This window comes from Colossoma macropomum, unplaced genomic scaffold, assembly GCF_904425465.1.
Source record: "Colossoma macropomum unplaced genomic scaffold, Colossoma_macropomum, whole genome shotgun sequence".
Taxonomy (NCBI): Eukaryota; Metazoa; Chordata; class Actinopteri; order Characiformes; family Serrasalmidae; genus Colossoma; species Colossoma macropomum.
Window position 1 is genome coordinate 30,807,389 of NW_023494788.1, and position 72,089 is coordinate 30,879,477.

Consider the following 72,089-nt stretch of genomic DNA (forward strand, 5'->3'; position numbering starts at 1 on the left):
GTGTTATGTTTTAATGTACCCTTTTAATGGCAGATTTCTGCACATGCAAGCCAAAGAGAATTTTTTTTGGCTCCTCACTTCTGTCCTTTCAGAAAGTCACAAAGTTTATATTAGCCATTAAGATTATTTTTGTTATCATGGGATTACTGAAAGCAACACAAATAAAGGATATGTTAATATTAGAAAATTAATCAGATCTGAATTTTAAAACATTCTTTCTCATTAGGATATGATTGCTCTTGACTACCATACAAGTTTAAGAAAACAATAATTCTAATGTTAAAAAAGAATTCAAAGCAATAAACAACAGCAACACGCTATGTAATCATAGTAACATTAGCCTAAAATATGCCAACAAGGCAAGTAACACTAATCCTCAAATAATAACAAATTTTACTTTAAAAAAAGCATATTGAAGTAACTGCATAAACATGTAAGTGTGCTATATCAATATTGTAAATCAATGCATTTATTGACTACAAATTACCAAAAATCGCAGTTCTGTCTCTCTGTGTTTACACGTTCAAACTACCGGCCAAGAACTTCCTGGAACTATCTGAAGTCTAACCATGCACGTAACCATTAAAGCGTTTTGAACTTCCGTTGACGCGACTCTCTCTCTACACGGCTCTGGTTCAAACCAAACAGCGCAGTGCGTTATGGGTATCACCTATCCACTAGGGTGCATTGTACACTAGCTACATATTGGTGTGTATTGTAGGATTGTTAAAGTGCACTGAATCTTCTGCACTATGTTTTCAGACACTGCTTCAAAATGTGCACTAGATAGTGAATAGGGCAGAGTTTTGGACTCTGCTACGGTTTTAGGGAGGGTTGTTGCTACCCGATCTGTGTCCCCTGCCTGATTTGCATTACACATGCACACCAATGTCACGCATGCATAGAGAATATTACTTTTACTACCCAATCTGCACCGCACATGTGTAAGCATTTTAGGACAATACAAACTGTAATTGAGACATAACAAAATGCCAGTTCAGTAGTAATTACATGTGCGTTTTGCATTCTTCCCTGCTGGAATGCTTTCCTGCATATTTAGCCGTGATTTTTCTCTTTGTGCATGCTGCTACTCTTAGCTTGTATTTGCTTCATAGGTCATTGTAGAACAGCTTCTACACACATGAAATTTCAAAATAAAAGCCATTTATATTTGAACAAAGCTGCACAACATCTAACATTTAGTGCACTGTAAGGGAGTAAGGAGCCATTTAAGATTCAGCCACGGATGGGCTCTTATGCTAATGCAAAATGATAGTTACCGAGTAGGTCTGTTCCCCTCTTGTCATCATCACCTATGTGGGCAGCGTCTTCCTATACTTGAACAGTGATTGTTTTGTAGAGGGGCGTGCGTCTGCCATTGGTGTGTTATTCATTTGGCTTTTTCCATTTGAATAGAGAATAATGAAAAACATCTTCCTCTCAGAAAATAAAAGTTTTGGCATTTTTACATGTTCAAGTTTACTTTTGAACCTTTTGTTGGACCAAATTACAGTTAGATTTAGTCTCCTCCTCTCCCCATATGCTACTGCAACTCATTGTGTTTCTCTCCAGGTTCTTTTTCTTCTTCTTTTGTTTAACGGGTTACAATAGCCTGCCCCAACTTTCTGTGATTGGTCCGAAAGTTCAGATGGTCCAAAAGTGTTTTCCAGTTGCAAATGAACCGAACCATGGTTCAGTTTGATCTGTTGAACCAGTTGAAAAGTTGCAATATCTGGACCAAACAAGGTAGGTGTGAAAGCACCCTGAGATAGCTAAGCATTTTTGTTCATAAGAGGACATTTTGGAAGCTAGTAAAAGACATTACATTTCATAGAAGATTACAAGAATTTTTTTACATTTTATGATATTGTAAAGTCCTGCTACTGGCTCAGACAGTAGAGGTTTTTATAGCATGGCCATGCCGAGGGCCATATAAAGAAGCTCATGACACTTGCGTGGGATATTTAATGTGTTAACATTGATGTTTGTTAGTTTAAATAATGTGTTATTTGTGTTATTCTGCTTCAGGGGGTGTGTGCATTTTGTGTTGGGGTTTGGTCACCACAGAGTGGAAGGCTAGGGCTGGTAGTGGTTACCCCCGTGGGTATAGTGCTTTGTATGTGCCTTTCTGATAGTAGTTTAATAAAAGGGCACTTCCCGTACCAGAATCATGGCCTCCCCTGTGTCTTGCTCTATGTCTACACCACAATTTGAATCATGCCTATTATGACCTGAGACATTGAAAAAGGTAAACAAAGGTCAATTTTGATTTCAGGTTGTCTATTAAGAAATTTAACCTGACACTTACTATATTTTGGATTTATTGGAAGAACCAGAGCAAAACTGTATTTCCCAGCAGTATTCTTTTGAGATGAGGTGTCCTTATTCCGTCTCAACAACTGGGGATTTGTAGGTTTTCAGTGGCCATTTAGTTAACATTTAAAATCAATTTTCATTTTTTAAATGGTTTGAGTTGGAGTGTCTGCATTCATTCCAGAAATCTGGGGATGGGACTTTTAATTTGACAAAATAAGATTTTTTTTTGTTCTTCCAAGTGTTGCTAAAATCGCGATGCTGACTTTCCTAATGTCTTTAAGATTTTGATGGGATAGTGCTAATATTGACCCCCTAATGTTAGCTATCTTATTACATAGAAGATAAAACAAGACAGTGTTTTCGTCATATCAAACTCATTACAGATGCCAGGGGCCTACAGTTCTGAGTCTGTCGAAAACAGGTAAGATAAACTGAATTCTTACGGTTCCACACTTGACAAATAAGGTACCAGCTTGCACTTTTGTTACTGTGTATGTAACGCTTGCTAGTGTGTCTGAAAAGTAAAACTTATAAGAAACTAGCTAGCTAACTAGCTAGCTTTACTGTCCCCATATTACAAGTGATAGGTAGGTTAGCTAACTAATTGAGCTAGCTACCTTTCAGCTAGCAAAAAGCTATTTTGCCAGATGCTGCCCGCAAGCTGTTGAGAAAGTGCAAAGATTGTCCACTTTGCAGGGAATTAAATGAGCTGTTTCAGTTTCAATATTAATGTTAGATGTTTTGGTAGTACGTTTGTCAGCTTAGTTGTGTCGTGAACTGCATGTCAGCAAGCAAGCAAGCAAGTAAGCTAGCTAAGTTTATAACCGATAGGTTACGTAATGCCTTAAGATTTATTTTGGGATTTAACTACTGTCGTTAGCTGTTTTACCGCAGATTGGCAATATCAGACATTAGTGAAGGCTGAGGTTTTAGCGATTTGGCTGGCGTTCATCATGTCTCTGTAGCTAGCAACGTTATGTCAGCTTTTGTTTACATGTTTTACAGGTTCATATAATTATTTGGCTGCTTTCTTTGTCAAGACTTGAAGTCCCTGCTAGAAAAACCAATAGAAACCATGAAGTGTTACTGTTTGTTCCCGATTGTTTTGTAGCGTGCTGTCTTTTTTGATCACAGTGTAAAGGATCTTAATGGTGTAACAGGTGACTTGTTGCTTATTGTATATGCGTTTGATGGTTTTCTAATAGGATCTGAAGGTGTTCTACAGGAAACTAGTGGTCTTTATTGGAAACCATTAGGCCAGTTCCCATAAAAAAATCAGTCAGTTAGAAAGCAAAACTATTAGGTTTTAATCCAAATGTTTTCCAATGGTCCTTTTTCAGCAGGGGTGATTTTATTACTCCCATGCCATAAGCTTACTGATCTGATGAGAATAGGTCTGCTTATACCATAATAAAGGGCTATGTTGTTCTGGTCCTGTAGGACAGTTGTCTAGCACAGCTTGGTGATTTCCCTGTTCAAGTGCACCTTTTGGACCAGTCTGTTTAATAGGTTTGTTTGGTGTAGCAAATTACAACTGTTCAGGGCACTGGCCTTCCAGAACTGGAATTTTACACACCTGGATATTGTGACATGAGGGGCTTATCACTTATTCCAACTAACACAGTCTCCAATTCAAGTGACTATTTTCTATTTTGTGTATTACCACTGTCTGCTGGACAGTTTGATGGTGGTGCATCTCAGCAGTCTGTCGATCAGTAATTTTATGGTAACCTTTTCAGTAGTTTTTTTGTTGTGTGTTTCATTCTCTTATAGAAACAATTTCTTCAGACAGTTGAGATGTACAGTTTTATGTCAGTGTAGATGCCGAAAGGGACTGAGGGGACACTGGGGGGAGAGTTAATAGCTTGTGTTTCTTGGGTGAATATCTCACCACCCTGGACATGATGGGCCCTCGGCGGAAATCCACCAAGATACGAAGTGCTGGAGGAGGAATGAGGGCTTGCAGCATTTTGCAGGAGGTGGAGCCCAAAGATTACATGAATGAACTTTCACATGAGGTGCTCTGCCATATATTCCGGTTAGTACTTTATACATATTACAGTGCTTGTACTTATGTTGACTTCAATGGCATTTCTCTAATTAGATTCAATACATCATTATTTTTTCGTCAAACCTTGAGTTTGAGTGGTGTTAAAAGGTGAGAAGAATCCAATTATAGTCAAACCTTTGAAATAAAACTGTAAATTCCTCATGTATAAATGCCATGGAGTGTTTTCTGATTTTACTGGAATTCCAAGTTGAGTCAAACAAGTTTTTTTCTTTGAGAAAAGTACATACTGAGTAGAACTAATTATGTAAGTTGTCTTTTTTTTTGTAGATATCTGCCAATGCAGGACATTATGTGTATGGAGTGTTTGTCACGGAAGCTCCAGGAAGCAGTTACTCTGTACTTGCGGGTGGTCAAAGTGGTGGACCTATGTGCCAGTCGGTGGTGGGAGTACATGCCTTCAGGTTGGCAGAGCCACATATGTATTATTCATTTAATAAGTCTCAAAGGCTCATAAGACATACTGCACTCTTAACAGTATTCTTAAAACATTCCATCTAGTTAATGACATCTTTAGCAGTGCAAAAAGCTTGTAATAATTCTAACACATTCTGAAATATGCTTCTGACAAAGGATTTACAGATTCAAGTTTTCTCACACTCTTGAAGAAGATGCCTGATTTGGAGCAGTTGTATGGCTTGCACCCACGTTACTTAGAACGCAGAAGAGTCAGAGGATATGAGGCATTCAGTATTCCTGGTGTTGTAGAAGCTCTTCAGACATGTCCTAATCTTTTGGTGAGGGCTGCACATGTAAACTTATGAACTTTGCTCTAATCAGTAGCAAGCCTTACTTTACTTTTAGATTGTAGCGTATCACGTATTTCATTTTTATCAATCAGATTTACCTTTGATTTTCTTGTTTTTTTAATTCTAACATTGTTTTATTCAATCTTTTTTATTGTTCAAAGGGGGTGGAGACATCTCATTTGGAACTGGTGGAAGCAATATGGAACTACATGCCTCAGGTCCACATCCTTGGGAAGTTCAGGAACCGCAATGGGGCCTTTCCTATTCCACCAGAGAACAAACTCACTATTCCATTTGCAGCTAAAATCCAGACCCTCCATCTTGTTGGTAAGTTTAAAGCTGTTGTTAAGTTTAAAGCTGTTGCCATATGTGTAGTTCATGTTTTGATGGTTTGTCATTACTGGCTTACTAAATGTGGCATTTGTATAAACGTTTAAAATTCTTCGTCCCTCAGGAGTTAATGTTCCAGAAATTCCTTGTTTGTCCATGCTCAAACACTTGTACATGAAGTGGGTGCGTCTTACAAAGCCTCAGCCCTTCAAAGACTTTTTGTGTGTGAGCCTGCGTTCGTTCGTCATGAGGAACTGTGCTGGTCCTACCAACTCCTTGAAGTATGTGCCATTAGTGACAGGCTTGGCTTCTGCCCGCAATTTGGAGCAGCTAGAACTAGTGAGGGTCCCTTTCTTGGGGGGACTGATACAACATGTGGTGGAAGACAGCTGGAGGTCAGGTGAGTACTCCCACTAAATCTTCTTTCTGTCTGTGCTGCTCAAAACAGTGAAAGCTATTTTTCTTAAGGTAATCCTGAAACACAAAGTAGAAATATGATGGATATTCAGTAGTGTAAAGTCAGAGACCACCTTTCATTTATTTAATTTCTAGTTAATACGGCCATTCAGTTATTCATTTTTCCACATCAGGAAAAAAGCAGAAAACATATTTAACAGAAAATTTATACAGAAGCCTCAACAGCTAAACATTCAGTTCTCTGTATGTCCGCCTTATTCCTTTATCACAGCTGCCATTCTTTTTTGGAAGGCTTTCTTGATAATTATTATTCTATTTATAGAGCAATTTTGATACCTGCGGCCACAAACAGACGTGCAAGCTGTTTTAACTAGATATATCTTACAAATTGGTTGCATTTTCTGCGTCTCATGATCTAAGTAATCCCAAACACACATCAGAGCACCAGCAACTTCATTTTTGAATTGCCAATTTTATTTCTGAAGGTCGGCACCCTTTTGTCGCATTTCATTAGTGTATTCATTCTTCCCTGTGTTAGTGAATGACTGTGTCATGCCATGAGCTTTATTTATATAGCACACAGGCAACAGGAGTCCAGGCATATGCTAGCCTAAATAAGTATGTTTTTAATCTGATTGTGCCATTTATTATGGAGCTGACTGTAAATTCCTTTTGGGAGTTTATGATATATGCTATATAGACAAAAGTATTGACAACCTACATGTTATACACCTACAGGAGCTTTTATGACATCACAGTCTAAATCCATAGGCATTAATATGGAGTTAGTCCCCCACTTTGCAGCTATAACGGCTTCCACTCTTCTGGGAAGCTTTCTACAAGTTTTTGATGTGTATCTGTGGGAATTTTTGCCCATTCTTCCAGAATAGCAATGAGGTCAGACACTGATGTTGGACAAGTGGGCCTGGCTTGCAATCTCCGTTCTAGTTCACCCCAAAGGTGTTCGATGAGGTTGTGGTTTAGGGCATCTGTGTGCCAGAGGCAATTTGGAACTTGTTAATGAGTGATTCAATAAAGGATAAGCACTGTGTGCTTTGGCACTCTGCGACTGTGAGTTTGCGTGGTCTGCCACTTCGTGGTTAAGCTGTTGTTGCTTCTAGGTGCTTTCATTTCATTATAATAGCACTTACAGTCGTCCGGGCAGATCTAGCAGGTCAGAATTTTTACAAACTGACTTGTGGCAGAGGTGGTATCCTATGACAATGCCATGTTTAAAGTCACTGAGCTCTTCAGTACAACCAATTCTACACTATGTATCTGAAGTTGAAATATTTGCCATATGCAAAAATGAAAAGCACATGTCAGACTTCAGTCCTCATGGACCATTGCACTGCACTACTTCAGCATTGTGCTTCATTGAACACACCATATTTAACTCATCAGCTAAATGACAAGGCATTCATGAATTGAATTCAAAGCATGAGATGCTTCCTTTGTAAGTTGCTCTTGTTAAAAGTATTGTTAAATAGTAGTGTTAAATATGCAAGAATAAATCATGTTTTAAATGTTTGTCTACTTAACAAATACTAGCATCTGAAAAAGCTTTCATTGTTTTGTGTACAGTTTTGTTTTGCTTCGATAAAGATTGAAGTGACATTGATAAAGGACTCCAGACTGTGAATAAAATGGTCACAACTGTGACCACAATTATTAATTTACAAGTAATAAAGTTAATTAATTCACCAGTGGCGACAGGTAGCAACTTTGGATTGTTATTTTTTATGGGTAACTATTTATTTCTATTGTTCTGTATTTATTACTTTTTTGTTTTCATGCATTTTCTTTTACCATTTTTCATCTTAAAACATAACTGATAGGCTTGAAAGGTGAAAGACGCACACAAAGATGTACCTGAACAACCATCCACTTCAAGCACTTCATGCAGAAGTACAACCACAGAAAGACATTTCAGAATATTTCAGGTGTGATAACATAAAGCAGACTCTGTTGTGAATTCTGTTTGAAAGCAAGCAACGATATAATTGGAAAAATGGATTTCTTAACAGGAACTAATCATTTAGAGTGAAAAAACATGGCAAGAGTCCAATGCATAAAAACGCACACAATTTCATCATCGCAAAGAGTGCTCCTAAGGAAACTCCCTTAGCTCATGTAGTGTCTCATGCAAGTGAAAACACAACTGAGAAAGAATTTAAGGAGCTTAAAATTGAATTCAACACAGCCTACATGGTAGCATGTGAAGAACTATCCTTAACCAAATTCATTTCCCAAATCATGTTTTTCTGTACAATTCAGCGTTAGAGATATATAAACAGTCATTGTTTTAATGTGAAATGGTTAATTTGCCGAGAACTTTTAGAATCAGAAATAAAGCTTTATTGGCCAGGTATGCTTGCACATACAAGGAATTTGGAGCTCACAGTGCACAGTATCTGACAAACATTTACATGTAGTAAATAAAATAAAATTAAAATAAAATAGCAAAATAAAACAAGTAGTCACTCATTCTCACACACACACACACATACACACACACACACACACAGAGTCATACCTGTAACCTTACAATGTGCAAAGTATGAGTCTTAAGTTAAAGTGCTGAGTGCAGCAGCAGTTAAAGGGTGTATAGTGGCAAAGAAAGGGATCAGTGAGGTAACAGTCTGATAAGTGGGGTAATGAGGCAGGTAAGTGAGGTGCCAGAAGAAACACTGGTTTGTGGCGGTGGTTTCAGAGGATGTACTGTTGAGTGTGATAATATATACCAGTATATTTAGAAGTGCAGTTTAGAAGCTGGAATATTTTAATGTGTAATATTTTAACTGTTCAAGAGAGTAATGGCTTGTGGGAAGAAGCTTCTCTGTAGCCTGGATGTCCTGATCCTCATCTGGCTGAAGCGCCGACCTGAGGGAAGGAGCTGGAACAGGTGGTGTCCGGGGTGTGACGAGTCAGTAGAGATTTTCTCTGCAGTTCCAGCAGTGTGGGCAACTTAACCCCAGTTGTCCTCTCTGCAGATCTGATGATGCGCTGCAGTCTGTGGAGGTCATGCTTGGTGGCTGAGCTACCCCACACTGTAATGGACGTGGTGATGACGGACTCTATGATGGCTGTGTAGAACCGCACCATCAGCTCCTGGGGCAGGTTGAACTTACTCAGCTGATGCAGGAAGTACATTCTCTGCTGGGCTCTCTTGATGATGGAGCTGATGTTGCTGTCCCACTTCAGGTCCCTGGTGATTGTTGTGCCCAGGAACTTGCAGGACTCCACCGCCATCACAGTTGGTGGCTGGTGAGTGCTGGCAGGGTTGGTGGGCTCCTCCTGAAGTCCACTGTCATCTCCACTGTTTTCTTTGTATTCAGCACCAGGTTGTGGCTGCTCCAAAGGACCACCTGATCAACTGCCTGTCTGAAAGCAGACTTGTCACCGTCTCGGATGAGACCAATGACTGTAGTGTCATCTGCGTACTTCAAGATTTTGACTGAGGGGTCAGTGAAGGTACAGTTTTCGTGTACCGTGAGAAGAGCAATAGCGAGAGTGCACAACCCTGTGGAGCACCAGACTGGTGTCTTTACAGTGATGGTAACAGAAACCAGGACTCCTGATGTCCACAGTGCAAATGTAGCCATTTTATTTACTATCCAAAACCACCAGTGAACTTACACATGTCTTCTGAGGTTTTGTGTAACAGGCAGTGTATTCATAACCATTTCACATAATATTTTTTGGGAGGAAGCTTTTAGAGACATTTAACTCCTCAGATGTCTGGTTTCTATCATCATCACTGTGAACAATTCTGACTCTGTACGTCTCTCGAGAACAAAGCGTTTCATACCAAACCACTCTGCATGATGCTGACACTTAATTATGCAGAAGTTTTGAAAAGTTGGTGGAGTTCCCTTTTAAATCACAGAGCTGACCTTAGGTGTGTTGAAAAGCTTTATTTTTCTCTGGAGCCCTGTACACCTAGATAGATAAAACAAAGATTTCTTTCAGAGGAACTATTTGAGTTAAAAGTAATAAATTATATGTTGCAGTATGTATTAACATACTTAGCATATCACAAACCTTTAAATATTGCAATAGAATTTTGGGCTCTGCAGCAGTTCCCACCTCTACAGGGTACCTCAGTTTGTCTAGTTTTCGAGTGGAAGGGTTAAAAAAAATCTTTGACCTTCCTTTGTGCTGCTTAGTAGAGATAGAAAGAGTAAAGATAATATTTTTCTTTACAGTCTGTGTTGTTGGATATAACACTGATAAAACTTTCAAAACTCCAAAGTGATCCTCTGGTTTGAAATGTTAGTCAGCTTTAATGTCATCTTTTCATTTCAAATGTGTTGAGAAAGGAATGGAATGTAGTTTCTGTAGGTGCTGTACAACATAGCACCAGATGACTGTGCAGGCACGATAAATACAAACTATGCAAACGCAATGCGGTTAACTATTTGGTACATTATACAAGAACTGTACAACTATTTAGTACAGCACAGTAGAGTAGTTATTGTCAGTATACTGTTAATAAGTAGCTTTAGTCTTTAATAGCTCAACCGCAAAGTTGAATAAATCTTTACAAATTAAAGTGACTGATCAGATAGTCATGTGAAGCAGTAAGTACACCCTATGAAAAACAATTTGACTTAGCAGTCATTTATTTTTAAAAAATTGACTGTTATTTTTGTCAGTTGAAAAAGTAAGTACACCTCTAGTAAACAGAAACCAGTTTATGTAGGCGTTTCCTATAACTGCCTACCGGTCTCTGACATCTATTGAGAGAAATCTTTGCCCATTCAGAAGGGGGTTTCTTGCATGTACAGCTCATTTCAAACCCCTTCATCTTCCATACAGATGGTCTCAGTCTTTTCATGCGTTCTCTGGTTTGAATCAGAATTTATAGTTGATTCTATGATTGCAAGTTGACCAGGCCTGGTTATAAATCTTCTCCACTTGTCGATGATCTTCTTAGCAGTGGAATGATTGTTACATACACACATATATATATATATATATATATATATATATATATATACACATATATATATGGAAATTGGTGGTGTCAACAAACTACTCTGTACTCTGCATACCAGTTTATGAGGTAGGATAGCGAGGTAGATAGTTATTTTATTGCATGGCCTACTTTACACGCTCTGTTGTATGCTAACAGTCATATATGCGCGGTGGCTAACGACTACAAATTTATTTCACTCATAAACGTTTCTTATCCGGATTTTAGTTTCTGCTGGAGTGAAACTGTGGATGTGTAAATCTATGACTCTGCAGTCAGACCCTTCTCTGCCTGCAAGGGCGGAGAGGTACATGCAGGGCATTGTAAGGAAAAATAGCACCCAAAGAGAACTTTTCCCTCTCTTCTCTCTTATTGCTAATTATATAATAATAAATTCATATAGTTTTTTTTAAAGCATCTAATGTATATAATCCAACAAGTAAGTGCCATCTAGTCAAGCTGAGTATATTTTATTTGTGACAAGGAATATAGATTTTACCAAAATAATTTTTTTTTTAAATGTAATTGTATAAATATCAGGACTTTAAGGTTAGCTAGTTAGCATCGGTTTCAGTACTCTGTATTGGAAGGCAAAAAGTAGTAATGGTGCATCTCTAATAAGGACTCCGTGCAAGTGAAATAATGTGTGGGTATCACATAAAAACATTCTTTCTAATTATTAATGTAACAGTGGGAGCTTATTTTTTGTTTCTGCTCTGCCTAATCTCAGTCTGTTGTTTTCGTAACATAGCGACAGCTTGCAGGGGAATAGGGGTTAGGTTTAGAAATGAGACTGCAAGGGGGCATTTATGGTATGCATAATCAGAAATCATCGCATTTGCATTCTTAAGGTTTAGGGATGCTCATGCCATTTTAGTAGTTTCTTGGGGATCACAATAATGCATGAAACATTTTTAACAATTTATTATTCAACATAGATTTGTTTTGTGTTTTCATTCTTTATTTGGTGGTTATGGTAAAATTACATATTCTTCCAGTTTTAAATATGTACAGAAGTACTTTTTTTCCTTAGTTCTAGAGCAACCTTTCCAAAACAAAGAACAGCAGGAGTTACAGTTAACAACTTTATGAACATGATATGATGTTCTTTTGAATGTGATCAAGTAATTGGTATGTAAACCAAAGGTATTGTAAACATAAGAACTAAATAATTTTGGTATGGGTTGTTTTAAGAATGTCTTCCAAGAAAGACACATTTGGAGTATGTACATTTGGTATATAATGTCTTATTTGTAAACAGCAGAAATGAGACTGTTGTAAGGAGTATTTGCTCTTCAAACCCTTGAATGACTCCATTGTTCCCCCTTCACATAGTTTAACAAGCTGGTCCAGACCCTCTTCGTGCCCGTAGACCCTAGTTTCTAGACTCCATGTCACTCCATGTATTTGCAACATCTGAATTCACCCATTCGTATAGATATCGCATTTGTGCTGCCCAATAGTATAGCCTAGTTTGTGACTCTCAGTCTCCCTTGTTCTTTACCTTTCTGTAACTTACCGATATTAAAAGTTAAGTAAAATCAAATAAAGCAGTTGCAGGCTCTGTGAAGGTGGTTAAAGACAAAAAAATTTAAAATGTTCATGTGACACCACAGAGCAAACTTTTTGAGTTTCCTGTAATGAATTCCAGCTCGCTGGTGTGCTGTAGCTAAAAGCATATTTTCCACGCTCTGTAAAAGCTCTCGGCACCTGAAGGCTGATCCAGTCACTAGGACGGGTCTGATAAACTGCATTATTTACATTGAGCATTTCTGTGATGTTCGAAGGCATATGGCCAGTAAGCGCTTTATAGATAAAAAGAAGGCAATGTGTCTCCCGACGTACAGACCTAGATGACCAGCCAACCTTTTCATGTAGTATACAATGATGGGTATTGTAGGGGTCACCTGTAATAAATCTTAAGGCAGTGTGGTATAAAGAGTCTAGAGATTTCACAGTAGTTATCTGTATAACACGTCACTATAATCCAGAACAGGCAATAATGTTGCTTCAGTTATCTTTTTCCTTTGGTGCTTTGGAAAACGAACTTTGTTATAATACAGGGAGCCAAGTTTACATGTAAGTTTGTTAACTTGGATCCCTTCAGGGTTGTGATTTTAAAAGTGCTAAAATCAATGTTAAAGTTTCTGGAAAACGGTATGAATTTACTTTTCTCATAATTTAAAATTAGTTTATGATTGTAAAAAGCTGACTGTAGGACATTAAAAGAATGCTGTAGTTTATCAACTGCAGTACCAATATAGTCAGTCGAGCAGTACAAGATGTCATCAGCATATAAGTGTACTTTGCAGTCAAAAATTGAGGTGGCAATATCATTAATATACATATTAAATAATACTGGTCCAAGGATCGAACCTTGAGGGGACCCCTTTTGTTATTGGAAGTAGCTCTGGTTTATTCTGTCCTACGGCCACACATTGTCTAACAGAGAGAGAGTCTCTAATCCAGTTAGTAGCCCTGCGATCGAAACCCAATGTTTTGTAGACTTTTTAAGAGTAGGGAATGATCAACTGTATCAAAGGCTTTAGAGAAGTCAATAAAATTTCTTCTAGCTAGGGCCCATGCTTTATTTCCTGCATTGAGCAAGGAAAATATTTCTGAATTGAACCAGGTGTTTGATATATCTCTGATTCTCATGTTTTTATGGGGGGCATGCTTATTTACCACTGACAGGAAAGTTCTGCAAAAATAGTCTAGTGCTAAATCCAAATGTGGGATTTCAGAAGTGTAGTGGATGTCACTGACTGCTAGGTCATTTAAAAAGGCTTGATCATTAAAATGTTTAGAATTTCTTCTAACCACCATCTGAGAGCCTGACCTTTTTGAACTGGTGCTTCTAATGCATCCAATAGGGCAGTGATCACTAAAACCAGGGTCAAAGACACCTATAGAAGTACTTTTATCAGGTCTTTTGGATAAAATTAAGTCTATTAGTGTTGACTTGCTGGGATCATGGAAGTTAGGTCGTGTTGGCTCTGTAATTAGTCGCATCAGACATAGATTTCCACACACTTCTTTCAGGTGATCGGATGCATTAGTTAACCAGTTTAGGTTAAAATCACCTAGGAGTAGCATTTCTGAGTTAATGTATGGAAAAGCTCAGGTAAGTCATCAACTGTGTGAGAGGTCTATAGATCCCAGCTACCACGAAACTGTTATTGCGTCCTGTGCACACTTTTAGGGCTAAGAACTCAAAACATTTATCTTTGGATAATGAAGAGTTTTTACTTGAAACAGATTTGATGTAAATAGCCACTCTGCCACCCCTTACATTCCTATCAGCTCTGTGTAGAGTTTACCCTGTTAAACAAAATTGTGCAAACATTTTATCTAAAATTACAAAGTGTTGGAAATTGCATTTGGTAACATTTGTAGGGGATACAACAACCTAGTTGATATATTCATTTTGAATACACTTATCCTGCCCAACTAAGAAACCGGTAGGTTTCCCCACTTACAAAAGTTTTTTTTTTAATGCATGTTACTATTGGTTTATGATGTGTCCAAATTGTTGTAAACATTCAAGCAGACATAGGATGGTAGTATCAGTTATAACCAAGCACAGCAGGATGTCCTCCACATAAAGAGAAATTTTATAGGTACTTTTAATGTTGTCTGCTAAGGGCACAATAGCTAACACAGATAGAAGGGGGCTCAAGGGGCATTTCTAACTGAAAACAATCTGAGCAGTAGGAGTAAGTAACAATAGCTGCTTTAGGGGGCAAATAAAGCACTTTCAATCTCAATCAGTAAATTCTGCACCTACTTTAAATTTTTCCACAGCATTGAAAAGAAAGGGTCATTCAGTCCTATCAAATGCTTTTAATGAGTCCAGAGATACTACCAAACTCTATACATTATCACTTGTTAGCTGTATTATGTTCAGAGGCCTCCTGAAATTATTAAAGGAACTCCTTTCTTCAGTTTGATTAGATTTATGAGCTGCCTTATTATTTATTTCCAATTCATTTTGCTTCAGCAGCAGTGTTTTCTTTTGGTATGCTATGTATAAAATGACCTGTCTAATTCATTGTCTAAACAACAATTACAGTCACCAACCAGCACTGTAAAAGAGCATTTGTATTCTTCCAAATCTGCTGCTACCTTAATCCAGAATAAAGGGGGTAGTGCGTTAGGGGCATACATGTTTATCATAGTGGCATGTATACCATAAATTGTACTTTGGACAAGGACATATCTCCCCTCAGGGTATCTTTGAGGTTAGCGCAAATGCAGTGGTCCTGTGTATCTTGCTTAAGTTTCTTGTTTTCTTTGTCCAACAAATAGGTGTATTGGAGAAAAGCTATCTGTACCTTGTCTTTTTTGAGAAGCCTTAGTATTTTCTTCCACTTCATTGGATGATTAATCCCTTTCACCTTAAATGTACAGAACTTGGTGCTAAGTATACATGAGATGTACCTTTTTGTGGTGCTAAGGTAACATCCTTCTAATCAAGTTCTGGACATGTTACTGGACATATATTAACTCTAGTCTGCCCAGTTTAAATTAATATTTCCTTCTAACGGTGTTATGCAAAAATCATATTTAAATATGCCTAATTACTAAGTACATACATACCTGTTGTAACGGTAGCTTATTTAAAAGGCACATGCAAAATCTCTTGGTCTTCAGAGTATTTAGTGTACATTTCCAACCTTAAAGTTTCATTTCCGGTCTTTATACTGCAGCCTGTGGTATTAACATACAATCAGTGTCATCCCTCCTCTACTCTACAGGGGTAACAATTAACATAGGAGTGTGCCACAAAATGTAGGATGCATAATAAACTCTTGTTAATAGACAGTCAACATTAGCAAAATCAGTGCAGTCATTAATATAATAACCGAAAAAGCAGTGTATCAGTTATTTAATCATATGCACAAAGTGTTTCCAATATCTTCCCGTATTTTAACTGCTTTATCTTAGTACCAGCAAGCATAAATTTCACATTGCACTGAATTCAAACATTAGAAATATTATCAACTTAAGCCTTATATAGGCATCATCTGTAACTACACTAGTCCATTAACCTCTTTCGTTTGATATTTCAGCTGCATGACTATCACAAGTAAAAAAACATTCTTCTTAATTCTAGATTACTTTGCATTTGTTCATTATGTCTTGTCTTTCTGCATCTCCTCCGCACTGCGGGGAAAAGCATCCTGTCGGGAATCCCCAGTGCTTGGCATGGCTACTTTGCTTCTAGAAACTCAGAACGCCTTTTTTCCACCGTGGGTGAGAACCTCAAAGAAGTGTATGCGGTTCCTAGAGACGGCGATTTCACCCATGCTTCATGCTCTTTGCATGACCAGCTGTTTATCGCGTTGTTGTGAAGGTGGATGTAGACAATCCTCAGTGTCACTGACTCTGTCTGCAGTTGTGCAGAGCTACGATGGCATATGTGCATCTTAATCTGGTAGTTTTTAGTCAAGTCAAAGTCAAAGTTGATTTATATAGGGTTTTTACAACAGGTGTTGCCGCAAAGCAGGTTTACAGAACAATCCTGGTCCAAGCCCCCATAAGCAAGTCAATGGGGACCGTGTCAAGTGAAAACCTCCCTATGGGCAGGAGGAAGAAACCTTGAGAGGAACCAAGACTCAAAATTATTTATATTTATATTATTATTTTGTTGATGTTAAGGACACCTGCCAATAATGTTGAGAAAAAATGTTTATTATGATGATGTAGAAAATTGTGGAAAGCAAAAAATCAAGTTTTTTAAAACACTGTAAAGGATGTAACAACTTCAGAGTACACAGTGTCCTTGAACTGTTCTTATGATTGTAGCTGTACAAGACAGATTTTAAACTAAATTCTATTAGAACAATAAAGAGAGTAATCTTAGAAGTTCCTTTCAAGGTTAAAGTAATGACAGTTTTATTTCAAATGACCTGGTTCAAGTTGTGATCTTTAGCATGAGAAGGAATGGGGAGGTGATATGAATTAGGTCTTACATAGGTAGTTAGAACAATTAACTATTAACAGTACACTATAATGTACATTAAAAATGTAACCATCCATAAAGTAGGTGACAGAGCAGGTTAAAACAGACTCAGTCATGGTCTCTTTAGGGAGTTAAAGGGCCCTGACAGCACAAACCTTCAGATTAACTTTCCAGTAAGAACACTCATGGGGAGGAGTTGCTAATTTTTTTTAAGCTTAAGTGGGTTTTAGAGTGATAACTGAATCATACAGAGAGTTTCTGAACCAATTAATTAATTGATTGATTAAAATGTAAAATTGTGAACTCCCATGTTGTACTTCCTCCACTATCTAAAATTTGAAGTGTCTACAAGTTGAAGTTACGTAGCTATACATTACCTAGACAGTAACAAACAGTAGTAAAACATTGTCACCTTGCTATTTCTAGTGGCATCGTTTGGAATTTCAAGGTCTGCCATTGCTAGCCCAGCCACTTTAATACTAGCAGGCTAATGCTACCCTAATTTTGATAGCAACATTTCTGGAAACTAGCCAGGTTTCCATTGCTGTAAAATTAAACACAGTTGATCAAAAAGCAACCTATTCTTTAAGGTATTTACACATTTGATGTGTTCTTGGCATTTGTGTGAATATGGAAAGGAAAAAAATGTTTATTAGTGACTGTTAAGGTAATCTGTTTTTTGTAGTAGTAGTATGTTTTTTTAAGAAATATTTTCTTTGAACTACGTTCCACCTGTTGTACACCTGTGTAACCAGTGAGCTGCACATGACTAATGCAAGCTTGCATGCCAGTCATTAGTAATTTTTGGTAGTTAAAGATCTACCCCAGAGGTGTCCAGCTCTGCTCCTAAAAGCAGGAGCCTACAGAGTTTAATGCTGAGTGACGAAACAGTTTTTATTGCAGTAAAGTTCCTTGATTAACAATGATGAACAACATAGCATAGATGATCCTATAACTAGTCTGCGCTTATATGGATAATGTTTGCAGCCTATGTTGGAATATGTAGGATTAGCATTAAGACAAAGCATCACAGCATAAAGACTAAACAATAAGACTGAAAGTTGCTGAGTTGCACACCCACTTGGGGAAATCACGTTGCAACCAACTGCAGGGTTGAAAAATGGTATAGGAACACAGCAAGCAACAGCAAACTAACTGAAATTGGAGATTACATTGTTAGGTCTGGGTGATTAAAATGATTGTAGGGTAATGAATTATGAAAACCAAACATGTTTTAATATGTTTTTTAGGTGTTTTTGAAAAAAAGATTACGCCCATTTGTTTCTCAGTCCAGTATTACTAGCAAAGGTTTGAACAACTGCAACATCTGTACACTAGGTGGCAGTGTGTAACTTATTTTTTTTTCTTTGTTTCTTTTCCATTTTTGTTGACTGGTAAAAGGAAATTCCACCAATTTTGACATAATTGAATCAAAAACGTTATAACTAACAAACAAAAGGAATTACACTCTCCTACTATAGTGCCATGTCAAAGTGTTCCAGCGAGTGTCAGGGAGTAATCTGTTTTGGAAAAAGACATGACTCAGACCTTACCCAGACATTATATCTATGTTTATTCACCATAGACATAACAGTTTTTAAGTTGGTCTGTGGGATGAGCCTTATGTCTCCGACTGAATGAACGCTGAACAAATTTCGTGTAATATTTTCTACTTTATAGAGGACCTCTTTTTCAGGTCGGTGCTTATTTCAGCATGACCATGCAAACTCTCAGCATGGCTGCTACAACAATGAAGGCCCTATGGTTGCACAACTGAAGACATGTATAATAGAAGAATGGCAAAAAAAATCTGCTTTCAGATGATTATTAAATAGTTTTGTTAAATAAAAAGGTAACTGGATTTAAGTTTGTAAATCTGTGCTATCATTTATACAGCTGAAAATAAATGTCTGTTTGAATAACAAAAATAAAAGGATTCATTTTGGTCCTGAACAAAACATTCCATAGACATTGCTGGTTATCTGAGTTCAGGAGCAGGAAAAATCTCTCAAAAGTATGGCTGTATTATGCTAATTGTATGTTTTTTGTTTTTTTTTGTTTTTTTTTTTTTCAGTAATAAGCCATGTAATGAACTGCTATTAAAATTCTTGTATTTTCAGCCCACTGTATTTAAAAGGGGTCCTTAGTAAATTTTGGATAAAAAGTAGATAAAAATTTACTTACATATTGAGTAATGACATCTGAGTAGTCTACAGGGAAAAAACTATGGCATGTGTGACTGTTTCATATAAATTTACCAAATTACATATAACTCAAATTTAGGAGAGGGTTCAAAGGGTTATGAATACATTGCCTAGATTGTTTTAGATAAGGTTATGATAAGGTTCTGGCCTAAAACATTACTTTTGGTACTGTTTCACTCTTAGCTGAGATTGATGCGTGCAACCCAATCTTCAAACTATAATGTGCTTTTGTGTTAGCCTATAGTTGTAGCTTTTTAACATGGGTAACATAAGTAGTAGCTTACTGTTTGTTTACAGTGTGTTAACGTACATTAAGCCTCCTTTGAAAATGGCCGAGTATGAGTAAGTCACAGTGGCTGGATGAAGAGATCCAAAAGAGAAAGAGAGACTGTTCTATCCGGTGTAGAAACAGAGCAGCCTAAAGCGGATGGAAATTGGTGGTTTTGTACTGTTACTGTAGTGTATTAGTAAATAAAATTACTCAGAGTAAATAGGTAGTTTGTTGAAAAACTAAAGTACCGAGTTACTTTTTCATATTTCTGCTGTCACAACCTCGACTCGGCTACGTCATTGGAAATAATCTGAACAGAAAAACACTAAAGCTAAAGTTCTGAGACTGATCACAGTACGCTCTGCTAGTGCACATTTACACACCTTTCTGTGAACTGTGTAAGGATCAATGTTTACATTAAACTGCTTGCATTTCATGGTAAGATGATTATATAAGGCGTACTAGTTTATCTGCTTCCAATGAAGTATTTTAGAATCCCTGGAAGACTGGGCAGGGGTTGTTACTGTTTAAGTTTATTTAAGAGAGAAAACTTATTGCTTAATTGCTGCCCATCAGCACGCTGGACTCTAGCTTATGTTAATAGGTGTAAACCTTTACAGACAGTAAACATGTTCACAGCCTTTAAACTGTATATTTTCACTGATATCTGTTCAGAACATTTCTACCATTAAAATCAGCAGCAACATCAGCAATTTACTGTAATATATTTTACTGGTAATCATGTTGATCACAGAATCACACATTACTGCATTTTACAGTTAAACAGCTACACGACCTCTCTCAGTGACAGACAGACAGACAGAGGGCGGGGAGGGACCATATCAAGCTAGTTAACGACAGCACGTCACAATCACTGTGCAGAGTTTATGAAGAGCCTGTATTACATTTCTTGTTTCACAGCCGTACATGACCATTTATCTCCAAAACGGCAACTAAACTAGGCTGTATAGTAAGAGTAAAAGTACTATGATTTAATTCTACTTGTTACCGGGAAAACTGTATTCAATTACAGTAATGAGAGTAAATGTAATTCGTTACTTACACCTCTGTGTGTTGCTAAAATTAGTAATTCACAGTGCCATTTGTTCAAGATGTTTCTAGAGATGAGATCCTGTGCATGACCAACAAGAAGATTTTCAGTCCCAGATTAACCCTGCCATCTTGGAAACTTTTTGTGGTCTGTGTAAAATGTATTGGAAGAGACAACTCAAATCAGGGAAACCTAATGGGCTGTATTGTATTGTATCGGGATGCAAAAATCACAGTATCATATCATGAAATTTGCATGTCATTGCACTTTAAAGAGCAAGTAAATTGGCTCTCTGTTTTGTAGACGTTGCAACCCTTGTGTTATTGCACCAAAGAAAATCCAAGTCGCTGTGTTTCTCAATGTACATTGTCAGCACTCTGTTTATACCTCAACAATTGAATGATGTTAATTTTGTAAAACTGGTGGAATTTCCTTTTAGAGATCGGTTTTAAAACGGTTGAGTGTGAAAGCCCAGTAATGGCACAATGCTCTCAAAATGCAATATTTAAAAAAAAATAAATAAATAATAATAATAATAATACATTTTTTTATACTTATTTTTTTGGATTCCAGTTCAGAGACTATTATATTAGTCTACACTGCTGGAGATAAAATCATGGATGGACCTCTCAAGGTCTTGTTGAGGCACCAAAACTTTGATTCTGACTATATATTTAAGATGAAAGAAGGCTGTTCTCTATGGGACTCTTCATGTCTTAGCTACCCTATCAGGTTCATAGCTGCCAGTACTGTTAAAGTAAATTTGGCCTTCTAGATAAGACCTGAACTAATTAAGGACTGTTCCAGAAAGTCCTAATCAATTTCCCAACCTGTCCAGAAGTGTTCTATGATTTACAGTGTCAAGTGCACCACTAAGATCTAATAATACCAGAACTGATATTGTGTTCAGCCATAAATTGATAGTCAATCTAATGGCTTTGATTTTTTTTTTCAGCGTGCAAACAAACAAACTTATTTGTGGGAAGAAATTCTGGGGCTCTCTGTTTTGGGGGATTTGTAAGCTTGTGAACAATGACAAATACAGTGCAGGTGTTGTTCATGTTCCTGTTAACCCTTTAAGACCGACACTGACTCGCATCTACCTTTGCATACTTTTGTGTTTTGCACTTTCTTTTTGTTTTTTGGACAGAACCACAAAGTGTTATACATTCCCAGTACACAACCTTAGCTAATAAAATGTTATTTAATAAATATTTTCTACACATTATTTTTGTGAATTAGCACGTAAAACCAAAGTAGTATTAAAAACAAGCTTTTTTTCAGTTTTAAGTTAACAAAAGAACCTGCACAAAAACTAACCTAAAATACAATCTATTTTTTGTAGTTTTTACTTATTTTTGTTTTCAAGTTATGCCATTTTTTCTGGACAGAGTCCCTCTGTGTTTTTATGAAACACTGCTTATTTATGAAAGTTCTCATGACAGTTTCTGTCCACAGTTACAAAAGAGCACTTTGCAAACCCTATGCAAGAAAGAGGTCAGTTTTGTAATTTTTTTACACAGTCTGTATCATCTGCATCATGATATCAAAATCATTCACGTCTTCTGAAAAACTTGATTCGGGATCTGAAGAGTTGTGCATTGTTCTTTGCTGGAATAGCAATTTTAGAGGAGAATATCCTATTCGCCATATTTTTCATTTTTCTGTTTTTGTTTTTTTTTTTGGGTTGTGTTTGATTGAGAGGAAAGAGCAATAATCTCTGAACCAGAACTAAAGCCAGTCTCTGTGCCAATTTTCCAGTGCCGAATATAGACACGTCCACCTCGACTTTCATATGTCCAAATCATGTACTCAGTCAGATACAGAATATGGACTACACATCACATGACATGCCACGAATAAATACAGTGAATTTTGAATCTGTAAACAAAACAATTGAACATTGTGCCAATTGTGACAAGGCTATGCATGTTTCCTATAAATTTACGCCAAACGCTTACTTGTGACGTAAACAACCAGGCTTGTAATAATAATAATAATAATAATAATAATGATATTAATAATCTTAAGATCAGTGTTTTACATACAGGTGATAAAGCTTAATGATAATACAAGAAATTATGTGAAGTAATTTAAATTTTAATTTAAAATCACATAAGAAAATGACACAGATTAAATTAAAAAGATAAATACCAAGAGACATAGTTTTAATTTAATGCAGAGTAAAGAGATACATTTTTAAATGTTTCTTAAAAGTGTGCACTGAGCTTGACTGTCTAAGAAAAGGAGGAATTGAGTTCCACAGTTTAGAGGCATAACAACTGAAAGAGGCCTCTCCACTTTTTTCCTTATTTTTTAGAGGGTGATGGTTATCTTTTCTTTTGTCAAGGAAGAGAGCAGGAGAGCAGGTTTGCAGAAAATGTGGATTTCTTGTCAACATGCATTGAACATCTCCCAAAACGTGTCTGAAAACAGCAGCTTAAAAACAGATCCTTATACTGTGGCTAGTACACCCGTAGTTTTAATCGTAAAAGGCCAAACACAGTGTTCTCATCCAGTTGTAAAACAAACAAGGTTGCTTTTTTGAGGACTGAATCCTGTTGTAAATACTTTAGTGTCGTACATTTTGTGTTCTGTCCCAGGGAACGCCTAAATCCCGTCCTTAAAAAAAAAAGTAAAAAAAAATCTGTCCTGAAAGACACAGATAGTCAGTGCAGTTTTTTTCTGAATGTTTTTCTGTGTCACTCTGAGATAGAAAAGGCAGAACTTTAGCAGTATTTCTCAAAGGATAAATAGCTACAGGTTTCCTGGTACACCAAGTTTGGTATATGAAACTAAAGAACCGAGATTCTCATAAAGCAGCTTTCTCTGAGTTTCAGTACTAAGAATCAGTATTTCAGTTTTTTCATGATTTGGTTGTAGGAAATTTTGTGACATCCGTGAGAAAAATGACACACAGCTGCTAAGCCTGTCTACAGTCTTGATTATGAGAAGGAGTAGAAATGTATATTTGTATGTTGTCAGCTTAGCTATGAAAATTGATATTATGTTTCTTAATGACTTCACCTAGAGGTAGTGTACAAAGAGAAAACCAAACCTTATGGGACTCCACAAGAAATGTTACATTTTTGGATAAATGATTTCCCAGTGAAATCATGAACTATCTAGTAACTATATATGATTTAAGCCCTTCTAAAACTGTGCCTGAGAGGCCTACCCAATATACAAGACAGTGGATTAAAATCTTGTGATCAACGGTATCAAAAGCTACACCAAGATCCAACAAGACCAGAATTGAAAGATTTTGTGTATCAGCACCAAGCCCGAGGTTATTGACAACACAAATTACTTAATTCGACCAATTCCAAACTTTCCTTTGTCTTAGAAAAAAAGTTATTTACATATATGCATTTAATTGTTTGAAAACAACTTTTTCTAATACTTAATAAAGTAAGGTTTAAAGTTGGTCTAAAATTATTTAGTGCAGAAGGATCCATGCTATTGAACATCTGCTCTTTGAGAATGTCATGTTTGGAGTCAATGTAACACTTCTTCCTTACTTCTAAATTGATTTAAACGAAAATAGAGAAATCATAAGAGATTGGGGACATGTTTGTGTTTAAACATTTAGTGATTACCAGATCCAGGATGTGACCTAGCTTGTGGGTAGGGCTGCCCACATAAATGGAGTTGCTGTGCCTTTTTTTGCTGAGCCATGTTTCTGACAGAAACATAAAACCACTCTTATGCTCTTTTAATAAGATCTCAGAGATTAGATCTGACATGTTCTTCAGTGACCTTTCATTGAGTAAAGCAAGTTTTAATTTTCTGGCCACTACACTATGTGTTTAGGGAGGACTAGTCTTTTTTTAAGGGTACATTAATTAAATTCTTGGAGTTTTGACGTGCATGTTTTTTTTAATTTATTAATTGCACAGGGTTTGATGACTCTGATGTTATTGGAACAAATCTTTCTTTATAGCTAGCAGAATCTTTAGTATTACGACAGCAGAGAAAGAAGGGAACGGTAGAAATCGAGGAGGTATTGTCTATATCATAAAAAGTCCCATCCTGGCTGCTGTTTATAATGCTTACCCATCTGTTGTTTCACCGTTACGTCCAGTCAGGCCTGGCGTAGTACCTTTTCTATGTTCTTGGATGATGGACCCACGGCGGCTTGGGTGTAGTTTGTCCCTGTGGTAGAAGGCTGGTCGCTCCCAGAAAGTACTCTGGTTGCTTATGTAGCCAACACCATTGTTCTCGCACGATCCTTAGAGCCAACAGTGCTGAACTCCTGAGGACTTTGAACCGGTTTCTGGAGGTGAAGTCTAGCAGAAGAGGAGTTAATAAAGATCTTCTCTTTCCACTACCACACTGTCGTTCCCAGCCCCGCCCATGAAGTTGGGAAATTCCGGTGTTAGCCATGGACGTACCACACCGTCTGGATGAGTAGAAGTCACCACCGGACTTGTTGGACCTGGAACTGCTGTATACGAGATGTCCTGGGCTGCATCCAAATGTGTTTTACGCTTATGGAACTCAGTTTGCTGTTCCTGGAGAGCCCTGATTTTTCGAACCAGCTGTTGTGGTTCTCTGCTCAGCGTCCAGAGCTCGCGTTCAGCAGCACCCGCCATTTTCTCAGCATCTCAACTAGAAGTAAATAAGAAAACTGTTATAAAAGTGCAGTAATTAATGAAATAGGGTAGAATTCAAATATGCAACGAAAGAAGGTAACTTGAAAGATTAAGAACAGGAGAAAAAAAAAACTAAATAAACAGTGGACAAGCAAACACACAAATGTGCTAAACATGGGATCAGAAATGGCATCAGAGAGTCAGAAATTCAGCCTGAGTCATGTTTTCCAGTGGATGTAATTGTAATTGCACTGTGCCATTATCATTTTGTGTCTCTATATGTAGTGAGGTGTTTGAAGGTGCTTTGTCATGGTCATGGCCAGGTAGAGGAGGCTATGGCTGTACTTGTAAGTTTGAATCAGTGCAAGGGACAGATACATGCCTTTTAATGCTTTCATTCCAGTCCCTCTTTAGTGGACACCATCAGAAAGGAAAAAAAATTCTCTGTGCCCCCAAAATACACTGAAATTCAGTCCTTTTAGGGTGCAGGTTCTGCCCAGGCACATATTGAGGTTGAGCAGTCAGGAAATCATGCAAGTCATGAGTTTTAAATCAGAGACAGTTGGACTGGGGAGACAGCATGTTAGCAATGATTTGCTGCCTCTGTTCTGATAGTGCTGGGCTGTCAGTTTTATCCTCAAAGGGTTAGTCTAGTGGGCTAGCAAAGACACAAGGCCTGCCAACTCTTGCCTGACATCAACTCTGTACCAAGCACTCTATTGGTAGATGATTCTACTATTGCAGGTGTGTCCAATCTTAACTAAAAAGGGCCAGCGTGGCTGCAAGTAGTCATGCTAGACAAGCAGGAACACACCTGATTCCACTTGTTGAACAAGTCATTCTGTACTCCTCATATTTTTGAACTAAAACCAGCATCCACACTAACCCTTTGAGGATAAAACTGGCAGCCCAGCACTATCAAAATAGAGGCAGCAAATCATTGCTAACATGCTGTCTCCCCAGTCCAACTGTCTCTGATTTAAAACACATGACTTGCATGATTTCCTGACCGCTCAACCTCAATATGTGCCTGGGCAGAACCTGCACCCTAAAAGGACTGAATTTCAGAGAATTTTTTTTCCTTTCTGATGGTGTCCACTAAAGAGGGACTGGAATGAAAGCATTAAAAGGCATGTATCTGTCCCTTGCACTGATTCAAACTTACAAGTACAGCCACAGCCTCCTCTACCTGGCCATGACCATGACAAAGCACCTTCAAACACCTCACTACATATAGAGACACAAAATGATAATGGCACAGTGCAATTACAATTACATCCACTGGAAAACATGACTCAGGCTGAATTTCTGACTCTCTGATGCCATTTCTGACTAAACAGATCCCATGTTTAGCACATTTGTGTGTTTGCTTGTCCACTGTTTATTTAGTTTTTTTCTCCTGTTCTTAATCTTTCAAGTTACCTTCTTTCGTTGCATATTTGAATTCTACCCTATTTCATTAATTACTGCACTTTTATAACAGTTTTCTTATTTACTTCTAGTTGAGATGCTGAGAAAATGGCGGGTGCTGCTGAACGCGAGCTCTGGACGCTGAGCAGAGAACCACAACAGCTGGATCGAAAAATCAGGGCTCTCCAGGAACAGCAAACTGAGTTCCATAAGCGTAAAACACATTTGGATGCAGCCCAGGACATCTCGTATACAGCAGTTCCAGGTCCAACAAGTCCGGTGGTGACTTCTACTCATCCAGACGGTGTGGTACGTCCATGGCTAACACCGGAATTTCCCAACTTCATGGGCGGGGCTGGGAACGACAGTGTGGTAGTGGAAAGAGAAGATCTTCATTAACTCCTCTTCTGCTAGACTTCACCTCCAGAAACCAGTTCAAAGCCCTCAGGAGTTCAGCACTGTTGGCTCTAAGGCTCGTGCGAGAACAATGGTGTTGGCTACGTAAGCAACCAGAGTACTTTCTGGGAGCGACCAGCCTTCTACCACAGGGACAAACTACACCCAAGCCGCCGTGGGTCCATCATCAGCAATAAAAACATATATTGTACATTGAGATGTTATAAACCAGACAACAAAATGAAAACAGATGGTTTATGCACAATTTAAGTTATTTTGGTGACAACAAGGTTAAATGGACAAAATCTAGCAAAATTTTTAAGTAATAAACTGTAATTGTTTTTTATGAGTAATACTGTCACAAAATTGAGTTTGGCGATCACTTTTCAAATATGAGGTTTTCTGGTTAGTAATTTTATAGCAAGTTCATTCTCAAAGCTATGCAGCTTTACAGTTTACAGATTGATTATGTAATCAGTGATCTTTGGTAATGTCTTAATTTTTACAACCTATTGAAACCTAGTATCATAGTGTAATTTTTACATGTATCTGCAATAATATTGTGTGTGTGTATATATTATTGAAAACATTGATTCAAGACTTTTGGACATGTACTGTATATCCTGCATAGTAACATGGAAGATATTTTGACACTAGTACATTTATGTCCTAGGGGGATTTCGTAATTTGCACACTATTGTATTTGGTGCCTGTAAGAATGCACTTGAAGTTGACTTGGGCTACCTCATCATTACTGCTGCACGCAGGTAAGGAAGTATTTGCAGTATAGAAATTTTTCTTTTTGCAAATTTCACAGTGGCATTTTCATTTTGTACTCCAGGCTGCATGAAGTTCGAATCCAGCCTTCATTAACCAAAGATGGGGTATTTTCGGCACTGAAGATGGCTGAACTTGAGTTTCCTCAGTTTGAGACTTTGCACCTGGGATATGTTGATGAATTCTTACTGCAATGTAAGTATGAAATAGCCTAGTATATGGAAGTATTATACCTTTTGTATAAATTGTGCAGGTGCACTTGGGGATCATTTAAAATTAATTTAAAGAAAAAACATAATGAAGGGTGTACTGTATACACTTCAGTTCTAACATAGTTGGATTAATCAAGTAATGTGATTTTTCTTCTTAGCATGATTGCCAAAGTTATTTGGTGATGAGCTTCTGTAGGTTGCAATATTTCTTCAGTGTGTCCTGGGTCCTCTCAACATTGGTTTTAACTCTTGTCAACATCAGTGGTGGCAGTTTATGTGTGGAACAGTTTTATCTACTTGCTGTGGTAATCAAAAGTGACTATTGCTATTGGGAAAAGGCCCCATCAAGTTCATCATCCCCAACGAATGAATGTGCTCTACTACTTGTCAGACTGACCAGTATTTTAGATATTCTTGGCTTTTGCTGCTTGATTGTGATTAATAGTCACTGATATTACAGTGAACAATAATATCAGTTATCACTGTGATTTCCAGTTCTCTATATTCAACAGCCTCTGGAAAGTTTTCATTTCCAGGATTGCAAGAGGAAAGTTTTCATAGGACTGCAAGAGCTGCTGGAATTATTAACTGAGATCCGTCCATTCTGTGGCGTAGGCATGCTGCAGTATAAAAAAGCCACAATAAGTAATAAAGCAAGTGTGATTTGAATTCTGGACAGACTTTTCAGTTGCCTTATAAGGGCAGTAATGCTAAATCATCATTCTGGCCTTTTCATATTTCCTCGCAGCTCCAGTGAGGCATTGGCTTGCAATATTTGCAGTCACTTTACTGTCTGCCACACCATGGGACAAGCATGTTCACACCACATTACACTGGCCTTTTCGACACCTGAGCTTAAACCGATCTCTGAAGAGGTATTGCTCATCTGGAGGGAAGGATGGCTTGGGATGACATACTAGCCAGATAGTCTTTTTCTGACTTTGGAGGGAGCTCCCTTGGCTTTGTGCAACAGCTATAACCCATATTCCTTTGTAGTGGTCTCTTGTGCTGGTGCTGCAGCACTTTCTAATGCATCCTTAACATCTTCAATCTTATTTTGGCACTCATGTAAATTCTCACGTAGCTCCTTTTATCTTAAGTGCGTACAGAAGGGCTGAATGCTTGGAGAATCATGGAAGCCAGCTAATCCAAGAAGTCGTTGAATGTCTTTTATTTGATGTGAAACCAAGAGATTCTGCTTTTACTTTGCTGTTTGTCATAATTGTCAGAAATGTGAAATCAAGGAAACTGACCTTATCTGAGGCTAGCAAGGTCTGCAGTTTCTTAGATGTTTGTCTGGGTTCTTTTGTGACTTCTTGGATGAGTGGTTGCTGTGCTCTTGGTGGATTTCTGTAGGCTGGTCTCTTCTGGGAAGATTCACAACTGTTCCAAATTTTCCCCATTTGGAGAATGGCTCTCAACCTTTGAAATAGCTTTGTACCTCTTTTCAGACTTATTTATTTCAGTAAACAATCTCATTTCTTCTGGAATTTCTTTTGATTATGGCACAGTGTGCTGCTTGTTGAGACCCTTAAGCCCTTGCAATTGGTGTGGAAAAACTTTTAACCTTTAATAACTGAGATAATTTACAAATAAAAATTAATAATAAACTGTTTATATGCACCTGTACTTAATTTTTGGTTATATATTATATGTTAGGTTTCTGCACTACCTCCAGGACTTATTAGTATAAAATATTAGAATACAAAATGGGGAAAAACAGGTGGAGCAATGGTTAATTAAATAGTTTGAGTTTATGCAGCAGCAGCATTGAGGAGAGATTTACGCAGCATTGTACAGTGTCAAGTCAAGTCAAGGGGCTTTTATTGTCATTCCGTCCATGTACTAGTACACAGTGGAGCAAAATTATGTTCCTCCAGGAACAAGGTGCAACATGGAACAAAATGGACAGTACAGACAAAGTGCAAACGTGCAGACGTAAGTGTGCAGAACATTAAACTGGAAACAATACAATAAGTATAATAAATAAAACAGACAGACACGGTAAACAGACAGGAGAGTCCAGCGCCGACACAGCCCTCATTTCTGAACATTAGGTAGTGAGGATAAGGTGCATAGATATTTAACATGCTGTGATATATGGGTATACGCAGTCAGATTATGACATACGTGAGCACAGCAGTTACTGAGGTAGAAATATACAGTACTTGAGTAGAACACAGTAACACAGTATTAGCAGCAATGTTCCAGTGCAAGTAGAGCATCAAAAATGTGAGGTGGTTTTCAGTTCAGTCCTTGTGAACCTGATTGCTTGTGGAACAAAGCTGTTGCGGAGTCTGGCAGTGATTTCACAGATGCTCCGGTACCTTCTGCCAGAGGGCAGCAGAGGAAAAAAGTCAGTGTAAGGGATGGATGGGGTCGTCCACAATGTTGGTGGCTTTGCGGATGCAGCGTGTGGTGTAATTGTCCATGATGGAGGGGAGAGAGACCCCGATGATCTTCTCAGATGTCTATTCGCTGTAAGGTCTTGCGGTCAGAGGCATTACAATTCCCAAACCAGATGATGATGCAGCTGCTCAAGATGCTCTCCACAGTCCCCCTGTAGAACATGGTGAGGATGAGCTTTCTTCAGCCTCTGCAGGAAGTAGAGGCGCTGCTGGGCTCTCTTGGCTATGGAGATGGTGTTGAGAGACCAGGTTCATTTGGAGGAGGTGTGGTCTTCCTCGCCCTCGTGCAGTTCTGTGCTTCAAATCAAGCATAGAAGTTATTTAGCGCATCTGGAAGGGAGGTATCACTGTCACAAGCAGGTGGAGATGTCTTGTAATTGGTAATGGCCTGGATTCCCTGCCACATGCGTCGTGTGGCTTGCTGTTCTGAGACCTGTCTTATCCCCTCACTTGAAGGCCTTATCACGGGTTCTCAGCAGCATGTGCACCTCTGCAGTCATCTGTGGCTTCTGGTTGGGGTGTGTGATGATGAGTTTGGAGACAGTAACATCATCAATGCGCTTGCTGATGTAACCAGTGAAGCTCCATGGTGGTCAAAACGGTGCAGATCAGCCAACGGAGATGGAGCTCTGGTGACTTTAGCAGCTCTGGTGGCTCCCATGTAGGCTCCCAGGCAAATGTCCTTCAGGGGTTCAAATAAAGGGAGAGAGAGAGATTTTGGAGAGCGAGAGAGAGCGAGAGAGAGCGAGAGAGACTTATAGGTAGGACTGACAGGTTAATATTGCATCTTGTCATAAGATTTAGTGCTTGTAACTGCTGGAGAACAATCCTGTGATGCTGGTATCTCCTTGATGTTCCAGAATTATCCATCAGGATCAAGCAGGGACAGTAATCAGCTCATAGAGAAGATATAAGGAGAGAGAGAGCAAGAGAGAGGCAAACAATTTGTAAGTTAAGTCCATTTATGGAGAGATGTTAGAGAGCAATAGTGCAATAGAGCAGTTTTGAGTCTAGTTTTAAATGTAGAGTGTGTGCCTGAGTCCCAAACAGAGGTCGGGAGATCATTCCACAATTTCGGGGCTATGTAGGACAATGCTTGACCACCTGCTATGCTTTTCTAATTCTAGGAACTGTCAGCAACCCGTTATTTTGTGAGTGGAGTGTATATGACTGAATTATTTACTAAGATACTGTGGGGTCAGGCCATTTAATGATTTATACAATTGTAAGGACTCTAGCAGCTGCATTCTGGACCAGTTGGAGCTTATTTAGTAACGTGTTGGAGTCCAGCCTGAAGGTTATAAAGGCATTCTCCAGCTTGATAAACTACTGTTAAAGAAGCAGACATCATGTAAGGATCATTATTATTATTATTATTGTTGGTTGTAATGACGCTGATCCAGAAGCCCAGTGAGTGGAGTGTGGTTTATTTCAAATGAGCCGCTAAAATCCTCAGAACTAAAGAGACCTAAAAGTTACCCCTGTGAGAGAAAATCAATGATATGATCTTTTCAGGTGCTAATTCACAGGTTTTTAGTGTGAGCAATTAGGGAAAAGTAAACTTTTGTGGGCCCCTATGCTTCACAGTTACAAACAGGTGGGCTTTGGGGTGGAAAAGGTTGAGAACCCCTGAATTATTCTCTGGGGTTAGGTGGCAGCCAGTGGCACAAGAAACACAGGCAGACGTTTTTGCCCTCACAGTCCTGTGACTTAAACATCATTGAAAATCTGTGGGTAGGGGTAGATCTCACAACATGGTATGTATGCAAGACAGCCCAAGAATATCACAGAACTAGAAGCGTTCAGCAAAGAAGAGTGGGTAAAAATTTCTAAAACAAAATACTCCAGACTGGCTACCAAAAATGCTTGCAAGTTGTGATATCTTTGTCTGTCATCTGACTTCTTACTAAGTGCTAACTTAATAGGTTGTCGAAACTTTTACACATGCCACAATTACTTTTTTTCTGTTTAATTTAATCAAGTTTGCCAAAAGTGGTACGTTGTAAAATGTCTTCATGTGAAAAAGCTACAAAATTTTATTTGTATCTTTTATAATGCTTTGAAAACAACATGATTTGAAATGTTATTGTCACATCTTTCCATCTTCATCTTCTGGTGAGTACTTTTTCAAAGGTTGTGCTAAAGACAATTTTGATTGCAATAGCTAATTTTCCTCATGTGTAAAAAGGGAAGACACGGCATGTGTTCCTACTTTTTCAGTCTACAGTAACAGCTATTAATGCAATAAAGATCATAGTCCCTGGGCTTCAGAAGTGTATAAAGTTGTTGACCCTTCGTCTCATGAAAAGACTGTTTGGGACTGTGCCCAGACCTGGGAAAGCAGCACACTTTTTTCTCCTTCACAATATAGAGATGATAATGATCTCAGTAACTGTATTTTGAATTGTTACACATAAACTTGTTTTAAATTAATGCATATTGTATGATTCTTGGATAGTTAAAATCACTGCTTGTATAACAAGACAGAACACAATGTTATTGCAGACAATTCTGTCAAAATCAGCCTCTTATTTGATTTTTTGTTTCATAGGTAAATTGAGTCATACCGAGTTAGTGAAATATGGTCTTGCTGACGTAATAGAGAATCCAGGAATCATCACTGACATTGGAATGAAGACTGTTAATGAAGTGTTTACTTCCATCAAATATCTAGTAATCTATAACTGCCCGCATCTTCACAACCCAAACAACTGGATCACAGGTATTAATTCATTTTTCTATTCTATAGCACAGTGATAATAGTTCAAATTTAGTTTTTCTGTGCCACCTTGCCAGAGAAAGACTTAAGAGCCTATGTTTATATTTTATCTTGTAGATTGAGTTGTGATCTCTTGCCAAAGAGACATTTAACTTTGAGCTTTCCTGCTAATACAAAATATAGATAATGCTCCAATGTCTTTTTCCTGTCAAGGATGTGCAAAGTAGCAGCAATACAATATAACAAAACTAAATCTATTTTCCTCTAATCAAGTAAATTAAAAAATCAATCTAAATTAAATTCTTTTTATTTAAACATTGCAGCCTGTGATTTGTGCATTCTACTCTGTCTACACCAGAGGTTGGCAGCCCAAATTTTAAGAAGAGCCATTTCAACAAAAATTCGTTCTGCAACCGGTGTTATATCCGATTCAGTTCCCCCTCAAATTTACATTCCCCCGCGCTCTCTCACTAAACAGAAGTCAGCGGGAAGCAACATGGAAACTACGAAAAGCGAAAAAAAGTTCAAGAAAGGCTGTACAACGAAATGTTGACACAGTCAGTAACAATGGCCATGTAACATTAACCTTTCCTGAACCTTTTCGCTCTAGATTCCTATGCTTTCATGTTTATGAGTGCGGCACGAGTAGGGAGTCGTCAGGGGGCGGTAACGTTGGTTGACTGATTTGCATACTGTGACGTGTCATCGTTCTTTGGTACGAAGACACATCATTCGCGTCTATAGCAGAGTTGAACCAAAGGGGCGCTGCACAATTCACTTTCAAAACTACAGCAGTTGGTCTCCTTAGTTCCCAACTGCTTACAGAGTGTTTTTATAAGAAGAGGTGACGCAGCACAGTGACGCAGCAACTTTTTAAAAAACCTGTTGTTGCCATCAAATTCAAAATGGGCATGTATTTTTCAAAAAACAATTAATTTTCTCATATCAGTGTTTGATATGTTGCCTTTTTTCAATTACATAAAGGGTTTAAATGATTTGCACATCATTGTATTCGGTTTTTATTTACTCTTTGCTCAGCGTCCCTAATTTTTTGGAAATGGAGCTAACGTATGCGCAGACTGTAATCAATTTCAACTAAGCTATTGTTGCTTGTGAAGATGAACATGTTTTGAAATCATAAATCTGTATGCGTAAAAATTTGTTTATATATTGCATCTTGGCATCCTATTCGAAATTAAATCAACAGGTACCTAGAGTAAGGGTTGCCAACGTTGGCCCTGGAGTACCCCCTTCCTGGCGTGTTTAATGTTTTCTCTGCTCTAACACACCTGATCCAGCTATTCAGATAATTAACAAGTTCTTTCTGAGTTGAAGTGAATGTATTACTGCAGGGGAAACACAGTAATGTGCACGGCAGGGAGTTCTCCAGGACCAGGATTGGGAACCTGTTGCCTAGAGGCCTTCTCTACCGCTCTAATTTTTTTTACAGGCTGCACTGCGTATATAATGATCATGTCTAATAGCTTGACAATCCCTTCATGTTTCTTCATACTGAACCGTAATTTAATTTAGAGTGGTAAAAGGTTGCTGTTTACACATTGGATTGCATTTGATTTTTAAACTGATGTCTTCTCAGTGCCCATTTGCATGTAAGTTTATTAACTAAAATTGTTATTCTTTTAGATCATTCTCGCTGGAGCAGATTGGTGGATCTTACACTAGTGCGCTGTCATGCAGTTAAACTTGAGTCCTTCAGCCAATTTATTGAAATGCTGCCCAGTCTGGAGTTCATCTCCTTAGACCAGATGTTCCGTGAGCCCCCCAAGGTAAGCTTAGCATGTTTACTTACCTTAATTTAGATCCATGTGTACTTGCTTATAATTCCAAAACCAGTACTAAGACAGATTCTCGCTTGCGTAAACCACATTTTCCTGGTAAAGCCTGTGAAAGTCCTGTGCAAAATAACTAAATGTAAGATCAGTGCAAAAGATGCTGCATATGCAGTCAGTGTCTGTTTACCGATACTTGCATATTATAACATGCCGTCATGATTGTAAATTGTACACTGTGAATAAAAGTTTATCTTCTTCAGGGTTGTGCTCGTGTTGGTCTGAGTGCGGGCACCGGTATTGGCGTATCCTCTGCTCTGGTTAGTAACCAGAATCCTAACAACGACAATGACAACAATAACAATCACCAGAACAATGATGCCAATATTCCTCCGCATGATCGTGACAATGATGTTGATATGCCACCCCACAGAGTTGAGGGTATGCTGTTCTTTTAATTGTTGTAAAAGTCGCAACATGCTTTTACAAAGGAAGTCTTAAACTGGTGTGTGTATTTTATGCAGAGATTCCTGATGTAGATGGCATGGCAGTGGAGAATATTGAGCCTGAGCCACAGGCAATGGCTGCCAGTCCAGAGGAGCAGGCACTGGTCTGTCAGGCACCAAATCCAGGGGAAGAAGATGAAGAGCAAGCAGGTATGGAACCTAAAATGACCAAAATGACCATTGTTGCTTCATGTTTAAAATGATCTGTTGTTGCTTAACTTGTGATTTTTTTCTTCCAGGACCCAGTGGCGTGCAGCCCACCATGAAGAAAATTCCTGTTGTTGTGTCTGATTCTGACAGTGAGGATGAGGAGGGTCCAGTCAGGATCCAGGGAGCATTTCATTCCCAGCAGTTCCCTGAGAGAGACAGGCAGAAAAAAAGTGGTACTGAAGAAGAATCAGTTACAACAGGTAATTGTATCAGTGATCCAGTTAAAAACAATACAAATGTGAGACTGTCACTGTTCCAAGTAATTTTCTATTTTAACAGGCAAAGGGAAAACCCCACTTCGTCGACGGGGGGCTCAGTGTCCCAGCTGTGAGAAAGGCTGCCAGGTAACTAGTGAGCAGATCAAAGCAGACATGAAAGCAGCCAGTGAAACAGCAGATAGTAGTAGAGACAGAAATAGTGGGGCTGCTGGCCACGCCACTGGTGGGTGTGTGTGCTCAATCCGCTGGAGAGAGGAGTCAATAAACCCAGAGAGACGAGGAGGCTCAGAAGGTCGGCAGGAAGGCACAATGAGGACATGTTGCACATGCAGCAGGTCTCACTCAGGCTCTCAGAGAAGCAGTCGCACCACCCTCAGCCATCCATCCGATGGAGAAAGCAGCAGATCAGCCTGCCATTACCCTGAGCAGACAGCCCAGACAGAAAAGTCAGAGATCAGGCACAACACTGCTCCCAATAGCAGTCTGAGCTCCACTGAGGGGTGTAGAGAAAATTCTTCAGGCCTTCAAGGTGAAGTGATGCCTCCACAAAGAATGTCAAGGGACATGTTTTCCAGACGGCCGGTCACCCGTGCTTGCAGCAGGCAGTGCTCTGTCCCCCTTGTGTCAGAGTCAGGTAAGGACAGGAGAATCATAACATCAAACAGCAGAAAGCAGTTTAAAATAATGAGAACAACCTTTGATGTGGATTATTGTATATAAAGCATTTAGTTTATGCCTTTTTATATTTTACTTTTGTGTAAACATGACTCATACATAGCAAAACTTGCTTTTGCTTTTGAATCTAATTGAAAACCAATGAATCTTGAATTGGTTTCTGTTTGCTCAAAGATTTACACCCTAGGCCTATACTGTTCTCTTGGTCTACGCCATGCATGCACTTTTAACACTGAATGCTGTTAAAAGGAAAGGTGGTACAATGTCCCAACTTTTTTAGAACATGTTGCAGGCATCAAATTTAGTATAAGCATTTTAATACAAAAAACGTATTTGCACCAACCAACCACCTACCTTGTATCTACTGTTTTTGTCCATTTTATCAGCTCCACTTACTATAAAGATGCACTTTGTAGTTCTACAAAGTGCACCTTTAATGGTTGTAGTGCATCTTTTGTTGAAGTCAGAGACAATAGCTCAGCTGTTGCTACACAGTTTGTGTTCGTGATTTACTAAATGTACTGAAAGATGGATAAAAAACATTAACAATGCATTATAAAGTATGACTGGTGTATTCACCACCTTTCCATGCAGAGCTTTCCAAAAGTAAGCCACGGGTTGCAGTGAAACGGAAACGCACAGCAGATAAGTCCACTAGCACAAGTGACCCAGTGACCGAGGATGACCATGTACAGGTGGGCTCACTGCACAAACGCTACAGAAACTATAGCTTTTATTTTACTTAAAAGCTTAATTAACTTTTTTGTTTCAAGGTGCTTGCGCTAAAATCCAAAAACCTAGTGGGAATTACACTCACAAACTGTGGCATCACAGACCTGGTGCTGAAGGACTGCCCTAAAATGATGTTTGTTCATGGTAAGCAGTGGTTCAAAGCCACATGGCCAAAAATTAAATTTTGCACAGTTTTCTCATTACCTCACTGTAGTTGTGTGAGGTGTCAGAATTTTTTATTAGTTGTGTGCTGGGTCTACAAGGGTAATTTAGTGAACAAGCGATGGAAAGTTATAGCCATTATTTTTGCAAACTAAATCATCATGCACTTGCCTCAAATTGTGTCAAGTCATTAAGTAATCTCTAGGGGACATCCTTTTTTTGGCTTTTTACATTTTGTGGCCTACTGTTATTTATCAAAATGGACAAATATGCAGACAAATTTAGGCTTTAAGGTGACCAATTTAAAATTTTTTGTTGCATTTTTATTAGCTAGTATGATGTTATGCAGTAGGGCTGTAGTCAAGACCACCTTTGAGTCCAAGACAAGTCTGAGACCATGGCTAGTTGAGACAGAGTCAAGAACAAGTATAAAGGGGGCTGAGTCGAAGTCAAGACATAATCCAATAGAGAAGGAGACCGAGTCAATTCTGACACCTAAAGAAAGCTAGACTAGTTTAAGACTAAAATCCAAAAAATGAGTCCCCTTGAGGACCAAGCCTTAATTAGTCTTCATCTTCTAATACAACTTACTGGAAAAATTACAGCAAAGGTTCTCCTCTTTTACTTTCGAGCTAAAATGTGGTATGGGTTTATACACAATATGAATCAGTCTGCTTTGGTAATAAATCATTAAACTGAGGTATGGAATTGCTTATTAAATAAAGAATTATTATTAACCTTATAGAACCCATTTATACCTGGTCACTTCATGCGTCTTGAGTATCAGGATTATATCTGGATAAGGCCAAGGCACATAAAATTTAAGTGTAAAGGTACCCAAGACACATTTAAAACATACAAATCTGATCTCTCAAACAGCTTCAGGAGGTAGTCTGAGACTACACATTATAGCACTGTAAATGCATCCATCTCTCCAAGACACTTTCGACAACCAAAACCCCTCTTAGGACAACTGAAACTGCTCCCCATGCAGTACGTCACTGGGCACCACCATCCGTGTCTGTGAGGAAGATAAACATGGAGAATGCACATGGTTGGGGACCAGATGAAATGAAATGCTTAATAGCAGTATGGAGAAACACTATGCAAAATAAACTGTAGACAACTTATTAAACAATTGGTAATTGCTTGCCATATAACAAGCGGATTTGCGTACTCTGTCCCACACAGAATTAGGATTTCAGTTCGAGTAATGGGAGACACATTTGACTACAAAGTGTAAATGTATGAAATCTTGTCAGGATACAATCCGACTACTAGTCATATGAAATGACCAGGTGTAAATGGGGTCATAGTTATCAACAAAAAAAACCCTTTATTTATCTCAATACATAATGGCATCTTGCTGGACGCAGACAGACCCTGAGACCATGACAAGTCCGAGTGCAAATAATACAGCGTCCAAGGTGACAAAAGGTCTTGAGCCTGGACTTGAGTGCTATAGCTATATTATTTGGTGTAGGAAACCTAATAAGTTCCTCCAGCTCTGTGTATACAGTACTGTGCAGAAGTCTTAGGTACCTTAGCAGATTGTTTAATACCATTTCTCTGGACACTAACTTTGTTTTTGCTTGTAAAAACACCATGCAACATCAGTTTGTACAATGCTAAACTGATGGCTATTAGCTTCCGTTACTTGTCTTCCATCATATGAGCCTTGTTGTGCTTGTTTGGGGTAAATCCGAATTTTGGCTGAAGCATAACTTTTGATGTGGTATTGTTTCTGCCATTTATCCAGCCACTCGCTGCCGGGTGCTGAAGTACCTAAAGGTGGAGAGTGCTCCCATTGTGAATCGCTTTGATTATGCTCAGTGCAAGAAGTTGGACATGGAACAAGTTCTAGACCAGGTTTTACGCATACCCCCTGAGAGAAATCGCATTGTCTACATGCGTCCTATGCAGCAGGTCAGGATCCACTGATTTTCCAAAGAAAAACATGCAGAGTTTGTTCTCATTAAAAGTTGTGTTTGGTCTTTCTCTAGTTTTGTTATGGAGAGCCTTGTAAGAATTATGTTTCTCATACAGTGCTTTAACAGTTATATTTTAGTTATTTAACAGTATTTTTTTCACTGAGAGCTTAAACTGTTGGTGTTGCAGTGTCTGAACTTATGTAATTATGGCTTATGTTCTCCAGATTGACTCATTGGCTCTGGAGAGAAAGCTGTTCAGTGGTCCTTACCCATACCACATTGCATTTATTCATGAGTTCAGCAACCCTCCCAACGTCCGGAACAAGGTCCGTGTGCGGAGCTGGATGGACACTGTTGCTAACATCAGTCAGTAAGTATATTTGTTCACACAATTTTAAAAATAATCTTATTGAACTAATCGCTGTTGTCTTTGGCCTAACATGGATTTAATCCTGTTTGACGATTCAGTCCAAAAAATTGTGCAAAACAAAACAAGTTTATCCATTGTGTGTATAGGGCTGTTGTGGTGGCACATTTTCAACACTGCAGTGGTCTGTTGGGATGCGGTACCACGTTTTTCTTCATGCGTGCATGTGACCGCTGCTGCTGCTTGCTGCATGCAGCGTCACATGATCAACACATTAAGAATGTTTTTTCCTGTTTCTGCTTTAAACTGTGCTTGAAGCTGCACTTTTTGGCAAATTTTGGGAATTTGTGACCTATCTGGTAGAAATGTAACTGCACAAAACGTGCGTAAGAACACTTTGTAATGTGTGTTGTGCTGCGGCCCCCTTCTCTGAGCGGCTTAATCTAAATTGCTGTTTTTCATAATTGAGAGGAAAGGTATGGGCCTGCTTCACCACAGATAACTCATAGCTAATTAACATTACTATTTATACCACTGCTGGGTAGCATTAATTGAGTAGCATGTCCATTATTTATGTAAGCCTTCATTTAGTACAATATCTGTTTAGTCAATGTTAGCCAAGTATATTTTATATTGGTGTACGAAAGGAGACAGACGGCAGTGCTGGAATTAGCTAACGAACAACATAACTTACCTGTCCAGCAATAAAAAATGGCAATACAGCGTTACTCCTGAGTCCCTTCAGGTCACTCAACTTGTGATGAAGCCAAACCAGTGATGATTCTGCTCTTAGATTGAGCTCCGCCGCTTTCTCTTTTAACTTGCCATGTTTCTTTGCTTTGACGATGGGTGAGGCCGCAGAGGACGATTGGGTTTGCTATTCTGATGTCTCCATATTCAGGGATATTCTTCTCTTTCCTTTGACTAAATGCATGCACTGTACTTTCACTGAATGTATACACTGTACAGATCAGCACTGTGCGCAATACCTCTGCGAACGTTGCTCAAGTAACCAGCCCATATGGAGCCAGTTCTTTTGAGACTGTGCTTGTCACGTCAATATGTAAAGACATCTGACATGGTCTGAAAAATCTAACCCGAGAGCTCTGACTTTTGAATGAATATTGCAGGCTTTACAGGGAGACTTGCATTGCCAGTTTGTTTTGTTTAGTTCATTCTGAGAGATTTTTCCCCTTATTGCATAATTCCAAGCTGGATTCAGCAATATAACTTACTAATAATTTTTTTAATTTAGTTGAAGCATACATTTAGCATGCATACTAATAATAGTGTTATGGTCACCAAGATAGATTTCGTTATCTTGACTCTTTGCAAAGTGACTTTATTCTGAAAATACTGATTGATGCATCAATTAATTTTTTCAGTTAAAATTTAGTGCTTGTGTATTAGTGCTTGGTGTCTTTATCCTCATTTTGATCCTCAGGGACATTATTGTGATTTTAGACAGTGGCCCTTTTTAAATGCCCTTTATTCTTTTTCTCCTGAAAAACGTGTTGTAGAGAAGAGACCATAAGTCCTAGAGACAAGCCTGGTGGGTAGGTGTAGTTTGTGTGCCTCTAGCCAGGTAACAATAAAGGGAGCGCTATAGCGCAGCAAAACTCGTTTTGCCTCATAACTCATTTTTTTTCCTGATTCCTTGGCTCAAGCCAAACAACTTTGCAATTTGGACCATTTAGCTCTGCCCCGATTTTTTGCAAATTTGCATAATATGTGAAACCTACTTTTGCGAACTAGTCCTATGGTTTTTGCCTGATCCTCATGCAGCTGGTGTCAAGAAATTCAGAAGAGACTAAACCTCAATAATTATATTTGACTTTTTCAAACAGTATGGCTGCCATATACTAATTAACCCTTCTGGAATAATTAATAATTAAAAGTTCTATAACTCATAGGTCATTAAGGGGCACTGTAAGTGCCAAATAACTGTTTCTCAGCATCTGTACGTCTGATTAAGATGATATTTGGCATGCAGTATCTATTAGACAGACCATAAATGAATCTCTCTCTAGGGACAATTTGCCAGTCAGCATTCAGCAGGCTTTTGATAGGCTTAACATTGACCAGTCATCATGAATCTTGAATTGTGTCTCAGTGTAGCCATTTTCTAACAACCAGTGAAGTTTCAGAAGATTTGGCCACTAGGGGTGCTATTCATGAAAATTAATTATTACATGTTACATGTACATGTTTTTTATTTTTGGTCAAATAATTATGATAAGCTAATGTGCTACAGTGAGCCAAACAATTTTGCAATTACAATTTCATAAAAATTGCATATTTTGTATTGAAAACCATGCTTTTCGAACTAGTCTAGAACTAGAACCAGCGGTGCTCTAACCCTCAAAAACACTTAAAATCTTTATCTATTACAATGTTATTAAGAAGATAAACAGATAAACAAGTGGTGCCATTTGATTCAGTTTGCTGACCTGAATTACTTTGTAATTACAGGTTACATTAGATATTTCACTCCTTGTTTGGTATTTTGGCTTAAATTTGTTTGGCACACTGTACTTTGCACCGTGGTTGCCTATTAGGCCTAATTGGGCCTAATTACCGCTTATTGTCACTTGTGGTAATATTTTAAATTTGAGCTTGCCCATTTTGACTCAGCACATGGAGGTACCCATGTTACACAAGTGGTCACTTCTGAGAGAAATAGAGGAGGGGACAGTGAGAACGCACTCACCCTTGGCAGGGTAGCTTCAGTGAGCTATTCAGCTAGCCACGCAAACTTTTGAGATGTTTGAGTATAACATACCTAAAATGTGAGTAATTACTTTTTCTGGCTATAAAATTGGTAAACCACAGTGTAGTGCCTTTCTTTTTGTTGTTGTTAGCCATGTAGCTTCTAGCATACTAGTTACCAGAGCAAAAATTCAGTTGTATCAGCAGTTATGTATTGAGAAGATTCTAACTAAATGCCCAGCAAATTAAATGTTATGGTTTTGAAATGATAAGCATTTTAAAGTAGTTTATTGCTATATAAGCAGTTTTGTCTGCTGTAATTTTTGGGTTTGAAAAACAAAATGCATCGGATCATAATATTTTGTGGGCAAATTCTGCTGCCAAACTCGACACTGCTGTTTGTGCAATCCTTTGCCCATTCAAAGGCTCATCGAACACCCTGAGGGGAAATTACCAGGCCGAGTGGATACAGGCTTCCTGAAAGCAGTGTTATAAAGGGGAGAGTGAAGTTAGAGACAGTGACATTTGTAAGCTGGCCTACAGAGTGTCAAAATGATCTTAAATCATTGGAATGATAATAAAAAGAGAAACAGTGATTAAAAATCCTTTTTTTCCCTTTTGCTGTCCTGCACTGGTCAGCATAGACCATTCAAAAAAATTGAGCAGCAGCTGATAAACAGTGGAGCTATTTTGTGGTTTTAATGAGGGTTGTAAGACAAGAGATTTATAATCACTGTTCATCCCAAATATCAAGAAAGGGTATGATGTTCTTGAACTTGTACATTACAGGTTTGATACCACTTGGAAACACAGCTTGTGTGTTACATGCAGAATATTGCAAAACCACAGAAGTAAAGTGGAAAGTGCAAAGTATAACTAAAGTTATTTTATGTGAACAGTTTTATTTATTGTCAGCTCAGTTTTGTGCTATTGCACACAGATTTTTATAAATAATGTGTTCTTGCTTTATAGTTTTCATATTTATTGCATTAATTTAAAAGCAAAAGTAAAAAAATTGCTTCTTTTGGTTTTGTGCTTTCTTTTTTTTTTTTCCAACCAGGCATGTCTTGAATTCTGGTTTCGGACAGGATTTTTCATTTCAGTGCAGTGCTATTGAGAACTCTTGTGTTAATAGTATTTGTCATCATATTAGTTTAAACTCCCATCCAATAGCCCTTCAGATTTTAAACTCAATAGAAACCGTCTGTAATGGGGTGGTCAGACCACTTTTGATGAAATTTCTGTCTATAGTGATACAAAAAGTGTTGACAAAATGAGCTCTGATCTGGATCCATTGTTCTTAAACTCCAAACTTTAAATCCTTCTTGAAATCATCTACCTTGAAATGTTTTAAACACACTTATTTTCAGTAAAAATAATAGTGGTTTTGAGTTTGGGTTATCTATAGAAGCCGACTATTTTTATTTATTTTTTTAACCTTTCTGACTGGCTTTGCTTCCTGCATACCCTTCAACAGAGCAAGTCTGCATATTGACTGAAACTTGTGGCAGATGCATTGCAGGGCTTTGCAAGCATAGCCAAACCCCAGCTAACCTGAAACAGTGCAAAGGAGCACTGGGAGATGTAGGTATAATGCAAGAAATAAAACAGTTCTATAAATTTAGAACTATAGTGCAAATTTGAATGATTTTTGTTCTGAACTTCATGAATTTACTGGCCTGGAAAATGGATCAGAACTATTTGATAATGTAACTGGTCCTATTGAAATATAATTATTTGGTCTTTATTTACTTGATCTGAAAATGATCTGTGTACACTAATCTTGGTGTTATAATGACTATAAGCCCACGACCAACCTTTTCCTGTCTAAGGTCTTAATTAAGGTTATTTTATCTGTCCAACAGAGAACTAATAAAGTATGAATTCTTCCCGGAGGCTACAAGAACAGAAGCGGATGTAAAAAAATATCCCAACTACCCTTGGGGCAGAGACATCTATACCGTAGAGGGTGAGAGGAAGTAGTCTAGGGTCCTGTGTGAATGGAAATTATGCAGTTTGTTAAGAGTAAACCTTCATAAAATTAATTAATTAATTAAAATGTCCATGTTGTTCTTCATAAACTATACTAATATTTTGTCCTTGGTGGTGTTCTCACCCCCTGTTTTACCCTCTCTTCTCTTCACTACTTACTCTTCTCTATATTAGGAGTAGTAGATGGCGCTCCCTACTCAATGGTCACGGATTTTCCATGGCTTCGCTCTCTGCGTGCAGCAGTACCCAACAGTTATGCCCGTTACGACTTTGAGGATGATGAAAGCTGTAAGTTTGTGAGCACTGTGGTGTTACTGTTGAGCTTACAAATGCTGATCACCCCTGAAATCTACTTTAATTTTTTAATAGTAAATATTTTTGAAAAAAAGTAAGTAGGTTACTTTTGGATGCACAAAAGTGACCCTCTTATTTAATGTTTCTTTTTTTACTTTTTGGAAATAAATTAACATATAAGCATTTTAATCTTTAACTCTGCACACCCCTTAACATCAAAACGGTTATAAAAAGCATACATTCAATGACGTTTAATAATATTTTTTATTTGGATAAATCAAGAACAATATTTTTGAAGCCATTCCAGGATGCTTCAAGTCATTTGTCCTGCTGAACAAAAATAATAACAAAATAACAAAAAAAAATTTCTTCTAGTGTTTAGCAGACTCAAATAGTTTTTGTGTAATTTGCTGCTAATTTTCTCTGTTCCTTATTGCTTCAGTTTTAACAAGCGTTAAAACAACCTGGAGCTCAGAAGCAACTATATATCACCCTAAACACTTTACTCAGCATTTAAACACAAAGTTGTATTAGCGTCTCATTTTGTTTTGCCACATTTTTTACTGGTCCTGCATGTTATCCCTTTCTGATTGTCAGGTCTTTTGAGAGTCAGATCAGAGGCATCATTTATAAATGTTGCCTGCATACAAATAGGAGTCTGGAATGTCTGCGTGCAACTCTCCCATGTAAAATTTAGGACTTATATATACATGACAGGAAATTGAGCATATATTTTTGGAAGATTTGACCCGTTGTTCAGTGTTCACTTGATGGTGGACTCATGAGCATTAACATTAGCCACTGTGAGACAGGCCTTTAGTTGCTTAGAAGTTACTCTGGGTTCCTGGTCAAACCTGATTACCATCCCATTGATTGACAACACTTTTGCCACATACTTTTTGTTTAATTTGGTTCTCTTTATCTACTCATAGGACTTGAAATGTGAAAATCTGATGAAGTTTTAGGCCAAATTTATGGAGAATTCTAGAAAATTCTAAAGGGTTTGCAAACTTTCAAGCACCACTGTATATGCAGAATTTTGGAGTAGGAATTAACAACACCTGTGACAACATATGGCATTGCAGCTGAATGTATAAATGACCGTTCTCTCCCTCTCAGTATCAAATCACACAGCTTTATATAAAAAAGATACTTTGTCATGAAAAGCATTTTGTCATAATGTTTTTTTTCTTTCATTTGTTTATTCAGCATTGACTAGTGTTGTTCCAATTGTTGTTTTACTGAGTGTTCAGGTTAACTGTTTGGGAGAAAATGCCCTTTTAAGAACAGTATTGTAACATTACTGTAAAGCTAAAACGTATCTTTGCATGTTCAGCCATCAGTTTGGTCAAACTTTATTTTGATGGTCTCCTAGAGATACTTACAGTATTAACTTTCTGGCAATAGTTGGTTATCAGCAACATCAAGGTAAGCGTAAGGTTTAGAAGTAGGGTTAGATTTAATAGAATCTTTGGCACTCAACTTCAAGTATTGAAGTACTTCTATTAAGTACTTCTATTACTGCGTGTAATAGATATTTAGTTGAATGTTAGTTAAAGACAGATTGAGCATCTTCAAAGCATCTACAGAGGGTTGTCAAAATAGTTTTCAGCAGAGCTACTCTGGAAAATGCCCGATCACCAAAGCTATTGTGTTTAGAGAAGGGAATGGTGAGCAGACCAGCGGTAGAAGAACGGAGAGTGCGCATAGGCTTGTAGTATTGGAGAAGGTCAGAGAGATAGGAAGGAGCAAGATTGTTGAGAACTTTGTAGGTGAAAAGAAGCATCTTGAACTGAATATGGTAGTAAGTGAGGAGATGAGCAGCAGAGTTTTATATGTACTTCAAACGACAGAGGAAATAATTTTAATCAGCTGTTTGCTGAAGTAAGGTGAAGGATTCTAACCTCTCTGCAGTAGTTACACTGTACACAAGATCTGAATTGGCTTTGTAGGGCAGCAGATGTGTAGCAGTTTTGCCTGATCGATTAAATTTTATTATTGAAAAAATTCATAAAATCATTGCTTCTGTAGGCTGATGGTATCTGGGAGTTTAGCAACTGGAGAGAGAGGTTGAGCGTGCTGCAGTAAGTGCTGTTCTGTAGTCTATAAGGCTATCCTTCCAGGTGGATTGGAATAATTCTAGTTTAGTCAGGTGCCGCTCTAATTGTCTGAGAGTCTGTTTTAAAGTGCGAGTATAATCATTGCGCCATGGTGTGACATAGCCACATGAAAGGTGTTTTATAGGTTTATAGTTTTGCTATTTGCAGTCAGGTATTAAAAAGGGGATCAGAATAAATTTGTTTGCTGAACCATCATAGCACTGTTCCTTTAAGAGCCTTCCTGGAAAATGCAAGGGGCGGAGCTCCTGGGAAGGAACTACAGGAGGAGCATTTCCTGGTTAAAGGGAGAGAGAAGATGGCAGTGCAAGAAAGAGGAAAGTTTGTTTTGAGTTTGAGTTTGGTGAAAGTGTGTTTTTTGGGTACTCAAGGGATCAACAAACAAAAGCCACCAACTTTTCCACATAAGGCCTACTTATGAACTGGCAGACCTGTGGAAGAGGCAAATTTCTAAGAAAAGTGGATTAACCCTCAGGGATCTTGAAGAAGCTTGGGGATAGGCCTGTCATTTCCGGTGAGATCCAGCTGGTTTATTTTTTTGTTTGTTTTTGCAATGCATTGCTAAGGACTTGAGTTTTTGATTTAATATTTTTTTTACTTGTGGATCCCATGGTATGTCAATGTAAAATCTGTGACAATTGTTACTTTATTTGAGAGAACATCCCTGTAAGAACTCAGAATTCGGCCCTGGTGGCCTGTAGATTGTATTTAGTGAAGATGAATTTTTATTTGTTCCTCGATTACTTACGTTAAGAAAAGAGAATTTGTAGCCTGCTTTCTGATTAATGCCTAAAAGCGTAAAAGGCCTGAAATAGATAATAATCCATGATAAACACCACTTGGACAACCAGCAGTTTAGTGACCATAAACTTCTGTAAATTTCTGTGTCACATCGAACTGGGATGGGCCCAATCCATATTACAGCATTGGACATCGTTTGGGCTAACTTACTTTTTAATGTTATCTTTAGTTATTTCTGGCTGCTGCAGACAGACATCGTTAGTACCTACATGAATGACTATCCTAAAATAATCACAGCTAGCAAATAGCTAGCAAACAGCTTCAGGTTCCCCAGAATGTCCAGCACCCCGGCTCCTGGTACACAGCTAACTGCTACTGGTGCCCCTAAAGTAAAAGCTGTTTTCAAGTGCCATAAAATATAATAACCAGAGCTCTTTCAACAGGCCATTTAAACGACTTCAGAGGGTGTCTCACTGAGTGGTGTAAATCTATTGGACATGTGAATGGGAGACGTGAAGTGGTGCTTGCATGGGGAAGCTTTAGCAGGGAAGCTTTTAGACTACGCACCTGTACGTCCTGCTGTGAGAGCGAGTTAACACGTGGCCATGTTACCTCTTCTTGAGGCACCCAGAGCTCCTAACAGCAAATTTGAACGCTGAGTAGCCCTGCTCTTTTTCTAATTTCAGGATGCAAATTACATTTCTCACAAACAAAGCTAGTAATGCTGCTGTCAAAGCAACAGTTTGTGGTCTGCCACACTGATACTTGCATTACTTCGTTGGCCAATTTGAGTTTTTTCCAAATGTGTCTTAAGGACCCAATGATAGAAGTGGCCTCAGAAAGTCTGTGGTTCTGTATTTGTCTGTATTTATTGCGATTAATATACAGCTAATTAAAAATGTAAAAAAACAGCTACATACTAGCAAGATTAGAGTGGAGAAAACAGCAGCGTTTCCACCAAGCTATTTCAAAAAACGGTAATACACTAACATGACTTCTCATTTTACAACATATAACCTACAATTTTTCTTTTTTTTTGTCATGCAGAATTAAAGTTATCTGGGGAGTAGCTCATGTCATTTCATCATAAAAAGGAAGTTAGGCATCAGGTGCTAATAATTATAGATCAGTATCTGAATTGTCTTGCTTAACTCAAGTGGTTTCTTTATGCAAACTTTGTCCTGTCTTTTAGAGAATATCATAGCGTTATATCTGCTTCCACGCCCGTTCTAAATTTTGTTTACTACCATAGATCATCCGTTGATCGTCCCCTGCTTTTAAGAACCTTCCAAATATTAGTTTGTTGAGACTACAAACTGGATCCAGAATTATTTCTTTAGTAGGCAGCTTTACCTTTCTTTTGCTCTTATTTTTTCTTGATTTTAATTAGTCATTTAAGTTAATTTTACTTAGTTGGTTAAACTTCATTTTTACTTTTTTAATTGCATATCATCTCTCTTGTCATGCTTGGATACATTGCAAATGAGGGTCACCCTCAGTGTATTTCTGAGTCAAAAGGTTGACTGATCACCAGCTCTACTTCTTTCCACCGACCACCTTCTCATCTTTAAATGAGGTTTAAGTTGACTTTATATTTGCCATCTTCGTAATTGAATTTTCCATTCCCCCTTCATATGCAGCAGCTTTGTGCAGTCACTTGAATGTAACTGCAGTATTAAGTTGGAACGGAAAATTTGCAAAACAAGATGGCAAATAGGAAGCCAACTTTAGCTCCCACATCAGAGTCGTTAGTTTGCTCTACGCATTTCACTTGGGACAAAACCTTGGGCAAACCAATATTGGGCAGGCCTGTAAGTAGCTAGCCATGTTGTGTGATTTTATTTACTTTGACAGTTGAAGTCAGATAAGCTTAAATTAAAAGTTTGATAGTGAGCTAACAACTTCAGTTTACTTTGTGGTGTTGTCAAGATCGAAAGCAAGTAACTAGTATAGGTAATGTTAGCTACTAGCAAACTCTAAGTAACTAGCATAGCCAGTATAGCAACCTAGCTTATTTACTCAGAGGTTTATTTCATTTTCCTGCCTGTGTCAAGTCAAGTCAAAGTTTATTTATGAAGCGCTTTTCACAGCAGGCATTGTCACAAAGCAGCTTTACAGAAAAAGAAAAGTAATTTCTGCAGGCAGTACCATGGTTAACACTTCATTGCACTCATTCACAGTATTCACCATGTTATTTCTCTTCAGTCCTCTGCACTTGTGTGTTAATAATAAAAAAAAAATTCTCCTCAGTGTCTACACTTTTGTGTTTCAAATCAAAATCAAATGAAATCACGTTTGTCACATCACAGGTGCAAGGTAAGTGAAAATCTTAGGTGCGTAGCCCCCTTGTAGAATTAATACCAAAAAAAATGTAAGAAGAAAGAAATATATAAACACCAACTCTATACACACATACACAATATACACGTTCCAATGTACAGTTGTACAGTAATAAGTTATGATATAAAACTATGAAGTACTGTTGTACACATTTCCGTTTCTTAAACTAGATTAAGCTACGGTATGGCTCTTGTCGTAGACTCTTGGCTTATCTTTGGGCACTTTGTGTTGCTTTGGCATATGCTGTTTGAATGTGTTGAAGTTGCCCTGGATAAGGGTGTCTGCTGAATGACAGTGTAAATGACTGGATCGATATGATGAGCTTAATGGCTTTTGTAAGTGATTTTGTAAAATGTGCTTAATTTTCATGTAAATTAAATTAAGATTTTTTGTCATTTTAAATTTGTCCATTTATCATGAAATGTTCATACTGTGGTAAGGGACGCTGCTGTTATCAAATGATGAAAAACAACCTGATTTGATTGTGAAAATACATATTTATACTTTAAAATTTTTATGTCATTATTGTTCTCTTCTCCAGCCACCATCTATGCCCCACGACGTAAGGGCCAGCTTTCAGCTGATATCTGCATGGAGACGATTGGTGAGGAGATCTCAGAGCGGCGTCAGATGCGGCTAGGTGTGTTCCAACGTGTGGTTGTCATATTCATTCACTACTGTGACATGCATGGGGAACCTGTGGATGATGACTACATTTAAAACATTGTTAGTGGATCTGATGTGCATGAACACAGATGACTTGTTTCATACTCCTGCTGGATCATCTGTATTGCCCTCTTTTTGCCCACTTATGCCTTCTGGAAAGAGGTGAAAAGGAAATTTCTGTTGTTTTTGGCTTGTGTGCTCCACATACACAGGGGATGTTAGTTGGTCGGTGTCTTGCTGCACACCTGTCTGATACATTGCATAAATTTGACTGTGTTAGTAGTTTTTGTAAAATAGTTGCACTTGTGCAAATATTAGTAAATCTGCCCCCAGTCTTTTGCTTCTTCACTTGTTAATTATATGCAGGGCGCTCAATCCTGTATGTCGAGAATACTGTATTCCCACTGTGGAGCAGCAGTGTTTCCGTGCCAAATTTTCAGCTTCTACCTCTGTTGATGGGGCAAAGACATCAGCAAACTATAAGTGCATTCTTAAAAAGTACCCAGATTTCTCTTTTTGCTTGTCCTTCTTTTAAGTAAGCTATGTTTTATTCTTTCATCTTTCAAACATTAGCCGATAAGTTTAGTTTTGATTAGATTGGTCTATGTGCACTGTGAGCATTAGTGTATATTTCACAGGTTTTGGTTTCCTTTAGTATGTACTTAAACAATAGATTGAATATCATTAGTCTTTTCTTAGAGTGAAGATTTTCTCCCCAAAGTTTTGAAGAGTTAATTGTTAAAAAAAAAATGTAGTATCCACTGCTCATGTAATGCTGACTAGATAAACATGAGAACAAAATTTTTGCTCTTGCTATCAAACTATGTGGCTGTGTAGATACTACTACCATACCAAACACTGCAGAAACCTGTGTATAAAACCTATACAGAGATATACCTTTACATTATCTCTTGAAAATGGTTTTATATGTTTATATAAAATAAAAATTCACATAATAAAAAGGGAGAATCATTTCTGGATGGTTGTGCTTTTGTGTGTATGAATTTGTGTGAGAAACTATTCATCATTACCTACACAATCTTCAATGTAGTGTTAGGAGTAGGTGTTATTTTTGTAATTAACATGCTTAAATAATACAAATGCTTACCTGGTAATGTATACCTTCCTCTCATTTGATTTCATATTCATCTAAGTATTGTAATATTGTCACTGTCGAAATAAAGCCTTACAGGAGATGGTAAAAAATCATCAGGTAATGCTATCATCAGGTAATGTGAAAATATTTTTTCTAATTTTGGACCATTTCTATTGGTACGTTCATCATGACATAACAAAAAGAGTAGCATGTGTTTTCAAATGATATTCAAAAAAAAAAATTGGTTCTAAATAGCACCAAAAAAGCTTTACATTGTAACAAATGTTAACAAATAACAAATGTTTGGTGCTCTAGTGTTACTATATGCTATGTATACTATATACCAATATATATTTAATTAGTGTAGTTGGAATATTTGTGCATGTGTAATATTTTTAGCTGGTCAAGGGAGTGATGGCTTGTGTGAAGATGCTTTGTGCTGCAGTCTGTGGAGGTCGTGTCTGGTGGTAGAGCTACCCCACACTGTGATGGATGTGGTGATGACAGACTCTGTGATGGTTGTGTAAAACCATGTCAGCATCTGGGGCAGGTTTAACTTCCTCAGTTGATGGAGGAAGTACATCCTTTGCTGGGCTCTCTCCCACTTCAGGTCCCTGTTGATTTTTGTGCCTAAGAACTTGCAGGATTCCACTGCCATCACAGTTCTGTCCGGGAAGGTGAGTGCTGGCAGGGTTGGAGGTCTTCTCCTGAAGTCCACTGTCATCTCTACTGTTTTCACTGTATTCAGCACCAGGTTGTTGTGGCTGCTCTGAAGGACCACCTGATCAACCACCCTTATGTAAGCAAACTCGTCACCATCACGGATGAGACCAATCAATGTAGTGTCATCTGCATAATTTTGACTGAGGGGTCTGTGGGGGTACAGTTATTTGTGTACAGTGAGAAGGGCAATGGTGAGAGTACACAGCCCTGTGGAGCTAGTTATTAAATAAGTTATTAAATAAACAGTTTTTTCTCACGAGTGACATCATTTACCACATAATTGACACTGGTTAATGATGATCTGAGAAACATACTTTCCCCCTCCTTAGCAGCCGGTATCCGTGATTACAATAGAGTTATCTGACTTTTTCAGCTTTAATTATTCAGCCTCATAATTGCACTAAGAAGTCCAGAGCTGACTAAAAGTGTTGAATAAAATGACTGCTTTGCTGTTTAATAAACATTTTCAAAAAGAATCAAGGGTTTTTGTGAGATTGCACATGGTTTAAGGAATATATGTGGGTCTTTCAGTGTATCATGTGCTCCTGTTAATTTGTGACTTGTTAAAATGCCCACCAAATATCAACAAAAAATGTATTAAAACCACCAAGAACAACCAATGTGGGTTTTATCCTAACAAAAGCTTTGGAATTTTTGTGGATATTCTGTTTTGGTTCCACGCTAACCTAACTATGAATTATATGAGAAATGAATTTCATAAAAAATATCTCAGGTCACTTTGCAGGCAGGCAGGTTTAAATCCATCATAGAACAACCCATGTAATTTCCCCCCCCAATGTCCCATAAAAAAGTGCTTCCTTTTTGTAGTCAAATTCAAAGTCACATTTATTTCTATGGTGCTTTTTATAACAGGCATTATCACAAAACAGCTTTACAGAAAATCCTGGTCCAAGCCCCCAATTTATTAATTTTATTAATTAAAACATTGAATATAGAGAAAAGGAAAAATGAACCAGCTTGTCCACTGCTGAAAGAGGACCATTAGAAACCATTAGCATTAACACCTAATGGTTTTGCTTTCTAATGGGAATTGGCTTAATGATTTCCAATAGAGACCACTAGTTTCCTGTAGGACACCATTAGATCCCATTAGGAAACCATCAAATGCATTTAGAATCAGCCACTGGTCACCTGTTAAACCATTAGCATAATTTACACTGTGATAAACCCATTAAAAAGCCAAAACACATTCCAAAACCATCAGAAACCAACAGACACAATGGTTTCTATGCTTTTTTTATTAGCAGGGTCACTGGACAGAAATACTAAGGTTACCAATGATTACCGATGAATCAAATCCAACCTTGAGTTAACAAAACTAGCTTTTCTGCATCCAGTAGAGACAGTGCATTTCTTAATTTAGTATTGCGAAGATAAAGGAAGATATTTTAGTGATATTGTTTAGATATGCATCAAAGGACAGATCAGGATTAATTATAACACCAATTTCCTTGAGGAACACCATACTTTCGTAAGAACAGATTCGCAGTTTACATTCAAAAACTGATAAAGATCAGTCAGGTAAGATCTGAATCAAAATAGAGCTATTCATGTTTTCTAGCCAGTCAAGTAGGATAGAATGGTCTATCATATCAAATATTGCTATGCTATCCCCTATGCTAGTAGGAAATTAGGTGTTGCACCACAGCTTTTACCAAAATCTTTGGTATAAAGAGACACAGATCAAGATTAGGTTTTGTAATCAAATGTTTAATTACTGCTAGTTTATGAGTTTTTGGTATAGAACCAAGGCTAGGAGAGGAGTTTATTATTGATCGAAGAGGAGGAGGAAATCATTTTAACCAGCTCTGTTTGTTGAAGCAATGTAAAAGATTCCAACCTCTGCAGTAGTTATAATGTACTCAAGATCTGAATTAGCTTTGTAGAGCAGTAGGTCTGTAGCGGTTAACTGTGCTTTTTTAATTTTTTGCCTGATTGTTTCAATTTTATTTTTGAAGAATTTCATAAAATCATTGTAGGCTGATGGTATCTGGAGTTGTGTAGCTGTTTGGTTCATTTTGGTTAATTTAGAGACTGTGCTAAATAATAATTTAGGATTATTATTATTTTCAATCACAGAGGAGAGATAAATTGAGCGTGCTGCAGTAAGTCTATAATCTATATAGCTATACTTCCAGGTGGATGGGAATACTTCTTGTTTAATCGGGTTCATTTACACTGTTTTTTTTGACAGTCCATTTTAAAACTCAAGTATCATAATTGTACAATGGGGCATGATTTTCTTGCCTTATTCTTTTACTTTTTAGTGGAGCCACATTATCTAGAGTAGAACAAAAAAATACTTTAAACAATAGCATGGCGATTAACATATATTAATATTAAAACAAATTTCATATCTGAGACTGCTGTGCTCTGGGGGAGAATGGCTAAATGATCTATGTTTACACCAGAAGTTAAAATTAAGTGAAGAGTGTGGTTGCAATAATGAGTGGGCCCTGTTATATTTTAAGTGAAACCTGCAGAATCTAAGACAGATACACATGCCTTACTTGGTGTATCCTGTGGTTTGTCAAGGACCATATTAAAATCTCCAACAATTATTACTTTATTCGAAAGCGTTGTTAAACTTGATAGAAAGTGAGCAAATTCCTGTAAGAACTCAGAATACGCCCTTGGTGGCCTATAGATTGTAATTAGTAAAAATTAAGTCTTATTTGCTGCTCAATCAATTACATTAAGAAAAAGAATTTCAAAAGAAGAGAATGTGTAGTCTGCTTTCTGATTAATGCCTAAAGCATTTGTATAAATGGTTACTATGCAGCCACCTCAGCCATATAAACATAGGGTATGTACGTAACTGTAACCTGTGGGGTTGGCTTCATTCCGGGCAAAGTACTCTTCAGATCTGATCCACGCTTCTGTAGGAAACAGAGCATCAAAATCACGATAACTAATAAGTTCATTTACAACGACAGCCTTAGATGTAAGAGGTCTTACATTCAGCAGTCCTAGTTTTGGACCAAAGTCGCTGTTTTTGCAAATTGGTTGGGCTAGTCTGATACTGATTAGATTAGAAAAAACCTTTTGAAATTTTGAAAACCTTTTCTGAAATTTTGTTTGATTCAGGAAACAGACAAAGTCTCAATTGGGTGGGACCTTTGTGGCGTCTCAAGGCAGCTCACAGACGATCGGTTAAGCCTGTCTATCTGCTGCCTGGCCTTAGCCCTGGTTGGTCAGCAACTGACTGTCCTACACTGAGGGACTATGCCTCAAGAAATAAGACTATGCCTCAAGAAATGAGGGGTGGACACCATCCCAAATCCGAAAGACCAGTCTTACCCTCATTACCCATCTATCTACAGTCCACATTGTGTTCTGAGCACAACCAGCAGTTTAGCAACCATAACCTGCTGTAGATTTTGGTGCCTTGTCAAACTGGGATGGGGCCAGGGCATAGTCATTTATGACCTCGGATGTTGTCTGGGCTAATTTGCACACCTTTTATCATTCTTATTTATTCGTGACTGCCAGAGATGAACATCATTAGTACATACTAGGACTATCCTAGTATACCTACGGCTAGCTAGCAGCTTCAGGTTCCCTCTGTCTGGCACCCCGGCTCCTGGTGCACAGCTAACTGCTACTGCTACTGGTACCGGCAAACCTTTTGGAGGTGTGAATGGGACAGAAGAGCTGCTTGTGTGGGGAAGCTTTAGCATTAGCTTTAGCATTGTGACTATGCCGCAGAGACACCATTCATTTGCCCACTGTGAGGGCTCTGCTCCCAGAGGTAAGGGTGTGCTAACTCTCCCTGAGGCATCTATAGTTTCTAACAGCAAGTCTGAGCCCTGCTGACTAGCCCTGCTCTTTTCTGATTTCCGGATGCACCTCTAACTGCATAATCTTCTCCATCAAGACAGAGACTAACTTACACTTCTCACAAACAAAGCTAGTAATGCTGGTGTCACTAGTGATGAAGAACGAGGCATAGCTGAACATGTTGCTCTCTAAACAAAGCAATAGCTTGCTGTCTGTCACACTGATACTTGTTGCTTCATTGGCTGGTTTGAGTCCTTTCCAAAAGTGTCTTGATGATCTGAAAGCCCATTGTTGTGACTTTTTCTGACTAATAATTAATAATAATTAGTTATTAATTCATATTTAAAAAGATAAAACAAAAAACAGCAAGAGACTAGCAAGATTAGAGTGGAGAAAACAGCAACACTCCCACCAAGCGATTTTAAATTACAGAGGGGTTCTTTGGAGTACCCATCACCTTTACTTATCACTTATTTGTTATTGTTGTTATTATTACAGCACCTGTGAAGCAAAGCACTGCATTGTTATTATTGGGCATCTTCTTATTATTTATTGCTATTCCTAGGCTTTTTCTTGTTATTATTCTTCCTATTACTCCTCTAGGATCAGTAACTCAAGGACTGCTTAACGAAGAAATTTAGTTCTTTTTTAATGGGTCTAGTAAATGGCACAACAGCTATGACGTTTCTATCTATCTTTTATCCCTTCCTCTTCTCTATCTTTTGTAAACTATATTTAGTGTGATTATGTTAGCAATCAAACTATTGTTCTTAAATTGTTTTATTTTTAATCTACCACTGACTTTTTGTCAAACTGCAGGAAAAGAACATGATCATGCAAAGAAACGATTGATAGGTTGATTATTCCCATTTGAAAAAAACAACCTTAAGAAACGTCTGTTATGTCCCCCACTGGCCTGCAAAAGAATTGATAATTTCAGTAAAGGAAGATGACCGATGCATCTCACATTACAAACAGTAAGAAGGATGACCGACATGCTCCACAGACTGAAAGCAGCTTTTTTAAAATTAAAAGTAAGTGGATATGATAGAGTGAGGGGAAACAAGTATTCAGTTATTGGTTTTTATTGTTTTTATTGTTAAATTAGATGACAGTACAAATGAATAACATTAATTCTTTGTTGCCGCTATTAGAAGTTACAGCTTTGACACATTTACAGTAAGAAATAATTAGGCTTTTGCAGCATTATGTTTACATAAACCATCTTCAATTCCCCAAGGTAAAGAGGGTGCCTCTGATGGACTTTCAAAATGGTCAACCAAAATAGGATTCAAGCTGGCTAGGCCATGTAAGCACCTTGATCTTCTATTCTTAGCAGCCAGTCGAGTTATTTTTTATGTTTGGAGTCATTTCTTGCTTAAACGTCTCTGTTGTTGCCAGATTCAGTTCCTTGTCTGGTGAGATGAAATTTTCCTTTAATATGTCCTGGTACATTGCTCCATTCATGTTTGCTTCATTAATATGTAATGCCCCAGTACTGTGTGCAGAAATGCAGCCACGTACTATGATGCTCTCACCTCCAAACTTCACCTTGAGTCAGAGGTCGGAACAAGTCACTAAGTTGCAAGTAACAAGTAAGTCTCAAATCTTGACACTCAAGTCCCAAGTCAAGATAGTCGAGTCTCGATTCAAGTCCCGAGTCAGTACAGGTGAGTCTCAAGTTGAGTCCCAAGTCAATAGTCCTAATCTTCGAGTCCTAAACAATTCAGTATGCATTTTTCAGCTAATTTGAAGCCATAACACTGAATAAAGGTAACAGTACTATAGCCTTTTAATGATGGCATGTTAGCAGTGTGTGGCTGTAAATGAATTTTTCATTAAATTAAAAAATCCATGGTACATTGGCATTTTCTCTATGGCCCAAACCACTGCTAGGCACTCCTTTTCCGATTTAGAGTAGTTGTGTTCTGCCCCACGGAGTGCTCTGGAGGCATATGCAACAACTCTCTCCCCCTCTGAAGTCTCCTGGGTCAGAATTGCTCCTAGCCCTATGTTACTGGTGTCAGTATGTACCTGGAAGGGCTGAGTTAGGTCAGGCTGGGCCAGAACAGGAGGAGTTTTCAAGGCCTGCTTTATCTGATCAAAACTCTTCTGTCATTCCTCTGTCCATGCCCACTCAACTGCCTTTCGCTTCAGATGGTTCAAAGGTGCAGCAAGGTCTGCAAAGTGAGGGATGAATTTGTGATACCATCCCACAAGACCCAAGAACCTTTGCAAGGACTTGATGTCTCGCGGGATAGGATAATTAGTCACAGTCTGGGTTTTCTCTTCATCAATCTCCACCCCCCTTCCTGAGACAATATGTCCCAAAAACTTAAGCTGAGTTTGTAAGAAGTGGCACTTTTTCAAGTTCAGAGTGAGGTTTGCAGCCTGCAGTTTGAAGAATACAGCGTGGAGGTCTTTTAAATGCTACTCACGGTTAGGGGAGACAATGATGTCAATGTATATGAAGCATATGTGGCCCCGTAATTCCCCCAATACTGTTTCCATAAGGTGCTGGAAGGTTGCCCCTGCATTTTTTAAACCAAAAGGCATAGATTTAAAATTGTAGAGGCCTACAGGTGTAATAAAGGCTGCCTTGGCCTGCCCCATGTAAAGATTCCAGAATATCATGAATCAATGGCATTTGGTATGCATCTTGGGGTGTCTTGGCATTCAGTTTTCTGTAATCGACACAGAAGTGGTAGGATCCATCTGGTTTTCCCACCAGCACCACAGGCGAAGCCCAAGCAGACTAAGATCGCTCTGTGATGTCCTCTTCCAACATGTTCACATGCTCCTCTATGATGTTTCTTTTCAGTGGGGATACCCTATAGCACAAACTGGAATCTCATCACTAGTATATATATGATGCTGGGTTACGGTGATCCTTCCTAATTTTGAAGAACACACTGAGGGCCAGGTTTGAAACAGCACCCGCATCTATGGTGGATGAGATCTCAACAGAGCTTCATGGGCCTAATGGGTTTCAGATGCAACAGTTGCCTTGATGGAGAGAGGAGGAGCCTTAGCCACATATAAATTCACGGCCTTTCTTGATTCCGCTGATACTGACCAGGTCAAATAACATGGAGAGCAGTCTCCAAGGTCCAGATGGCACCATGCCAGGTGTATGCCAGTTGTGTCTTTCCTTCGGCCCAGTGTGATTTGCCATCTGCCAACACAAAAGATTCCCTGTACTCAGAGTCTCTCCAACCCTGGCTATCTTTTGCCAAAGACTACTCTGCATCAATGTGTAGGTGCAACCCGTATCCAGCACAGCTTCTCCTTGGGGCCCCCGTGTTTCAATAGGAACAACTAGCAGGTGTGGAGATGCTGCTTTAGCTAAGGCCACATGGTGACTGTGTTGGCCCCTGTGTTCCAGATTGACATTACTGGAGCTTTTGCTGTTCTGTTTCTTTTTGGTCTTGTCACTAGAAGCCCGGCTATTCATTCTGGCCCAGTAGTCCTTCTTTTCAACCCAGTCATGCTCTACCATGGACCCAACTTTGACTAGTTGTTTCACAGTATGGACTGTCCCTCTTAAACTACTGACTAAGGCTGGATTGCAGTTGTTCATGATACACCTGACCAATTTGACTTCTGTCATGTCAGGCTTCCATTTTAAGCACAGTGCCCTGTAGTCATAAGTCTCTTATGCTTTGGTCAGGGGCCTGAACACTAACACACAGCTGCTCCTCCACCTCAGTCAAGTAATCAGTGGGCAAAAATGCAGACAAAAAGGAGTGCTTAAATTCAGTCCAGTTAATAATCTTTGTCTTCTCTGCCAACCACCAGCTCTTTGCAGATTGTTTTAGGACTGTTGACAACGTGGCTATGAGTTCAGCATCGGACAAGGGCCTTAGTGATAAAAAGTTTTCACACTGCTTAATAAAGCTTAACACAGCAGGAGTATCATGAGATTCCCCAAAGGTCGGAAAATCTAAGCGAACAGGAGGCTTAGCAACGAAAGTAGGGGGGCCAGACACATTACCAGAAGAGGGCGTCCAGACACATTACCAGAAGAGGGCGTCATGATGTTACTAACATTAGAAGATGGATAATAAAAGGAGTTTTGACCCATAGGGGTGCTAGAGCACCTTAGTTTGCCAATCTCCCTTTTCCATTGTTCATCTCTGCGCAACAGACATTCAACTACCCCCTGCTCTAATTTTTTTAGAGAACTTTTTAAAAGCAGCTCAAAGTCCTCAAACTTTTGATCCACATATTCTCTAAGGCTGTGCTCTCTATTCACTGCACTCTCTACTGAAGCTCTAAAATCCCCCTCTAAGGTATCAACCCGGTTTTGGAGGCTATTAACAGATTCTTTTACCTCTTGTATTACACGGCGGTTAATAATGTCTGTGACTGTTGTATCTTCCATATTAAAAACATTTGAGTCATGAATGTACATTTCACTTAAAAGAGAGGAAATTTCTGCAACAGGTTTCCTGAATGTTACAAAGGGTCCAGGTCTGATAGCTGTAGTTACATCCTGGCCCTCCTCTGATTCAGGCTCTTGAGTGTCAGCCATTTGCATTTTCATTTAAACCTCACAAACTGGGCTATCTGCAACTCACAACTCAAATTCTCTTGCAGTGTATATCCCCATATGGGCCCCCACTCTATAACAATCCCCTTGTCAATCTCAACCAAGAAAATAGTTACTGAAGTTCGAGAACAATACACTCCAAGTATAAGAGTAGAAGAGTTTGCAATTAAGCCCAAACAGGAGAGACAAAATCAATCCTTTTGAAGTTATACTGAATCAAAATATCAGAGATTTACAATACTGGGACAAACACATGCACATATACAACCCCTATATACACAATATGTAACCAGTGTCCATCAAAATCAACCAAAGTCCACAAAGTCCAAACCCAAAGCCCCAAAAAATCAGAAATCCCACAAGTCCTTAGCAATGCATTGCAGCAAACTGAAAAAAGAAAAAATCCAGGACAGATCTTACTGGCGGTGCAGGCCTGACGTCAAATTACTCCCAAGACAGTCAGAGGAAATCCACCCTCTAGTTCCTCCATGCCCTTGTCTTGCTCCTTTTGATGAATCCTCAGCTGAGGGCATAAGTTCCCATGTAGAGTGGTTGGCTTTGGGATGCACTGCTCCTTTTACCCCAAACACATCACCACCTTCACTTCCCCATCGCCAAACATTTTCTCTCCTTCCTCTTCCTGGTTCCAGTCACCCGTCCCAGTGACTCCTCCCCCCTTTGCCAGCAGAGCTCTTAAAGGGCCTACGCAGCTCTTTTAGTTCAGTTTCAGTTAGTTCAATTTGGTCCCCTGTATAACCAATGGCTAATACATAATTCTGAAAAAAACCCTTTCATTTAATACTGTTAACACACCCTAAGGAAGTTTAACCTTACAAGGCTTTTAATTTAAACCATTTTCTTACAATATGTGCAACAAAACCAATTAAAAACACTTTAAAGAAAATTTTTGTGGCGTACTCTCTATATTTTTTTGGATTTTAAAGTGGCCAAAAATATTGTCCTGGAAACGAGATTAGCATTGTTATCAATGTCAGTATTTTTTTGTATCAAACCTTACTGGTATCGAAGCCTACAGGTAGTACTGTTCTTTTGTGACAATACCATCAGTGACAATACCATCAGTGACAATACCATGTGAACCTTTAGCCCCACAGCCAGTTGTACTAAAGTGTAATGCACCTGTACAATCAGTTCTACCTTCTGCCCTATAGCCTCCTATATTACAGTCTCCTGCACCTGCCTTATCAGCCCTACAACCTTCAGCACTGCAGCCTTTGGGTCTACAACCCTCTAGCTCTTCAGCCCCCTACACTGCAGACTTCTGCAGTACAGCTTTCTGAACCCTACAGTCTTCAGCTTTACAACCTACTGCATTGCACACTGCTAAACTATCTTACCTGCAGCATCAGACAACTGTAGTCAGCTCTACTGTCTCAGACACCTGCACGGTCAGCCTTGCAGCCTCAGACATCTGCACAATCAGACTCCTACACTGTCAGCTCTACAGTGTTATGTACTTGCACCATCAGCCCTACAGCCTCCAGCCCTACAGCCTCCAGCACCATCAGCCCTACAGCCTCCAGCACCATCAGCCCTACAGCCTCAAGTACTTAAGCTTCCTGCATCATCAGCCCCACAGCCTCTAGAGGTTCAACCTCCTGCACCATCAGCCTTACAGTCCCCTACACTGCAGCCTGCAGCTTTTGCATTCCAGCCTCCTATACTAATGCCACCATTCCCAGATCCTCTGACAACCTTTACAAATACCATGGAACCTGTACTGATTCCAGTAGAGAGCAAAGACAGCAAAAGATGCAAAGAGATGTTTCAAATAATACTTGCAGTTAATGACAGTTTTTGAAGTGTTAGATGTTAACTGTTTCCTATTATCACTAGTAAATACATTTAGTTGAATTTGTGCGCAATCATTTCTTTCTACTCCCTTTTGCATAAAAAAAACAATTTGTTTATAACAAAGCTATTTTTTATATCACACTTCTATAACCTAAGAATTGCTCAGCCAGTCCCTGAAGTTACTGCAAAATAAGCTTTTGTATGTAATAAGCCTGGGATTTTAAGTGGTTAAATAATGTTTCTGTCCTAAGACAGTGACATTTGTCTGCCTCATGAGTGCATACCTAAAGGAAAATGTACTCCATGCCATGTTTTTCTTTGATTTCCTTTACAGTTCTGCAAAATGATAGTATGAAAAAATGTCTCAATACCTGAATATTCATATATTTTGTTGTTTGTATGTTACAAGCCTCAAAAAAAACTGGTTCAGGTTCTATAGGTGAAAATGTTTTATTCACCTGGTGGTGTTACTTCATATATAGATAATGAAGTGTATCTATATGAATATGAATCTTTTAATTGGACAGTGTAGTGTAATATTACTGTGCCCCACACCCTAAGTTAATGCTAACATGTCCTGACTAAATGAATGAAATGCAGAATTAATGCCACATTAACATATCTGTAATTTGCCGTCTTTTGCTTTCTTTAAGGGCAATATGGAGGTGCTCTGGATGGTATGTATTGCTTTACAACCCCAATTCCAAAAAAGTTGTAATGCTTTTTAAAATTTAAATAAATGTAAATAAAAGCAGGATGCAATAAGTTGCAAATCTCATAGACCCATATTGTATTCACAGTAGAACATAGAACACAAATCAGATGTTGAAAGTGAGACATTTTACTATTTCATGAAAAACATTAACTCGTGTAGAACTTGATGGCAGCAATGCATTCTCAAAAAAGTTGGGACAGGGTCATGTCTACCATTGTGTAGCATCCCCTCCTCTTTTAACAACAGTCTGTCCCATTCTTGTCTGATGTAGGATTCTAGCTGCTCAAGAGTCCTGGGTTTTCTTTGTCGGATTTTTCATTTCATGATGTTTTCTATTGGTGAAAGGTCTGGACTGCAGGCAGGCCAGTCCAGCACCTGGACTCTTCTTCTACGAAGCCATGCTGTTGTGACGGATGCAGTATGTGGTTTAGCATTGTCTTGCTGACATATGCAAGGCCTTCCCTAAAAGAGACATTGTCTGGATGGGAGCATATGTTGCTCTAAAACCTCTATATACTATTCAGCATTGCTGGAAAGTGCCTTTCCAGAAGTGTAAGGTGCCCACACCATAGGTACTCATGCAACCCCATAGTATCAGAGATGCAGGCTTTTGAACTGTGCACTGACAACAAGCTGGATGGTCCCTCTCCTCTTGAGTCTGCAGGACACAGTATCCGTGGTTTCCAAAAATAATTTCAAATTATGATTCATCTGATCACAGAACAGTTTTCCATTTTGCCCCAGTCCATTCCAAATAAGCTTTGGCCTAGAGAAGACGGCGGTGTTTCTGGATCATGTTAACATATGGCTTCTTCTTTGCATGATACAGTTTTAACTTGCATTTGTAGATTGCATGGTAAAGTGTGTTCACAGACATTAATTTCTGGAAGTGTTTCTGAGCCATGCAGTGATTTCCAGTACAGAATCATGCCTGTTTTTAATGCAGTGTCACCTGAGAGCCCGAAGATTATGAGCATCCAATACTGACCGTCGGCCATATCCCTTGCATACAGGAATTTCTCCAGATTCTCTGAATCTTTTGATACATTGAAGAACATTTTTTTGAAATAGTTCCAAAATTTTTAGATGCAGTTTTTCACAGATTGGTGAAGCTCTGCCCATCTTTGCTTCTGAGAGACTGAGCCTCTCTAAAATGCTCTTTTTATACCCAGGCATGTGAGTTAGTTGCAAATTGCACCTCCAGCTGTTTTTTTTATTAGTACCACTTACTTTTCCAGCCTTTTGTTGCCCCGTCCCAAGTTTTTTTGAGATGTGTTGCTTCCATCAAGTTCTGAATGAGTTAATGTTTTTCATGAAATGGTAAAATGTCTCACTTTCAACACCTGATATGTTCTATTGTGAATAAAATATGGGTCTAAAAGTTTTTATTTTATCTTTGCTTTCTACTTTTATTTACATTTTACACAGCATCCCAACTTTTTTGATACAGGGGTTGTAATTAAATTTACAAGCTTCTAGAGCAGAGGTCACTAATAGGTGGACCGCGGTCCAGGTCCGGACCCAGACGCTGTCCTATGCAGACCTGGACCTATAACCGATAAACTATGCAGAATTATTTAATTTCGACAGGGTGGTCCTATTTTAATCAGCGCAACTTTTCTAGCCTTCACAGTACCGCTTTAGCGGCCTGGGAGACTCACAGATCAATCGCATGCATTGTACATATCACATGTGATGCTACTCAGCCAATCAGATCTATGCATTACAACGAGCACTGAGACTCGAGTGAGTGACGCACACACAGGGGAGGGACGAGGCGAGACACAGCAGTTGGAGAAGAAAGTGAGTCCAAGGGAAGTTATTTCACATGGTGTGCTCTAAAAAGAGAAAACTGACAATAAATATTGTTGAACTATTACTGAATTGGACTTTATTTGATTTGACATTCAGTTGTTGACTACATAAGATGTTGATATAACTACTAGGCTACTTCAGTATACAGTATATGGCACTGAATCATGATACAAGTTAGACGTTATGATGTTCCAGACCTTTGTTTGAGAAAACTTTCTCTAACTGGACCTTATTGAATTTTAATTAAAGACCCCTGTTCTAGAGGCATATACCTAGAATAAAGAAGTGGATATTTTAGGTTTTTACAATTTTTTTGACTATAACTTTATTTTTACTGGTAAATTGTTCTGTAATTTTTAGGTCATCATTAGCCAGTATAACATGGTGATGGTTATGATCTAATTAGATGTTTTTGGCAGCTGCCCGACCCACGAGCACTGACAACAGATGCGAGAGAGGGCGGGAAGGCAGCGACTGAGCCCTAGGACGCTAAGAGCTGCGTGAGAGGCCCCTAGATTCTTAGCCAGATTATACCTCACGTTTGATCCTGGTGGCCAAGCTGGGGAGCAGGGGAGGTGATGGAGAGGTGGAGCAACTAGCTCTCTTTCCCACTCGGCTCAGGAGCTGCCCTTAAAGAGTAACTACACCCTAAGACCTTTTTTATTATCAGCTGAAATGCATTGCTCTGTAATAATAAAATATGCCAACCTTGCTTAAAATTTGAACACATCTTTCCAAACTGTAAAAAATAACATTTTTATTGTGGTCACTTCCACCTCTGCAGCGTCCCTCTGGCACAACTCTGCTATAGGCGTGGATGATGTGTCATCGCACCAAAGTCGAGTACTCAACTGAAACCATTTGAAAATAAAGAAGAAAGCAAACTAACATTAGCTTGCTGTAGCCTGCATTTGCACCACAACACGTTGGTTGTGACAACAACGAGCCTTTCGGTGCAAGATACAGTCGCTGGACTGGAAAACAATTATGAAGTTCACAGCACCCGCAATCATCCAAGAGTTTTGCGAGCCATTATGTACAACTGTGGTTCCAGCTCCAGTCCTGGAGCCCTCACTGCTCTGCATAACTTTGTGTTATATGTTTAGCTAGCTAGCTAGCTGGTTACCTAGCTGACACTGCAAAACACAGGAATAATTGAGCCAACTCGAAATGTTTGTCATTTTTTTATCAGATGGAAATAAACTGCAATATGGCATCATCTACATTTGTTGGTTTTTTACTGTATTGTGCGGCCAAAGTTGCATGTCTCTCTGACGATGAAGAACTTAGCTTATCAACACTGCAAAGTCATGGATTCAGTTGTCAGAGTCAGTCTGGTTGTTATGTGACATTTACTTGCTGAGATAAAGAACATGAATTAATTAGTTTTCAGTGATTAGAGTTTCTCACACTATAAATTTTGTTCCATTTAGATTCAGTTGGTAATTGGTTCATCAAATGAACAATTAGGTCATATTTTATAACAGCTGTATGGTACGTTAACAACCTCATGGATGTGCTGTTTGACCATGTGGCAAAAGAACCTCATCCCTGCTTGTTTGTAAAGACCTCTTTACTCATTATATGTATTCAGTCACACTTCAGGAACAACAAATGAAGCACAAAGTAAAAAATAGATTTAAAAGGTATTTAGTATCTAATTGTCCTATCACTGTGCGGCAGTAGGCTGTTCTTTAAGATTAGAAGCATCCATTGTAATATTTATCACCTGATTCATTCCTCAAACTGTATAGTAAGTGCCTCCTCCTGGTTTCCAACGAGAGCTTCCACCTGTCCTTACGTCAGCCTTCACTGTTATTTGCTATGTCTTTTTGTAATAAAGCAGTACTGGAAGTATAAGCTTAGATACATGGAAGGTAAGCTAGAGAACATTGACATTGAAAGGGGTTGGAAAGCTTTCAATGACTGGATCAGCGGTAAATGTCGTGACTGGGGGCAAATAACCAAATGCAGACAGAATAGAGGAGAGTCAGCTGCAGATTTCTGTGAGCAGTGTGAAAGAACTTTCCTGTGTCACTCTGGTATTGATAAATACAACATTGATAACATTGATTCTACAACTGACGGTCCTCATTTTAGACAACTTGTTGAGTCGCTGCGATCAGACCTTAGGCAAGCACTAGTGACTGCTGTTCCAAACTGGTGTAAAACTAAATGGGAGAATCTTAAAGATTAAGATTAAAGAGCTTGATCGTCTAGACTCTGATTTGGATTTCTGCAATGTCCCTGCATCTATATGTGTACTCACAGAGAGTAGCTCTAACCCAAGCTCCAGGCAGAACTTTACTTTCAACAAGAAGGATAAGTTATCTGAATGTCACTACTGCCATAAATTTGGTCATCAGGCCAGACACTGTCGTAAAAAGCATGCAGAAATACATAAAAAAGGTGAGAGGGTGAATGGGACCCCAGCAAGAAATCCCCAATTTCACAGGGAAGCTCAGCAGGAAACCTTTTTCAGGGAATTTCAAAGGAGCAGTTATCTTTGATAATCAGAACCATACAGGGTGGCACAGAGCAGTTGTCTGTGGTAATGAATGTGATAGAAGAAGTCATAGTTTTGTCTGCTCCTGCTTTTAACTAATTATTCTGATGCTTCATCTTATCTGGGTGTTGAGCTATCTTTCTGTTGTTATTTAAGCCAGATGTAAAAACACCTTTTGATTTTTTTGTTTGTAAGCAATGGATATTAGGGCAAAATAGTTGAACTGTGCTGGTGTACAGTAATTAGGGAAATCCTCACATTAATGCAATTTTGTTGCCCACAGCAACTTTGGGCCTTGTTTTTTTTTAGGTCTATGTAACTACAGTAGGCCTTGAATCAATCCTTATGCTACCTTTTTAAAAACACTATACAATCTGCTGGTAACTAACTCATCTACAGTCCAGGCTGGGAACTGGACATGGCTGAATTCAGATGCAAAAGTTGCTCCAGATTGCTTGCATTTGCTTGCATTTGAAGCAAACACATCCTTTGGGTCACACAGGGGTATAAAAATGTAAATTAGTTTTTCATGTTGGAATTTTAATTTTGAGAAGTAAGTAAAAGCAGTTTTTCTAAACAGTGTTACTAAGTCAGTGCTGAAGGTATCTGTATGATAGTTTCAGGCCAATGAGTCATGGTGAGGAAACCCGGCAAGCAGTCTTTAGAATCTAGATGAGAAGCTCCATATTAAGGTTCTGCTGATAACTGATGCAAGCATTAAATGTGAAGAAAAGAAAACACAGATACATGTTTCCCATTGTAAGGTTGTGTCTGCACCCAAGAATTGAATACAGGGACAGCTGGAGAGGGGGTGGGTGAAGCACAGAGCCTCAGAAAAGAACCATGTTTTTTAGGCCATTGGGGGCCACCCCTGTAGGTGAAGATGTCAATACACTGTGTGGAACCATACCAGCCCCCTCTGAGGGACAAATAGTAGGGATAGCAGATAACCTAATTCTGAATGAATATCTTCACGACATTGATGAACAGTTTACTGTGCAAATATTTTGTTTGTGTGTTACAGATAAACTGAAGCCAGTGTTGACGTCTTGACACTGCACACCTAAGCTACGAAGAACTGAGTGCCTGCTGTTGAAAGTGGACTTCCAGGATGATCTGCCCAAGCAACTGCTGCTGTGGAAATAAGCAAACTGTTCAAGTTTCAAGATCCTACAGACTCCAGATCTCCAATGTTCTTCAAGAATATTTTCATTGCAAAGTAGCAGCATTAAACAGCTCTAACCATTGGCTGCATTAACACTTTGGACACTTTTTGGCATAATGTTATGGAGGCATCGTCCTGTTCTGTACAGTTATAGCCACTTTGTTTCTGCCTTGACTCCTCATTGTACGTATGCTTTGTCCTTGAAGTCATAATACTGTTTTGTGATTCTCCATTAGGAAGAATCAAAGGGGGAATTGAGAGAATGTATAGGTCTTTTCACATTTGCTTTCTTCTATGCTCTAACCTATGTTGTCTTTTTGTTGTGTCAGCTGTATTGTCTTACAGTTGTGTGCTTTTTGGTGTTTTATCTGTATTGTTCCCCCTGAGGTGAGAACAACCTCACCTTACCCCTGGGGTCTCCCCTGACCCCAGACCCCCTTCCCCTACTTCTCCTCCCTCTTTGCTTCCTCCCCTGACCCCCAGTATCTCTACTTAAATCATGTCAGACCATGTATTCATCAGACTGGACTGGAGACTGGACTGCTGACCAGGCTAGAATAGAATGGACTTGTGACCAGATTGGACTGGTGACACATTGATGACCAAGCTGTGCCCGTGCATGATTGTCTGCATGCACATGAATAAGACTAGAATCCTGATACTGCTGATTGACTGTTGATCGACCACGCTGTACCCATACTCTGTATGTGGAAATAAACTCCAGTCAACGCCGAAGCTCCAGTCTCCTGACTCTTTTTGCTGAATTTCTAACACAAGGTAAGAAATAAATGTAGTCAGGTAAGGTTTTACTACTTTTTGTAAGACTTGATTCTTGGCTTGGAATGTAGGTGGCGTTGGCGTGGATGAACTAAACTCAAGCACACAAACAAGTTCTTTCTTAATACTTTTATATTGTACGGACGCAATCACAACAACAGCCCTAACTCTTCTCTCTCCCTTTTCCTCTCTTCTCCCTTTTCTTTTTTTTTCCCAGTCTCATCTAATCAATACAGAGTCACTCTCTAACAGAGCAGAGTAATCAAACGTCATGCTCTTTAACACATGAACATGAGATTCTGTACTGAATTAAGTTTCTACTTATAAAACAACACATGACTATCAGTTTCATTCTTACACTTTTTTCTTTTTAAAGCATACTGTTCATGAATGCACTGCAAAACTGTAATCATCCATCACCCCTCAACAGTAAGCTGTTCATTCATCTTCCAGTGTGTTCTTATTTTTGCAGCACCTGATTACTTTGCCTAAAATTGTACAGCAAGAGGCTCTACCTGTTGGCCATCCAGAGCCTCCCCAGTTCTTATGCAACCCGGAGGCTGTGGCCCAAACTTTTTTCAGAAAGACAAATAAGGTAAATCTCAGCACTACATACTCGAATGCTTTTTACTGCACTCTTTGTTAATCCTGCTTCTTAGGAACCCCTGTCCTGAACAATTTCAAATATTCACTGCTTCAACATACCTGCTATAGCTCACCAAGTGCTTGATAATAAGCAGGGTTTAAAAGCACTGCTTTACTGTATGTCTCAAAGTGTAGTTATGTGTACTTTCTAGTGACAGAATGCCACACTAGTTTGTCTTACTTTTTCTATAGAACCTAGGGATCAGCTTGTCCAGTGATGTGCATTTCCATTGAGGAAAAAAATCAGTAAAAATGAATTCATACAACAATGCAATTTTTCAAAACAGTGCTACAATTATTATTATTATTTTTTTTTTTGCTCCATTAGGCAATTTTTTTTACCCTATTAGGTACTATATTTTTACTGTTGCACTTATACCCAGTTAATATTTCAGCTCATTCACTCTGTAAGCAGTCAAACTTAGTACATTTAGATCCCAACAAGCCAAACCTTAACAATTCATAATTTTAAAAATGCACAGCTTTGAAATTGTGCATGGTTACATGGACTAATTTGAGATTATTTTTTTCATGGAAATTCATGATGTGAGCGGACATGCTCTGGGCAAGTTGTCGTAAAATCACCTCTTAGATTTTTTTGCAAATTAATCAAGGAAATTAAGAATCCAGATAATTTTGATTGAGCTCCTGTAGATGGAGCAGACCTTTGATAGCAATTTTTTTTTTAATTTATTTCTTCTTTTTTTTTTTTTTTGCATAAGGACTCCAAAAATGTCTCTGATGACCTTATAGAAGATCCCCAGGAAACTTTACTCATGGTGGTGCCTTTCTGTCAGCGGCAACATGCCACCATGGGCCATTTTAGCTGAGCTGCAGGAAACAGTGGATGTAATAGTATTACCACAGAGGGATGTGTGTCTGTTAGTGAGAGGCAAATGAAACTAACCCCTTAATTAATAACACACTGAAGTCTGCAATTGTTTCTTAAAATAAGCATATCCACAAAATGAATTGTCCTGCGATTTTGTACAAGTTGGACTAATTGATACACTCAATGTTTAGTTGAATAAAATTATTTGATTACTCTTTTCTTTTTTTAAAATGTGTAAATATGTTCTCTGTATGTATACTGGAATGTGGTATCTTGTGTAAAGGTCATTGCAGTTATTAATAAGTAACTCGCATATCTAATAGAAAAAATCCTGTGTAAGCTCCATCATTCTCAGGAAATTAACCTAATTAAACTTAGTTGGAAGTTATGATTAGAACATTTATTGATAATGTTCAACGTAAGATTATTTAAGTTGCCAGACCAATAAAGTGAGGATTCTTGCAAGTCTCCATATAGTTACTGATAAGTGCAGAATCGCAGGCATGAAGGAGAATCGCAGGCAGGGTCGTCTACACGGCTGTCAGTGGCTACATCTCCGTGCCATTCAAAGAGCAGTTCCCTGCCCAAAGTGCCCCTCCCATTTTTGAGCATTTTTCAAAGATGAGCTATGCGTGGAGTTAGCTGAAAGTAGCGGGTGTATTTACTCTTTGATGAGAGCCAGCTGATGCTGATCTAGTGTCGGCAGTGTGAGCGCCTTTAAAAAAAAAAAAAGCAGAGAGGGAACACAGAGAGAGAGAGGGCGGAAAGACGAGCAGCAGAAATGACTGAGAAGTGAAAAAGCTTGGTTGTGAGAAAAGGATTTAAATGTCTAGCTGTAGATCTATATAACATTTAAGTTTTATTGATTCTTGTATAGCAGGCTGCCAAGTGAAACCACAACTCAAGTCTTTTGCTTGAGAAGATGCTGAGGAAAAGGCCCTCTAAATAAGTAAGACTAATTCTGTAATCATCATCGTATAATCTCTTGTCAAGCAGTACTGTGGTCAGAAACTGATCATGGTTGGTTCTGTGCATGGCTACAGTCTGTATTTGCTCACCTTTTAAGTGTACATTTTAAATAGATTACCATTCAGGTATGTGACACAATGTGCATGAACAACTCAATCTGGGACTGGTCTTTTGCAAAAGTACAAAATCGGTGCTAATATGAGGACTTACAGTAGTACAAAAACATGCCAAAATAGAACTAGTGGAGGAGAATGGAAAATGTGCTTTTACATGTTAAAGATACTTGTTTAATGTATTTAACTGTTTTTGGCTTCTTTTTTTTTCTTTATAGTGGTATTAGACAGAGAGACAACTGGAAACTC

General features: G+C 38.5%; 1 protein-coding gene across 2 annotated transcripts; it reads left to right on the top strand.

The window, feature by feature from the left end:
- Positions 1–2,541: 2,541 nt before the first annotated feature.
- On the top strand, positions 2,542–51,294 carry fbxo38 (F-box protein 38). 2 transcript variants are annotated; one of them, XR_005007184.1, is made up of 21 exons: positions 2,542–2,737; positions 4,090–4,354; positions 4,655–4,788; positions 4,958–5,121; positions 5,295–5,460; positions 5,588–5,863; positions 27,424–27,517; positions 27,592–27,722; positions 32,699–32,869; positions 34,511–34,653; positions 34,920–35,097; positions 35,181–35,312; positions 35,402–35,572; positions 35,652–36,224; positions 36,860–36,960; positions 37,039–37,141; positions 38,919–39,085; positions 39,315–39,460; positions 43,644–43,750; positions 44,032–44,135; positions 44,333–44,391. XR_005007184.1 is itself a non-coding variant. In XM_036569162.1 (21 exons), the coding sequence occupies exons 2-21, from the start codon at positions 4,218–4,220 to the stop codon at positions 50,368–50,370; spliced, it is 3,384 nt and encodes a 1,127-aa protein (XP_036425055.1). In that variant the 5' UTR covers positions 2,542–2,737; positions 4,090–4,217; the 3' UTR covers positions 50,371–51,294. The 2 variants fall into 2 exon arrangements, 1 of the variants encoding a protein (XP_036425055.1); XM_036569162.1 differs by lacking the exon at positions 43,644–43,750 and adding an exon at positions 50,192–51,294 and having other exon boundaries at positions 44,333–44,446.
- Positions 51,295–72,089: the final 20,795 nt, after the last annotated feature.

Excerpts from the sequence above, each read along its gene's own strand:
- fbxo38 (XM_036569162.1), top strand. The coding sequence starts at position 4,218 with ATGATGGGCCCTCGGCGGAAATCCACCAAGATACGAAGTGCTGGAGGA. Across the intron at positions 5,864-27,423 it reads GGAAGACAGCTGGAGGTCAG|GGGGATTTCGTAATTTGCAC; the intron begins GTGAGTACTCCC and ends TTTATGTCCTAG. Across the intron at positions 27,723-32,698 it reads TGATGAATTCTTACTGCAAT|GTAAATTGAGTCATACCGAG; the intron begins GTAAGTATGAAA and ends TTTGTTTCATAG.